Below are 72,089 nucleotides of genomic sequence, written 5' to 3' on the forward strand. Positions count from 1 at the left end.
TTCCAAGTCAAGCCCCAAGTTAAAACCAACAAATCCCAAACCAAGTCTCTACTTAAGCCCAACAAGTCCAAATTCAAGCTCCTTGGCAAGACCAACATGTCCCAAGTCATATCTCCCAGTCTGACACTTTTTGGTTTAAGTCCAAATTAAGTCACTATGCATCCTTTAATAAATGTAATGCTATTTTGATTTAACAGGAATCATCAAGGGTTTTTTAAAGTTCAAATAAACTTGGTAACATATAAATGAACAATAATCATTGGTGTACTGCTGTTATTCCACTGATGCAATTGCAACCATTTGTAACTTCTGAGTCAAAAGTTTTGCATATTGCTGCCAGTAACAGACAGTCTTCATCTGTCTGTTGGTATGACATCTAAAATACACCAGCATGGCACATTACCTTCACTTGGAAAAACCTAAGAGTATATGTTTAAAAATTGCATTTGATACAGTAAGGAAATAGGATTAAAACATTTTCCATGTTTTAAAAATTACGTGGATGTTTATTGAAGGTGCAAAAGTCATTTTTCATTTTATTGTTGCCTGTAGATAGTCTGACCTCAGACGCATAGTGTGGGTTGTTATGGTTGTATATTACCCACCACAACACTGCATGTTCAGCAAAGGGGTGTCAGACAGTAGTTGAACTAAATAATACTCACTCTCACCAACATTAACAGACTATGTTTATAATAATATGTAAATGGAATCTGCAGCATTGTGGGGCTAACACTACGTAAGTTGTTTGGATCTCAGTTCTCTACAGATTGTGTTTTAGTGTTTTAAACCAAAGCTAAATTTTCTATTTTGAGGCTTGACATTCTCATTCTGTTGACCAGTAATTTTTAGAAACGGCTCCAATGGCTGATTTACTGATACACAGAGGTCAGCACTTTGATTTACTCACTTCCTGTAATGCCTGTCTGTTATTTGTGTTCATGTTTTTTCCTCTCTTAATGGTTTTTCATTACTGGTGAGCATTTTCCGTTGTAGATAACTCATTTTCCTCTTTTAGCTGATTGATAACTATTCATTTATGTATCTTGAGCTCTTTTTAAAATAACTTTGAATTATGTGCAGACTAAGATTCTGTAAAACGAACGTTTCAGATGGATAGATAAAGGTCCCAAGGTTGATTACTGTCGTAACTGCAGGTCCATTTTTTTCTGAGAATACTCTTTTGATACCTAATTGATAAAATGATGGATAAACTGTTTTTGCTTTCAAATAAGTATTTGGAGGGAGGCAATAATGGAAGTTGATGGTAATCTGTTAGTTGTTGATGGATGGCATTCGGTCCAGTCCTTAATGACCTGTCAGATGGAGGGAAAAATGAGGTCAGAGGTCATCGGATTCAGATCAGCAAAGCTCCTGCCCGCTGCCACTGTGGTCATCTCTGTGTGTGTGTGTCTCTGATAAAGACGAACAGTGTTTGTTTTTTTGTGAGGTTCTTCATGTCGGAAGTGAAGTCGGGCCGTCCTGCCAAGAGCAACATGTGGAACTAGAAATAGAAGGTTGAGATTTGCAAGGGAGTCCTGATGGAAAGAAAACAGAAGATAGAGATGTTGAAAAAGCGTAGAAAAAGTAGAACAAGCTCCTACTGGGCTGCATAGTCTCTTGTTATTTTTTCTGAGCTCAATTAAAGTCTGTCGGGAACTTTTCTGCAATGAATCTGCTGAGCTCACTGAGCGTTCCAAATGTTTTCAAGTTAAAGAAAAAAAAACCCAGTAATTTCCCATCATCAAAGCTTTGTCACAGCATGAGACACAAGTGACTATAGTACCAAACCACAATGTTAAAATAATCTATTATTACACTTGATGACTGAGCCCTTACCCCACCATCATCATTCCCTGTCAGCCCATTTGTTATTAAAGTGCTGGAATGTGTCTGGTACTTCATCATGGCGGGCAGTGCTGAGCGGTCACTCTGCAGCAGGAGGCCGCATGACTAAACTATGTCCTTATCCCCCCTTAACACACACATGTTAGAACAAAAATACAGGTACGCACATGAGTCCATCCAGGGACCACAGGACGCATTAAATATATTGAGTCCACACACATGCTGTATGGGAAAGATGCTGTATGCACACACACATCCACAGAGCAGCATCGCAGAGCAGCAGCAAAGCTAAAACATGATCTGAGTGCAGGGAGGTGTTTGTCTGACAGGGCACCATGGGTGTCAAATCCAGTTCATTCCACTTCATTTTCACACAGATCTACCTATAATGACATGCTACATAAGCAGCATTGCAGTAAATGTAGTGCCAGTCTCGTTTACTTTTATTTTATTCTTGCTGCTCAGCTGATGATCTTGCACCGTCTTTAAGTGAACTATTAAAGATCATAAAGACTAAGGGCTCTTTTTTGTGTTTATGCTGCATGTGGTGACACCAGTCCAGTGGTGCACTGCAATCTTGGTGCCAAGAATGAGTGCATTCAGCATGGTCCATCAAGAGTCTTGCCAAGGTGCTCCTGACCGCCTCCCAGCAGGTTGCGGTGATTTTGGATGGGCTGACAGGCCAAGCCAGCTGTGTATGAAAAAGGGCCGCTGCATTCTCTAACTGAAGTGATGTTGCGCACTGTTAAGTCGTAATAGTTCATCCAGCATCAGGACTGTTAAACACAGAAATGTTCATGCTTATGGGCATCTACTGCAGCGCAAATCAATGAGAGTGTTGGTGACAGACACACTGAAAGTAGTTCACACAGTCCTATAAAAATCATGCATCAATTAAAACTTCTTTACACACTAATAACTCTGTGAGGACTGTTGAGTCCATAGCGACAGCAACAAGGCTCATGGGTATTTGTTTTGGGTGCTATGGCAAAATGGAAAACCAAACATTTGAAAGAGAAATTTTGGAATTGGAATTTCCACCACAAGAAGACCAGGACTGGATTTCACATTTTCTATTTCGCCTTAAAAACATGTCATTTAAATTTATTGGTGAGTCGTGGACATATTCTGGAGTAAGCAATGGCTTAACCTAAAGATTTGACTGAGTTGGCTGTAAATAGATATCAACCTGGATAAAGATGATTAAAGCAGTATCTGAACACAAAGTGAAACTACACCGGACAATAATACGTTAGAGGCTTAAACATGGCAGTTGTTTAAATTAACCAGAATAATGAAACAGCATAAATTTTGTTAAGAAAAAGTAGGGAGCAAAGGAATAGACTAGGTTTTATTGGTTTACAAGATTAAACCTTTCTTGTAGAGAAACCCCTCTTTTATGTGAGGACAAGCCAAGAATGTTGATTTTTTTTTTTCTCCTTTTTGTGAAACACTTTCAATTGACCAGCCGGTGAACCCAACAGACGCACATACGCAGTCCTTCCTGTCTGATATCTGTTTCAGTGTTCTTCTCAGTTTTCTTGCCAGCAGGGTCATCTGCACCGCTCTGACTCCCTGTTAGCTACTTTATTGTGCCGGTTGGCTGACTGACTGTGGCTCATTATGAGCAGGTGACAAGGACAAGATGAAGATGGAGGGCAATGTTAGATCACTGGAGCCTGAGAGTCAAGTAGTTAGTCTGCTATGGAAGGGTGGGAGGAAGCAGACTTTTTTTTGCTTTTTACATTACATTTTACATTGCTTTATTATTTTTACATTCATTTATACTGCATTATGTATTTATATTTCTATTACGTTCACAGGAGATATACATTGTTTTGAACATTTATAGTTTATAGTCATATATGCTGTTTATCCTAATATTGTAGTTGATTATTGTAGCTCGAGTTCTGAGATGATAAACTACTTTGCTCTGGTGCCACGTCAACATCCAGCCTGTTCATGCTCCCAACTCATCAAGTACCGCTGCTTTGTCTCTGGACCTTGGCGTCAGACTCTGACAAACAGAGGCACCGGGTGGCAGCTGTTTCTAAAGCAACAACTGTAGTATAAAGAGTGAGAAAATATGTGAAATTACCACGCATGGTAACTTCGGCTCTAAAAATCCAAGTTGGCGATGGCCAAAGTGCCAAATTCGAGGATTCAAAATGGGAGTCCAAAAATCAATAGGTGATGTCACAATGGCTGCATCCCGTATTAGAGTCTGTGGCAAGAACCAATGAGGATTAATAACAACAATGGCAAGCTCTATGGACAAGACTGCTATCAGTTGTTCTAAATCCACACTTCTTCTCAATATCGCCTGAAATCGTAGTTTGTTTAACTTCACACCACTCTGCTCTTAAAACTTAAACCAGAATGTTGGCATGGCTACATATCAATGTGGACTTTACAGTGATGTTAGATTGAGGCAGACATGTGATGTGATACCACTAGATGGCGCAAAAAAAGCATCCACAAATGAGGACACCAGGTCTAAGCTAAGTAGAAAGAAGTTTAAGGTCAAGTAAATCCAAAATGTGATGTCCTTATATGAGGACACAGGGTCTCAGGAGGACATGGCAGCTTCTGCAGTCTGAAGTACAACATCAAAACAGCCTCAGCAGGACTTTTCATCACCACCCAGCCATCAGATCTTGCTGTAGCCTTGACTGGGTTATTTTTACTGTTCACACTTTGTTGCATTTCACTGCTGTCTAGGTTCTTTTATCTTTACTATTTCTGATCATCTGTGTCTGACAACTTGCCATGACTTAGAGCTGGTTGGATTGGATTTCTTTATGTCTTTATTTATTTCGTTTTTTCATGCAGCTTTAGGGCATAGACATAAGTTATCAATGTCTATTGTATGACCTGGAGAAACTTGGGAAAGGTCAAGTGTTGGCTGAAGGGCGATCTCACTCTGTTTATTCCTCCTATTTATAACCTTTGTTTTACCAGTAGACTATCCTTATCAGACAAGAGACAATTCTGATTTTGTGTGTTTATATGAAGTATTTTTTCCATCCCAAATCCTGCACTCCCTTTGAACATGACCTTTTCAAATACCAAACGGCAGCAACATGTTTCCCCTCACTTTAGGATTGGAATGAACGTGCAAAAATGAACAAAACCTGATGCATATGAGTATGAGGTCTCCACGGACTACATTCTTGTTTGAATCGATTGATGGTATGATGATGACCAACAGAGGGCTGTAGTTAACAAAACATTTTACAAGAGACTGATGAATCACCAGTTCTTTTCAGGCTGTTTCAGCATCAGACAATTCAAGTGTCTGGTGAGTTAAATCATCTCAAGTGGGTCAAAAGTTTGAATCTATTTTCAGATGTATATTAACTCGTCTGCAGTTTCAGATTGTGTCGGTGGATTTGGCTGGATATTAAGGAGAGAGCTGTGATTTGTTGCTCCTGTATTCAACTCTGAAAATATATATATACATACTGATTTAGAAGTTCTTCCTTCAGCTGTCTGCTCAGAGGCAGAGATAGTATCTTTGAAGAATTGTCCGCAACAGCCAGAGCATAATTTACTTAACACAGCCTGCTAAAGCTGATAGCAAGCCAACATCTGTGTGTGTTTGACTGTCTCTGTATATTTCTACCTCTCCCTCTGTCCTCTCTTTCACATCTGCCTTGACAAACACATCTGTAAAGCTTGCTCATTTATACTTGGAAATCAACACTTCCACAAGGACACAGGAAATTTCTCTCATGTACATTAATACTGAGTTATTGTTGTCTTTTGTGGGAGGATACATTTGCTAAGATCATTTTCACAAGAATATGAGATATCTGAGACCTGTTGGAAAGAAAGACGTCAAAGCATAATTTACAGATGACAGATAACACATCCAAGAAATTATGTTGGGATCATTAGGGATAGTTCAAAATTTTTGGAATATGCTTATTTGCTTTTTTGACCAAAAGTGAGATGAGAAGGCTATTTTTGTGCGCTTTGAAGCCTAAATAATCAATGTTTTTATCAGGGTTGCCATTATGACAATAACACAGCCCTAATGTGTGTGAAATAATTTTGATTGCAACCAATGACAGCAGTCGACCCCTAAGCCCTGCCCCTTTATGAAGGTTCATCAAGGTGTGAGAGCCAGCATGGAGACTGCACTGTAACTAACTGCACTCCCTTAAGAAATATTAGCAATTTTTTTGAAAAAATGAAAAAGCGATTTCAGAGAGAAGTGGACAGAAGGCTCTACAATATCTGTTTAAAGGATATATCCAGGATGTCTAACCAACTCAGCAGCAAACACGGGTTAAAAAGATTCAAATAGTTAGAAGTTTAACCACTGCATTTCTAGCAATCGAGACAAGAGACAAGGAATTTAAAGGGAAACGTTGCTGATATTCAACCAGCTCTGCATCATCACAATGTGCGTAAATGAACGGTGATGGCTTCCCCTCAGTGCCGTCAGCCACTGGACCTCCGCTATCAGACCACTGCCAGGCGGACAGGTGGAGATCTCCGGGGGAAGCCTGACAACATTCACTTGCACACACTGTAATGACACACAGCTGGTTGAATATTTGCAACATTTCCCTGCTTCCTTTCATTGGTTCCTGTAGAGCAGGGTTGGGCTTTATTCAGTGTATTAATCATTAAAAAGCTAGTAGCATGTGTAAACATTCAGTAGTATCAGTAACTAACTAGCAATCAAGGTAACCCTGCACTTTTCAGGGTTTGATTTTGGTTTTGGAATTGGGAGTAAAGTATATCCCCTTCCAACCTCTCCAGGTAACGAGTATCATTAACACATTGCTGGCCAGTGCTATGCTATGATTGGCCAGTCTGCATTGGAAGGGCGGGACTTAGCATAGGATTGCCTTAAAGAGCCACCGCCTTATTAAATGAAGACCAGAGGGCAGAAGTAGCAGAGGAGTTGGGAAAGTGGACGGAGGCACTTACAGGAGACTGCTGGACTTCACTCAGAGGCTACCTTCGGGGGACAGCAGATTATTTTGACCAGCATTGGGAACTGTGGTTGCTTGATCAAAATGTTGACTGTGCCACAAGGGGAACGAACACTCTAGATGGCTGCTATATGCCATTTAAAAACAGCTAAAGACCCTCATTTGGGAAGATTTAGACTGAGTCTTTAGATAAAAAGCTTATTAGCTTATTAGCTTTAGTCACATGTTAGTCATTTTTATCCCTCATAGTTTTTAGTTTAGTTTTAGTTGAAAAAAAGTCTTAAGATTTTAGTCAACTTTTAGACATTTTTTTTGCTCAAATTGTTTTTTCCCTTTACACTAATCCACATTTTTCACTGTAATTTTTCTTAACACTATTATCACAGGGTTAGAGCTTAGATTGGGCCCAAAAAATCCAGCCCGACCCCACCCGAGCCCGCGCATGTTCTGTCCGAGCCCGTCCCTTTAACTGTAATTATGAGCCCAAGCACGTCCGGTTTAACCCGACTTTTTTTAAGGATACGAATGTGGACATTGAAGGCTGACTCTTGTCTTTCTTTCCATGGCAAGCGTCGAGGTCTCCGTCTTTTTGCTGTCATATACCAGCATCGTGCTGCACTTAGCACACCCGACAAAACTGACACACACGTTGTCATCGTTGATCACTCACATGTGCGTGGCAATTTCACATATAGAAACCCTGCTTTAATAGAACCTTCTAGGGAGTCATAAACACACGCACTGCAGCCTACACATTCAGTTTGAAGTCTGGAATTGGATTCCAGACTTCAAACTGAATGTGTGGATTATTGTGGATTATTAAGCAGCAGCCTACAATGTTTTTTCTTTATATATTTGAGTTTGTGCAGTTGTGTCTGTTGTAGCTAATTAGAGGTTGTCTAAATAGCCTACTAGTTTGCATTATTAAGTGAGACTGCAGCTGGTGGTACCACTCTCTCAACCTCTTTATCTCTTGGACGTCGTCCCATCTCCATTGACTAAGACTAAGTCCTAAGTGCTCCCTTTTATAAAATATTAGTATGGTGGCTGGTGTTTACTCAAACATCTTCAGAGAGACAGAGTCCAGTGGATTCCAGTTCACCACCTGTGTTTGCAGGGAGCGTCTCTATCCTTTGCGGGCTGTGAATTTGAGACCAACATTGACCAAAGAAAACATTATTCAGAGGTTGAAGGTCATAACAGCTGCTCTTAGTTCACTCCCAGCCATTAATTATCAGTGTCAGTGAGAAGTAATGTCTGAGAGCTTAAGAGGTCAATATCAACTTTGGGTTCTGACTCAATATGTTTACAGAAAGTTGCTTTCTCTTCTTCGTTTTTTACGTTAAATTCCAGTTTTCTGTCTGTCCCTTGAAATGGCCATGATGCATCTGTTGTCAACCTGTATCTGTGTGTGAGCAGTCCATGACCTCTGCTCATCCTCACTCTCTGTGCCTCTTATCTATGACTCATCAAACCGAGGGAGTGCTTCAACGGAAATGCGCTCTTTGAGCCAACTTTAATATGCAAAATGTCCAACCGTCGCCAAAAGTTGTTGCTGATTCCGTTTCGTAATACCGGTAGCTCATCTTTCTTCATAATCCTGCCTCCCTCTTGACACCCCGTTTTTGGACCGTTTCTAAAATTTTCCTTCGTTTTCTCTGAGAATAAAAACATAAAACAGCATGAGCATTTTCTCATCTGTTGGTGTTGTAACCCGCGGTATTCTTCTGTTGCAATATCTTCATGATATCCAAATGCTCATTTTGTAATGGTACGATAGGGGTTTGTGGTAGTGACTTTGGGTGTGTCTTTGAGAGAAGTGCATTCATCTCAAGGTCTGCTGTGTGGTAATGGCTAAGACCAACAGCAAAGCATGACGAAAGGAGGATCTTGAGGAAGCCAAAAAGCAAAGCATTAAACCAAGAGGAACTTCTATCCATTCCTCATACTACCCCTTTGTGTCTCTCTAAGTCATTTTTTTAATTCAATATGTTTACCAGCATACATGTTAAAATACAGCACTTATTTTAAGGAAGTTTGGTCTAAATATAATATTATAGATATAGTAATCTCTTTGTTGGAATATTGTTAGCCAGCTGTATCTAGAATAATAGCTCATCCTTCCTCCTTCATATCAGTAAATAGCTCAGACGGGAGGATCCAGGATTGGGACACACACACACACACACACAGTTTTTAAGTAGAGTATAGGGAGGAACCATCGGGGCCCCTCTGATCTAGATGCAACCTGCTGAAACAAAAGAGGGCTTCACACATAAAGATATTGTATTCAGTAGCCCAAAACACACAAAAGGGCACACACACACACACACACACACACACACACACACATAAAGGGTACATGCTTGCACACAAAAACCCAAGCTTATACCTGTGCATCAAAATTGGTCGATCACCATTTAATGCATGTTTTAGTGTTTAGAGTTCAGTGGACTTTAACTGATGACAATATGAAAAAATGTACATAAAACACTTCCAGTATGCCGCATAATTTCAATGGAAAGACTAGAACTGTATAATGCAGGCTATTTCCAGAAATTCATTAAAAGACATACAGTGTTTCAAAGCTGCACTGAAACATGTTTTTGCATGAACAGTGTTTGTGAAACTTGTATGACAGAGGGATTTTAAAGCATCTTATATTTAAGAAATATTTGTTTCTGTCTGTAGACTAGAGTGAGAGAGAGAAACGAAAAAGACAGACAAGAAGAGTCCTTAATTTAAAGACGCTCCGCCCCAACATGAGTCCGCTGCGTATGGAAAAACAAAATATTTCCCGGGTCACTGGGATCTCTGTGTTTCTACAGAAAGCACTGGGGCTAAGGTAGTGGAGTTTTCATTTGAAGATAATTTGTTGTTCATTCAGCAGGAATGTGTTCCATTGGCCGTGGGGGCCATCAATCTTTAAACCAGATTGGTCGACTGGTCAGATGCCTTAGTGCTCCTCTGGGACAGAATGCAGCCATGTTAATACGAAGAGTGGAAAGGTTTTGTGATTTCTTTCTTTATGTATGTGTCTGTGTTTATGGGTTCCTGAGGAAGAAACAAGAAAAGATAGAAAAAAGAAGAGGGGAAGGGGAGCGGCAGACTGACTTCTACATGTCCCTGTGGCTGTCCGTCTTGGCGCTGCTGGCTTATTTCTCAGCCTGAGTCCTATCAGAGATCACAAGGCTTATCATGATGGATCACTGTACATTTATCAGCAAAACACAGGACAGAAGACACAAACACGTCTTTGTGTTCAACAGTCATCCCCACTGAAGCTGAGAGGAGATTGTGAAGATGTTATTTGCAACACCAAATGTACCAGGTGTGCTTTAAACGGGACTGACCAGCCTTTGTCCTTGGATTGTAAAGGATACACAAAATACATACAGTGGCATCTTCAGTTTTGGATTTGGTTGATCACTCATTTTTTCAACAAGTTACTGAATAATTCTCATCATATCCAGGCTAACAGTTAATGGTAATATTAAACGTGGCTCCATTCCCAGGGCATAAGGAAGCAAGTTACACCTGTGGTTTGTGCCTGCCATGAAAGAAGAAAGAAAGTAAGACCTGTGGCAAACAAAAGTTTTGGATAGCCGACTTACTTGCTGTATTTTGCAAGATAATCTTCAAAAATGAGTGCCTCTTTTACCATTTTTGAAGCATAAATGCAATAGCCAGAAGTAAAAATGCCAACGAATGGCGTGATGACACTGTGTTGTCTCATTTAGCCACTTGTTAGCAACTGCCTTTTTTAAAGACACATAAAAGCTAAGACTAAGCTGCTAGCTAAGAAGTTATGTTTTTCTAATCCGATACTCTCATTGTGAGAACAAATTGACATGGCTGCTGAAACAAACAGTAAACAAATATCTATTTTTAAAAGACTATGCTTTTGAAAACAGTTTCAGAGTCAGAGTCAGAGTTGGTTTTTTTTGACTCTGATGAAGGCGTCGAAACATTAGTCACTAATAAATTCATCACAAGTGATCTGAGTGCTCCAGTGCTTTTCTTGTGGATTCCTCCATGGGGTTATTTTGACATTTTATCACCTTATAGTTGTTGTAGCAAACTTGTTAGCAAAGGGTTGCTTAGTTACACACTCAGCATTTAGCCTTTTAGCTCTGTTTTTGTCTCCACCTACAGCTGTGATGTGCCAATAATTCTTGTATACTGTGAGTGATAGTCAGCTGACAAACATAAAGAAAGACAAGCTTTGTTATTCAGACTGAAGGAATTTTATCAATTTAGTCATGCTAGTCAGCACAAAAGCTAAGTCCCAGAACTGCATTTACCCATTACATGTGCACATTATACATCTATTTGTATATTTTGTAGAGTAAATTGTGCAGAGAGAATAGTGTGTCAGTCATACAGGCTCACACTTCATTAAAACAACATTCATTTTATTCCCTACATGTCAGCCACTGTCTGGCTCTGAAGGAAACAACATAAGTCATATACGCAAGTAAAACAGCAAGCAGGCTCTGTGTGTGTGTGTGTGTGTGTGTGTGTGAGTGTGAGTGTGTATTTTATGCATATGTGCACACATACTCTTATTTCCAGGACCCTTGTTGATGGCTGAACAAAGTAGTCTGACACACTGATTCTTCTCCTCATGACAAGCACTTTTAACACCGCGCTCCTCCTGCCTCCCTCATCCTCTCCTCCTTACCCCCGCTCTCTCTCTGTTCCTTGCGGAGTTGAAGAGTTGAATCATGGGTCAGCAGTTCTTTGCGCAGAGAGAGACAGACTAGATTTCCAGATGGTGAAGTCACCATCTATCTCTGCTAGATACACCCAAACTCACTCGCAGCATGCGTGCGCACACACACACACACACACACACACACACACACACACAGAGTAACATTTACATAGAGTAAATGCCTGTAATTGCACAAACAAGAAACAACACACTGCTGCCATCTAACTGTACCTGAGCTGCTTTCTCTGACGTACGGAGCCAGTGTATAAAACAAATTGAGACATGTCAGTGCTGTAATTGGTTCCAGGGGAAGAGCATGATGGGAAGAAAAGCGCTGAGTGGACACTTCCGTTAAAAGGGGGAAAACCCACTTTAACTGTGATACTTTAAAGCAGTCTGTGTATGTGTGTGTGTTTGTGTATACCAGTGGCAGTTTGCCAGCATCTTTGGCCTGCTGAACATCCATTTGTCTTGAATAGGAAGCACACAGGCGCAGGAAAATACTAATGTGTCCCGAAATCAAGACATCATGTTCAAGACGGAGGACTCGTTTTAGCGAGTTTCAGTTAATAATGCAGAGGACTAAATGTTTGACAATGACACATCTGTCCCAGTGGCTTTGTAGTTTGTGCCTCCGTCTCAGTCCATTTCTTTTTCAGTGTGTTTGTTTTCCAAATGTGATAAAAATCATTTTGGGTTCTGCAGATGGTTGTTTAAAACAACTTCCCTGCAAAGTGAACGTTACTGAGAATGGTGTCTGGTACTATCTGTGCTGGACTGTATCCGTGTTTGTTGGTTGCCATGGCCACAAGACAGCTGGCAGAACCAGGAGCATCATTCAGAGAGAGATAAGCTTAAATAGGCCTACAGTTTCTGATCAGAAGCAGTGGCAGTGCTCAAGGACAACACACACACACGCACAAAGTATGTATGAGAGGAAGATACTGAAACAGGAACTGAGAGAAGGCAAAGGTCAGAAAACACACAAAACAATAATGTGGTTCTTTTCAGTTTGGCTACAAACTTTCCCAGTCCATACAGACTTCTCTAAAGCAACAACATGCTCTCTTCTCATCAGACAGAGCACTTCTTAAACCTAAGGGTTAGCCAGCTGTTTATTAATGGGTTTGGACAGTGCTAGCTTGTTGACAAGCTAATGCTACCCTGTGAAACGGACTTTAGGGGCATTTCCCTCCATCTGTTTTAGTGTGCATTTTAATTTGCGCATGAATAAACCTGAGTGGAGACGGCAAGAAATTCAAATCACATGTTTTAGGAGGAGGTGGAAAAGTATGCGTATTGATAAAATGTAAATGCAACTAAGTGCAATTGAAAACAGACTGAACAAAAAATACTAACGTATTATCATGACTCACTGTCACTGCATACTGCAACCTCTCTGCGTCTTCTCCGAATGGCTTTTAACAGCCTGTTACTGAAACTTTTCTAAAGAGAACAGAACTGTAATATTAGTTATTAAAAACTCTCTGTTTCCATTGTCCAGTGTGCTCTCTGTTATCATACATCCGTTATTTTCCTTCATTTCAGGTCTGACTGGTGCTTTTTTGATATTGTCACCTGCAGTTGCACCTGACTGGAAAATAGATGCCACCTACTGAACCAACTCCCAGTATTTGCATAACAATTGTGGATGGAAAAGCACATAAATTCACAATTCCCTCTGCTGATTCTCTGAAAATTGAGTTAAAATTTGCATGACATTTAACCCATTTCCAGCCCAGTATCCAAAGTAAGAATATTAAAAGTTGGACGATTTCTCAGTGCATCACTTATGTCCACTATCAGCTTTCAGTGGCAGTGCAGGGAGATGTGAGCCCTGTATCTACTGGTGACACAGAAAGTATGGGTGTGGAAGTCAAAGTTCACGTTCCATCATAGTCCATCAGTTCATTATCTTCACTGTAACCATGATTATTCCCTAACCTTGACCAGGCCATGGTTGACATGAGTAGATAATGTTGAAATAAATTATCTCTTTAAATGTTTGCGGTCAATGTCCTTTCTAGCATGAAAGTCAAAAACTTTGGTCTGACATGCATTAAATTTGCAGTTCATCTATTGGCCACTAGGTGATGATGTCAGCAAAACTCAGTCAAATTTTAACTGAATGTCCAGAAGTTCGGCACAAAATGCAAATTAAAGCATCTTTCCATCCACAATATAAATATTAGGAGGTGGATACATCGAGATAAACAGTTGATGTAGTCCGTCAAAGCCTGGTCTCACTCCGGAGTCCTCTGGCACTTGGATAGTGACTTGTGGCGTCAGGAACCAGCAGAAAAAGGCATCCTTTAATGTCGGCATGATACGCAGCCGTTTGCCTTTACAGTTTAATGGCACCCTGCAGCGTTAGGGGGAAACGCGGAGGGACAAGGACGAATGTTAATGCAGCAAAAGTCTGAGTGGAGCAGGCAGGAGGGGTGGTGGATGGATCCAGCAAACACAGGCTTTAACCTGAGAGAGCGGTGTTCACGTCCCGTAAGATTCTAAAGCCAAACCCTGTTCCATGTGTGTTTGCTGTTGAAGGAAAAAAAAAACGTCAATTTGCAGTGTTGTACCAACGTAGTGCATTTATTTTGAAAGAGACTGTATGTAAACGTTAAATTTCCTGTGAAAACGGAAGTGTATTTTGAAAGAAGACAATGCATGTAACAGGCAGAACTTGACAAGGTGTCCCAGAACATCAGCAAATAAATTGAAATGATAAATATGGTGCTATGTCTTCACTCGGGTGCCAGTAAACCTTAACAGAGGAAAAAAGACAGTGACATGATGTAATTAAAGTAGCACTAGTCAAACCTCAAACGGATAAGAATAATGGGGAAAACATGATGTATGTATGTTTGTTTCATGTATTAATTAAAGGAGGGTTACAGTCTCCTCATCACTTGTTTTTGACTGCTCCCATTTTTTCCCAGTGGACCTGGAGGTTTGGTGGACGTTACATTCACATGCTTCATCATGATTTATTTACTAAGTTTCAATGTGTTAGTTGCATGTTGTTTTTAGCACTGCAATAACACTTCCATCTTGGCTAAACATAAAAGCTTTTTAGCAATATTTCAACTTTTAGGCGCAAATTCAAAATGTGCCTAAAATGGCTGGATGTAAATGCACTTTAGACTGTACTGATGTCTCTCTTTGCACCAGTTTTAAAGTTAGTACATTTTACCACAAGCGTCTTGGGCCTCAAAACTAATTTCACTTCTGATGTTTGTCTTGTTTATTTAAAAAAAAATGGTTGTTTAATGAGGAGATTAAAAAACTCAAAGTAAAGTATGCTTGTGGATGTGATGGCCTTGATTGACAGGTATCTCAGCTTATCACAGACAGCCGTGGCGGCTGCCAGTTGCTCCATCTCAGCTCCACTCAGCCAACTCCTCCATTGCCCCCATTTGGATATTTTGACTGGAACTAAAAATGTCCCTGGACGTTAGAAATATTACCTCACTGTTTGTCTATCTGAGGAGCTGACTCTTCTCATGTTAACTACAGACTGCTGTGTCACAGTAACCTTCATTTAGAAACAAATGGCCTGTCAATTATATACAAAACATTTCAAAATGTACACACAGCACAGCAGTCCATCAGACAGGCTGGGTCTTGTTTGTCTGGACATTATTTATCAGGGACATTACATGTTAATTTATATCAGCGTGGTGTGAATGAAACAGGCTAAGCCAAAGAGCTCATTGTCATCTGACGTCTCTGAGCAGACTGATGTTGAAGCATCATTCATAACTCTTGTTTAATGAAGAATGTGGTGCATCATTTAACCTGTGTGATGTGGAAAAACATCTGGTGGCATTCACAGCTTGAAACAGCCAATGATAGTTTACTAAACTAAATTTAAAATTAATTTTTAGTTACTTTCAGACAGAAGAAAAAGCTCACACAGACATTCTGAATTTTGTTTATATGAAGAGAAAACCATATGGACAGTGTCGGAAGTGTTTCAGTGTGAAGATGCTTCATCATGGTTTTCCTCCTCTCTCATATTCTCCTCCTCTGTGTCTTTAGGCCATCTTAAGTTATGTCTGCAGGGTCGTGAACAAGGTCTCCAGCTTGTTTCTTGTGGGTCAGCCCTCACTGTAACATGATGGAGGTGGTACTGCAAGAAATGCTGAAGGAGGACAGCAGGAGTGCCTCAGACAAAACAAAGAAGAGCTAAAGAGTTGCTCTCTTTAATGACTGAAGTGACAGGTTAAATCAGCTTAAGAAACAAAATTATATTATTATATATGTATTTAGTAATTAAATAATGATCAGTTATTCTTATTATTTATAGAATTACCAAATTAGTTTGTCAGGCACATCATTTGATCATTAGTGGTGCAAGTTACTTATTTTAATTATAGATCTATTTATTTTTAAAACAAAACAAACCAAAAAAAAGCATTTTCATTTTTGGTATCAGTGGCTGTTATTTTTAAGGTGAACTGGTTAAATTTTTGCATTTAATTCAGCGCTTCAACACTGGTGGTAAAATATGATATTTGCATTAAATGAGCCGTTATCCTCCTTTCAACCAGGCAGCCGCAACACACACACACACAAAGAGAGAGAGAGAGAGAGAGAAAACAGACTTTTCAACGGGATTTTTTTGGACATTTATCATCGTAAGTAATAATGAATAATGACCAGAGAGCGCACGGAATTAAAGGGAAAATTGGTTTGGAGCTGTAATAGCCTAGTAATAATAATGATAATAGTAATAATAATTATAATAATAGATAATTTCGTTTATAATAATTTATAATGTTAATATATATAAATAAATGTGCTGTCAATAAAAAGAATAGGCTGTATATTTATTTAATTAACAAACAATGCCGCTTCACCGCTTCCTTTAAAATATGCCCGAGGTTTTTACAGGCCCTAATAAATCACTTTTTGTAAACGAATAATGCTCACTGGTATTTTTTAAAGGCAAATCACCAATACCAAATTTTAATCAGAAAAAATAAAAATGTAAATAAATGAAGAAAAAAGGAAGAAAAAAAAATAAGCGCAGGCCTCAAAGCCTAAATCCGCAAGATTTATCGTCACGCGGGCCGCTCACCTGCGACCGACAATTTATCTGACAATATTTTGAATCTGAGACCGTTAGCCTACCTTTTTTTCTACCCATCAAATAATACAGTTAAAATAAAATGACAATTAAACAGTCCAATGCGGCGGACAAGTTTGAGCCTGAGCACACTGCAGTTATTTTCCAGAGGGAGGCTGATGGATTTAATTTCATTGTCCTTCCCTTCACCAGTATTCCTGCGCGGGGCCTCGTGCTCACATTTGTGACTCCGTGCAGGTGAATTTCAGGGTTTACTCTTACAGGGTGGTTTCGAGACTGTCGGATTTTTTCGATTGCAAATGTCTTAAATTTGCTGATGTGATCGTTCTTCATTTAAAATGATGAGTCTGTGTTTGTGTGTGTGTGTGTGTGTGTGTGTGTGTGTGTGTGTGTGTGTGTGTGCGTGTGTGTGTGTGACCCCAAAAATCCAGCGAGGTGAAAAATATCACACACAGCAGTAAGGGGAGACTTATAGCTCTCTAACCTTTGGAAACAACAGAGCAGGTCATGTTTTTTTTTCAACAAGCTGGGAGAAATTTAATGATTTTTTTTCCATATTGCCCAAAATATCAAAATTATTTAGGGTTTTTATTTTTGTTTCAGTCACTGAGCTGAGGTCAACTGGGATTTATTTTCCTACAATTTTGTGTGTGTGTGTGTGTGTGTGTGTGTGTGCACTGTTCTGCATACAGTAAATGAATGAAGTCAGAGGGCTCCTGTCCCTCATCACCTTCTGACTCCACCTCCTACCCTCCTCAGACACACACACACACACACACACACACACACACACACACACACACATACACACAGGCTGGGAGTGTGGAGGGAAAAGAGGGCTACTCCTCCTCACTCCTCCACTCCTCTTTCTCCATTCACTGAGAAAGCTCTGAGCAGAAGCCTCTCTCCTCCTTGAATGGACTCCATCTCTCTGAGCCAAACACTCTTTTGCTGCTGCTGTGGGGGGACACAGTGAAGATCACAGCTGATCGCCGTGTTTCATTTGTTTTTGTTTTTTCTCCTTATGCTGCTGCTGCTGCCAAGAAAAGTTGACTGCTGCAACTTTGCTCTGTCGCCATGAGCTTTTGTCGGACTTAAGGAGTTTCCAGATCAGCCGTGTGGTGTCGTAAACAGCTGATGGGCAAGAGCCGAAGCAGAGAAGACTTGAAAGAGAAGAAGCTGTGAGAGAAGGACTCCATAGAGTATCAGATATTTAGAGGGTGGTGGTTGATTTGGGTTTGGGTCAGTCTGACACACAGACAGGGAGGCAGACAGGTTGACAGATCAAATTTAAAAATAGCCTACCTTTGTCCTAGTGTATTCCCCTGGACCACAATGGGTTCAGATGTACGTGACCTGAACTCCCTGCTGCCCCCGCTCCCGGCGGGCCCCAGCCCTGGATGCCCGGCCCTGCCCGTCAGCACAGCCCCTCAGTGGGCTCCCGTCCTGGACTTCCACACTGCCGCCTCCCCATACTCCTCCCTGACAGCCCCCCACACCTCCCTGGGGCCCCACTCCTTCATCAAGCAGGAGCCCAGTTGGGGGGCCACCGGCGACCCCCACCACCATGACACAGACCCTCACTGCGGCCTCAGCGCCTTCACCGTCCACTTCTCTGGGCAGTTTACGGGGACCGGGGCCTGTAGGTACGGGGCATTCGGGGCACCCCCACCTCCGCCAGCACCTCCGAGTCAACCGCCGTCTGTGACCGCCCCACACCACCACCAGCCCACCAGCAGGATGTTCAGCAACCCAACGTACTTGACCAACTGCATGGACACACAGCAGGCAGCCCGTAACCAGACAGGTAGGGCTGTGTGTGTGTGTGTGCGTTAGTCTGTCAATCACAAAGTGTAATCACTTATTTTGGAATCACTTTTCTTTCCAGAAGTTTTAAAGGAAGCTGATGAAATATGCCAGAAGTTTTGTCTCATCTGCACAGTTTCCTCCTGTTGCTCTTCTCCACACACACATCCCTTTCTAAAAGCTTCACTCTCTGAGCCACATGTGTTGACAACAACTTTTCCACAACAGGCAAATAAAATTAAATGGGAAAGCAGGATGAGTCATAATTAAATGTAACTCTATCAGTAAGTGCTGAGATGCAGCAGATTCACGTTACCCGTCTTTTCATTTGCAGAAGTTGACTCACATCAGTAGTATCATACCTGCTATGAAACATTATCTGACATCGTTAAACTGGTAGACGTTCATCCTAATTTCTCACTACATGACTGAGTCTGTGATAAACAAGGACATAACTGTTAAAACCTCATAAAGGTTGTTGAGAAATCCCATTAAGAAGCACAGGGACCGTTGTCCGGCTGTAGGGAAGTGATCCAGTTTATACACTCACAGAAAACACATGGTCCTTGTTTGTGTCCTAGACAGCAGTTTAAATCCAAGCATCACTCACAAAGAAGTCACTTTAGTGTTCAGGTATTAATGTTTCAGCCAAAGATGGGTGCTGCGTGTGAAAATGGCTCGCCATAGAGCCAGATCACAACTGACCCACTTTGTTTTAGAGTCACTGTGATGCTATTCGGGTTCATAACTCCACTTTTTCCTTGAGGTTCTTTTCAGGAATTAAAATTTGGTACGTGACACATTCGTGATTATTCACTCTTTGTCATTCATACAGTATATTTACCTTTGAAATTCATGCTTTGGCATTAAATATTCAAACAAGAGTTTTGGCAACATGGATTTGAGATATTTAATGCTCAGTATCCCAAAAGTGCACACCCACATAGATCTTTATATGAAACTCTTTTTTAATGATGGAGGGGAAAAGGTGATTCTGAACACACAGCAAGTCAAATATTTTCAAGAAACATTGTTGAAGTTGCTGAACGCCTAACAATCAGCCCCTACTAAGGCTTCGACCCTAAAAATAACATTAGTGTCACTGAGCAACAGTATCTAAAAATGTGTCTGCTCATGGAATCCAAAGTTTTCCTAATAATTCCTCTCTTCTTTAATTATATTTACCGTGACTGATAAAAAAAAAAAAAAAATACTTTGAATATATAAATAAATTGCTGAGGTGATGTATGACACATAGGGAAATGATCTGTATTTTTTCATTCCAGTTGTAATAAAAAGGAAAAAAATATACGGCCGCCGAGGCTTCGCCAAGATAATCCTAATTTGTCATTTTGGCTATTAGACTCAGGTATTTCTCACACTTTACAGTTTTCCACATTTGTATACCACAGTAGTATTTTAAGTCTAAAAATCCTTAATCCATATTTTGAAAAATATCTGCTGAAAAAAATTTGTTTCCGTGAAAAAAACAACACTCATAATATTGTTTTTATTTCTTATCTCCTACTGAGCAGACGAAATTGTTTCAGACAAGTAGACACAAACTTTGTGTTGGACTGAAAATGACACTCTTTTATGAAATTAAATTGGATTAAATATTTTGCATTTATTTCTGTTCTTTTTTGTTGATTTAAATAATTGAGTTCAATTGAATTTAACTCTTTGCTCTGTTTAATTCATTATAAACGTCTGCAGCAGCACATAATACACTTAAGTCTTTGGATTTAACTTTTGTATTTGAAAACTATTTTTAGGCTACAGAGTCAAAGGAAACATGGTACGAAAATGTGCCATAGGTCAATAATAGGCTTCAGGTAACATATTCTAACATATAATGCATACTTAATGTTAAGATCTTAACCTGCTGGGTTTTTTCCTGCGGATCTCACCTAATCCCTGGTCTTTACCGTGCAGGATAATGAATCTGTTGGTGGTTTCCCAACAGATTAATTAGTAATAACATGCTTATCAAGCAGATAATTTAGGAATAACATTATAATCAAAGAGCTGAGCCGACCTCTAACCTGTTTTATCTGCTCCCCGCTGTGGCTGGACGAGCACAGACAAACAAACTAACTGCAGGACCTGGGTCACACAGCAGAGCTGATAGCACAGCAGGGTCACAGAGACTATCACTGAAAACGCCCTCCAGGAGGGACTCCATTTTTATATCAGAGCTGATTATATATTCTGCGTAATATTCTTTAAACCTTTATTAGTTCACATTTCACCTTGGGCTTGTTGAAGAGAGGCCTGTGGGTGCAATTACAACTTGTTTTAGTCATTTACTGGAGCAAAGAAAGTTTCTGACATTCAGTTTTACAACAGATTTCCTTTGTTTCATGAGTTAAATAGTTTTTACAGGTCTGCAGCTTTTATCAGTTAACTGTTACAGTATCAGGGTATTAAAACCTCCAACATCAGGGCCGCTCTCGTTAAAAGATAAAGCTTGAAATGGACCTGAAACATCGTCATCTAGTCTTTGACGCTGTGAATGACAGCTGGAGTCTACAGAGACGATATTCTTATAGGAACATAACTACCATGTCAGGATGAAAATAAAATAATAAGAGGGAATGCACGTCTTAAAGTCATGGATTTACACGAATGTAAATATTTAAATCTTCGGGTATTTAAAAAACATTGAAATTCAGTCAGTTTTTGACCAAAAAAAAGACAAAAAGCTTTGGGGTATTTCCAGTTGAATACAAATTGACTGCATTGCTTGTCACCTCGGTGTTGGACTTCAAGGCAACTAAAGTATCGCCCTACACACACACACACACACACACACACAGTGGAGTCAGACAGGGGTGAGTGGAAGATAAATGGAGATGTTTAATGAGTTTTCTTCCTTCTTTCCTCTCACCCAATGATCCACTGACGAAAGTGAGTGAAAGTGCTGCATTTTAATTAATGAAGCATGTATGTGAGAGTGAAAGATAGTGTGTGTGTGTGTGTGTGTGTGTGTGTGTGTGTGTGTGTCCGTGCATGTGGGTGATTTATGGGAGTGTGTGGTGCCCTTTAGGTCAGTCTAAGTCATGAGTCAGGTCTGGTCCAGGATGTCAGGCACAGATCTAGTCTCCTCTGAGCAAGAGTGTGTGTGTGTGTGTAGAGGGCCACATATCTGTGAGCCCTGGTATCACATTGTTTATTAATAAAACCAAATTAAAGATTTTTTTCACTTAAGAAGAGACTGATGTCAGTCGCATCATCTCACTTGAGTGTCCATAGTTTTGCTTTAACAATTTCAAAGCAAAAATCCCCTAAATGTATAAGTGTGTATAAATTAACTACAGTATCCAGAAGTTGCATTACACCAGCGGCAACAACTACATATATTTATTATTTTTTTGCAAAATTAGGGAACCACCGTCTGATTTAACATAAAATGAGAAGGGGTAAAATATAATATTTTTAAAGGCTGTCAGGTAAATTATATCCTTTTATAGTTTGATTATTTTGTGTTGATGAGTCATTCAAGTTGGCTCCAAAACATTTGTGGAAACAATTCTTCACATTCTGCCTGTTAAAGCATTTTGTTTGTCCATAGTCTTAAATCATTAATAAGGATTTACTCCATAATCTGTAGCTGTCAGAGAAGAGGAGTGAAGGAATTTCTTAGGTCTAAATTGTTGCACATTCCTCAGTCTGTGAAGCAGCACCAAACTTTATCATGACTCTTTCATCTGATTAAAATCTCACATTTTCTGCTCTGCTCAGCAGCACTTGTACTGTAAAATATATTCATATATTTTTTCTCAGGTTTTTGTGGTAACTTGACCTGTTTTAAAAAACTGGATCGTTTATTAAAAAATGAGCAGAAAAAATGGTTCAAAGCAAATAATTACAGTGTTAAAAAAAAGGTGTAGCACACCATTTACAAGATTATAGGTACAAAGTGTCATGTCAATGTCAATGTAGCCGATGATCTAATTAGACAAGGAAGACATTAAGAACCAGTGATCTCCATCAGAGACCACGCGTGATGGATTTTATTTATAAGTCACCGTCCTACACTTTTGAATATTTTGTGACTGTGTGTGTTGTTCATTTCTGTGTTGCAGGCTACAGCACGGTTGCATTCGACGGAGCCAGTAATTACGGTCACACTCCCACACACCACAGCTCCCAGTTCTCCAACCATTCCTTCAAACATGAAGACGCTTTAACTCAGCAAAGCACCATGGGTAAGTGTGTTTATGTGTTTGAGTGCCGAACTTACTGTTCTTTGTTTTGTTTGTTTTCAGGAACAAATTTTTTGCTCCTCTACAGTAAATTTAAAATGTACAAGCCATCCTGCAACCTGGGGAACAGATAGAAAGGTTATAATGACTTCACTTTCTGCCTCTGAGTTCGGATAATTACTCTACCTAAACAAATCTTTGCATATATAGAAACACAATATCAAGCAACAATTTGGTTTCTGTTGGTTTCTGAGAAAGTAAACTTTATTTTGATTTAAAGGTCACAGTTGATAGGAATGGGTACTGTTAATATTAAAAATCAAGATCTAATCTACAATGTAATATATTCAAATATGTGATTTAAATTTAGTTTACTTACACTGTGTCATGTAACCTAAATTCCACATGAATTCGGCTGGCTGCTCTGCTAAGCCAGTTAGCTTTTTGTTCTCTATCATGATTGCATTAACCACTGCCTCATCAGTGATGTGAAATAATACACTGAAATTTAAAGGTTTATTGCAATGATCATTTTTCAATTATGGATCAGTGCTAGGGAAAATATAGCAATGATTAGCATTTAGCTCGTGATTTTCTCACCAGCTTGCCTGCTCTTAAAGTAGCTCTCTTTCTTTAGCTATCAAGTTAGTTGTTTCTGCAGTTCAGGGCAGCAGCTGTTTCTTTGTAGTTACTGCAGATTTCACAGAATGTACACATTTCTATGGCATAATCATTTTTGAAACTGTGAAAAAGATGTCAGAATATCACATTCAGATCAGTTTTAACTTATGTGCTGCATTTTGCCTTAAAGAGCAGTTCTGTTGCGTTTTAAGTGTCTCCTCACTCCAACTGTCACATAACTTGTAACAAGTCTTACAAACGGTCCTGACTGCAGCAGCTTTTAAATTCTCCCTGCACTGAACAGGAAAAGACTTTGTAGCCTGGTCTCGCTCCCATGGAGTCAAAAAAACGTCAGGCGGCAGTGGCCCTCGGCATCTGATACAGATGCAGGATGCACCCTTTAGCATCTGTAGGAGAGCAAGATACACACGCTTTCAACCATCTCCAGTGTAAACCTATCTGCATCATTGTCAGAGCAATGGATGTAGTATAAAAAGTGCAAAAGTCCACTTAGAATGGGTGGGTGTGGAGGCGGATGGGTCCAAAAAGCACAGGACTTAGACCTGGAGACTGGTGTTTGCGTCCCATATGAAACTAAAAGGCAACATTGAGTTAATTTGTCACGTCAGTCAGCCACCCATTAGTCAGTCATTAGTCATGTGATAGGTTAGTTAGTCAGTCCTTAATGATATGAGTAAGTCAGCCTATGTGACGAATGTCAACTCTTTCCTAAGCCAGGCATCCACTAGACGAGAATCAGGCTGCTTTCAACCAGATTCCTCCTGCCGAAAATCATCAGCAAAGCCCCAATGTTTTTGTCAGTTGTGGAAAACCTTTTGCCAGATTTTCCTGTGGTGTGTGGTATATTAACAGTGCTTTTTAAAATCCCTCATCTGCTAGGAAGTGCACCCTGGCCGCACTGATTTCAAGTCACAAGTATTAAACATGTTCAGTATTTAGGATCGATTCTGGCAACAATTAAATCGTAGGCAACTGGACTTTGATTTTGTCTAGAAGACGTTTCGCCTCTTATCCAAGCGGCTTCATCTTCTAGACAAAATCAAAGTCCAGTTGCCTACGATTTAATTGTTGCCAGAATGGAATTGACCTGGATAAATGAGAATATCCACAGACCTATTTAGGATCTAATATTCTGATGTGGGGGGGGGGGGGGGGGGGGGGGTACACAAGGATCGCTGGCAGCCTTGCAGGTCTGAGAGAGTTTTAATGCAACATCACATGGGATCAAGTCAGAATTTACTCACCTCTAGCTCACACAGTAACTTGTCCAGTCCATGTTTCCAGTGACTCCTTGACTGTATTCATATTTGTACATTTTTTTATTCGTTAATTTTCTGTAAAAAGTGGTGCAAATCTAGAACTCAGTTCTTCCTGCCTGTCATCCATTATGTTAAGTAACATTTGATCAGTTTTGAGAGTCTGGTTGTCTGTAAATACAACCTGGTGTGCTGTTTTGGGCAAATCGTTGCTCTCCGTGCACTATAGGAACAGAACTGTTAAATTTAGTTTTCATGATGTGATGTGTTGGGTCTTTCATATTTGGAACATAAGTCAATGTTTGAAAAATCTATTACTGTGTGCCAGGCTTAAACCTAACCACCAACCCCCTGTATTGAGATACAACACATTCAACTGCCCCCGACGTCACTATAATGACCTTTGCCGAAGTGTTAGAATATGACAAGCCGGGATGAGACGTTGGACTTTGAAACATTCCAGAATAATTTGAGTGTTTACTCTTATATTTCAGTTGTCGCTTTTCTTTAAACAACGACAGTGCACCAGACTCTTTTTCTATAGGAGCGTAAGTCGACCTCTGTGTATTTAAAGCCACTGTGTGAGTGCACACACAGCTGCGTCTGCATGGCAGCTCCATGGCCCTCACCTAGGGAGTGTCTTGTCCCTTATTCTGACATCTCCGCAGTGACCTCGCCTGTCAGAGGTATAAATCAGCCACATCCTGACTCACAAACTCCCTCGTCTTCCCCTCTCATCCCCTCTTTCATCCGCCCACCTTTCCCTTTAATCCCTCCTCGGCACATGTTATTGGTAAACATTTAGATGTGTTTGTTTTATGAAGTTGTAAATGGTTGTAAATTTCTGACGATTTTTACGGCAAAGATAACTGGAAGAATCAGAGCTGAGAGGGATTTTGGAATGTAGAGAGGTGTCGAGGGAGCCATTCACTACACTGCTGGTGAAGCTCAGAGAGAGAAACACGGAGCGAAGGCTCTTTATTTGTAGGAAAAGCTGACGAAAAATGGAGAGAAATAGGAGAGGGCAACAGAGGGCAGAGTTTAAAAAGAGACCAGATAAGGAGTAAGTTGCACAACAAGTCCTCTGAGTTAGTCATGGATGAGTGTACCTTCATCTTCAGCCTTATGGGTGCATACTGAGGTCCAAATGCATTCGCACATATTATAAACTATGTCTGTGTGTGTCCATGCACTGCAGCCGAGCAGCAGTATCCTGTACCTCCTCCTGTCTATGGATGCCACACACCTTCAGACACCTGTACGGGCAGCCAGGCGCTGCTGCTGAGGAACCCTTACAACAGGTAACACACACACATTTACACACACTCTAGGTACTGTACATGCATCGCACACATGCTCTCTATAAAATCTATTTTTATATGAAACAAACAGCAACAATTGAAGCTGGAAATGTTTCAGAAACCATTGTTGATTGTTCAGTCAGCAGTAACTCAGTGAAAGGTAGCAGGATGTGGACATGAACAGGATGTTCACCTTCAGGACAGGTCTGTCTGCCCTGGATGTTTCCTCACTGTTTCTTTTTTTTATTCTTCTTCCTCTGGGCGCTTTTCAACTGTTTTACTTGTTTTTATGCTAACTCCATAAGAGTTAGTATAAATGAGTATGTATCTTCATGCATAGATTGGTAGATGATTTACAGATACCTGTAAAAACCACGGTGCCACTGACGGAGGTAAACTAACCGTATCGGGAATTTCTGAAGGAACGTAGTTTGATTTATTGTTTGGAAAATATTTTAAAAAATCTCATAATCAAGGTGTTCTGCTTGTCATAGACAGAATTATGTGGGCCAGTTATTTTACTCCTTTCATTCAACACTGGTGTTTCCTCTGACATGATATTTACTAATATTTTTTCCAGCACAGCCGATGGGCCAGGAAAATTTTGCCTTTTGTTTTATAGTTTTGATCTTATAAACTCCGCCAGTCATCAACCTGGAGAGGATCAGGCCTTTGGTTGTGTGTCTGTGAGTGAGTGAGTGAGTGTGTTTCCATCTGTCCACAGCTAATCTCGCAAACTACCAGGCCAATCAACCTGATATTTTATGTGCACGTTTATGACTGTATGCTCCAGGGGCAAGTTTTCCAGACTTAAGCTCAGGTAAAAACAGCAAGCCTACTTTAGTCTGTTACAGGTCACATTTTGGCCTTCGTCATGTCTCAAAATTTGACATCCATAGGAAAGTCTGGTCTCATTTTGTACCTGAGGATCTGCAGATTAATTTCATATCCAATGTGTTATGATCCACTGAAGTTAGACACGTTATGGGATGAATTAGTCCCTGATTTTGTCATCTTCATTGCCATCTTGACTGCAAGGAAGCCTGGAGGGACAGTTTTATTCCTCCACACGGCTTCATAACACACCAGAAGTATTTCAGGAGCAGATCGTTTTCCGTGCCCGATTTTGTAGCTCTTAAGATTGTGTTGATTTGGTAATTTTCCTTGATATTTGTGCCTCTCCCATACCGTAAGTAAGTAAGAAGGCTATGCAGACAAATGCTATGTTTTTATGCTATGTCTGTTTTAAATGTATGTATTGTTGCTAATTCCTAATTAAGTTCTGTAGCCTACAGACAGAGTTAAAACCGTTGAAAGTCCAGTTATGAATAAAATGGATCAAAGATTTCAGGTCCTATTTTTGTTATATAAATATTTCATCCCCATAATTATACTGTATTTATATCCCACAAACAATGCCTGTTAGCCTGTATGCTATGCCATGCCCCATCAAAAACAGACAAGGCTTGTATTTTTATCAGCCCGCGGGACACCTCTAGGACGTGGTGCGAAGTGTTAACTGGAATTACAAGAATTGTCTAGAATGGCTGCCATCAGCCTGGGCAGTTAATACCACTGTAAGACAGTCCTTGATCATCTGTTGTGATAGTTTACGGGGATACCTACAGTGCATTATCAGATCATTTATCATGTTAATTAATTCAGATTGTTGCAGCTCTCAAAATTAAATCTCAAATATTTTCTAGTCAAAATAGAACAATTTCTTTTAGGCTATATATATTGTTTTTTTGTTTTTTTTTACTGATGTTTTAGATACTTGTATAAGAGCCGCAGTTATGTGACATAAAGCCATTCTTCAAAAAACTATCTGTAATCTACTGCAGTAGATGAATGACTGGATCACTACATTTCAGAAATGTTTTCACTCATCAAACTGCTGTCGACTGAGAGAAATCAAAGCCACAACCAACGCTTTTTAAAATTTACCACGCATTGATTCTGCTAATGGCTTGCTCTCTTCTTGTCCTTAATGTGAAGTGTGAAGAGGCTTTTAAATGTATTTGTCTTGCTTGGTCAGTGTTATTTGCAACATTATATTGTAGGTTTTTTTCACCGCGGGCATTTTGACTTGTTATAGTAGCAAAAGCGCAGGTGTTACTCACAGACTGTAAATAAAGATGGGCGACGCATCTCCACTCGCTCCCACTGTACAAAAATGAAGCTAAAATATCTTGAATATGGCTGCTGCCATCTTGCGCTGGTGATGTCATTTGGAGCCAGAATGTGTGCAGCTGCGATCTCCGCTGTGTCAGGTTCCCACCCATACATCTGTCCGACCAATCATGAGCAGCGCCATTGATCGTGAGCACAGAGTTTTGCTCACACAGCTGTCAATCATGATGTCAAACCTACTATACTGCAGCCAGCCACCAGGGGGCGATTGAGATGTTTTGGCTTCACTTTTGGGGAGCTCTCATGTCATCCATCTTTATATATAGTCTATGATGGTACTATTGATATTTAGGGCCAGGACACATGTCGCACATTACACCACCTGTAAAGAGCGAGGTCAGGGGTCACAGGGTGCTACGTTGTGCCAGCTTTCAAGGGCGTGGAGGCAGTTTGCGCCTGACGTTGCTCAGCGATCATGACCAGTAGTATATCATAGCCTGCTTACCAGAAATCCCAAGTTCAGAGCTGAATTCCTTCCATGTGTTCCAAGTGTGTATCAGGTCCTCCATATTTATCATCATCTGCTGGCTGTGATTGGTTGTTTCTTGTCACATGACATGCGATGCATGCTGCTGCATTCCAAAAGTCTTACATTGTTTATCTCAGAGCACAGCTGTTGTCCTCTGAAAAATAAGAACTTGGGAATCCTTGCAAGCCACCGCGACGTTGCTCTTGCTTTTGAGTGCCACTTCCACGCATGTATATGGACAGCAATGGATTTGAAAGCGTAACAAACATAGCATGTGTACAGACCCTTACAGTGGCTACGTTCTATTCAAGTGACCCAGTGAGCCATGAGAGTGTTACAGTGAGCCAGCATGCACACCAACACCAGGACCCTGAAACTGAAGCAGTTGAATGGAACCCAGCCATCACTTATCTTACGATTCACACCTGTGCTTTTCAAACTGTGACAAAATGTCTTCCATGAAAAGCCTGTAAGATATTAAGGAAATGCAGAGAAAAATGCAAGTTTTTCAACCACCAAAAGTTTATTCTGATTCAGTGTCAACTTCTGTTCCTTCAGTCAGGTATTAACATAGAAACACACTTACCTCATATACCAAATATTAAATAAATAAATAATAAATAAATAAAGCCTTTACACACACAGATGCCTGAATTGTGAGTACCTAAAAAACTCCACATAATCTTGCCTAACTAAAACCGTTCATCTCAGCCAGTTCACCTCCGGCCACACCCTGCCTTAACCTTTTATTCCTCCCTACTGCTCCCACACACACCACGACCAAAAGCACATTTTTAAGAAAACATTTAACATCTTGACTATTTTGCCAAGAAGTACTCACATTCTTATTGAAAATACTTTAAATCATATTAGTAAGAAAACAAGGCGGGATACTAACCTTACTGCCAAATATTCAGCTGTGATAACATTTAATGCTCAACGAGCTTGTTAATGTGCACATATTTGCCATAATGATGACTATTTCACTCACAAGGAGGAAACTGCAGTAAAAAGGTTTTTATAAGCTTCTTCAAAATGTAATTAAGATAACATATAGAGAGGCACACCTCCTCACTGTATGCTCTCTAAACTGTTAGCTTGTTGTAATGTTTAAATCTAAAATTCCACACATAAAACTGACACACTGTATTCCAACGATGGCAGAACAGGAGGAATCCTCTGTAAATACCACAACAGGGAGTGCTACGGTTTCTGTGTGTGTGTGTGTGTGTGTGTGTGTCAGAGAGAGAGAGAGAGAAAGAGAGACAGACAGAGAGATGTGGGTTGGACATAGACAATCCTAAAAGTCTGAGAGTCTTCTTTGTCATAAACATAACTGTAACTGCTCAGCACACACACACACACACACACACACACACACACACTCACATGGCTGGGAAGTCTCATATGAGTTGAGTCGGTTGTCTAATCTTGCAGCCTGGTACCAACAGGACTGTATTTACTCTGCAGGCCGTCAGCTTGGCTCACTGGAACAACATGAAATGAAAACATGAGGTCTTATTAATACACACACACACACACACACACAGAGCACCTACAACACTACAGAAACTGACAAATTCATCACATGAGAGAAGGTTTTTAAAAGATGCAGTTTCAAAGTCCTTGAACTTTATGAAGGTGTAAAAATAGACGATAGACAATTCATCTATTTGAAACAATAGTTTGGGTTTTACTTGTAGAGGTTTTGAGATTTCTGTCTCCGGCACATTACAGTGGAGGCAAATGGAATACTGTCTCCTCTGTCCCAAAATGAAACAGTTGTCACTGGAAAAACTTTGTAACACAGAAAGACTCTCATATGAACACTAATGAAAAGACTAATCCAAAATAATGGGGACATTGTTTCTGATAGTAATATGTTGCTTTTGACGCTTTTAATGTCATTCTTTGCTACGCTAGGGGCATGGCTGTAGGGATGGTTAAGGTAGGAAAGCCACTGGAAGAAGGACCTTGAGCAGATATTCATGGTTCCCAGATGATGAATCCTAATGATGCTGACTTTTCACTAAGAGCTGCCATGAGGTTGATAGTTATGCTTTCAGTAAAATGTCTTGACAACCTTGATCACCGTGAACTTTGGTTGAAACCTTGTGAACCACTGCAACATAACTAGTTTTTAACTTTTTAAACCTTGACTTAGGCCCTGATCACACAGAAAGTGTTTTAGCAGCTGGAGGCACCTTTGTAATTGTTTTTAATAGAAATGAAGCTTTTTGTTCACAGTTTTTGCGTTGCGATGCGCCTTGCGTTTCTGTGCTCTGGGCACCTGGTGTTTTTGCCACAGTGCTCTGAGCTCCTTGAGTTGAAAAACCTTTAACGCAAAGCGGAAGAACACCCCACGTGATCTCTTTTTTTGTCATCTTTTTTCCCATTGTCCAGTAGGATGATTTGAGAGGTGACAAGTCTTCCGTGATGGTCACAACAGCAAGTTTGCAGTTGGTAAACAATGGAGGAAAAACGGGTGGTAGTGGTTGCCTGATACCCAGAGCTATATGGCCAGACGATAGACAGCAGATTGTCAAACTGTCCCAGAGTCATCCTAAAATATGCCTGGAAATGGCCTGAACATTTTAGGAGCTAGCTACTAATTACTGTGAAATAAATACATAAACGGTAGATTGATTACATTGGAAGGTTAGAATAAGGAGGTGAGTCAGTGGTTGCCTGGCAACAATAAAAAGCAAGCAGAGGCTACTTCAACTTCTTTTATACTGGTTGAGACATTTATATTGTCCAGTCCATGAATTACAACATCAGGTATTATATATATAATATTCAGGTCAGCACCATCTTCATTTTCATTTGTCCAATATTCTATGACCAAATACGTACCTACTAAACTAGAGACACCCCTGTCGGCCTCAGCTGTAATTTGTAAAACTTTGTACTTCTCAATAAGCAAAACTTTGCATGCTAAACTAAGCTGGTGAACATTGTAAACATTAAACCTGATTAACATCAGCATGTTAGCATTGTCACTGTGAGTATGTTAGCATGCTGACGTTCGCAAATTTCCATTGACCTCCAATGAACTGGGGCAGGGACAGCCATTTGAAAGGCTGATATTCCTAAAGTTGAGTTTAATTTTTTTTGTGTTTTGGTCTATGTACCTTTAGAAGTGGTATTCCCCTATTGCACTTCTCATATACTGCATGCTCGGGACATGATATCTTTTGTCCATAGAAATAGAATGAGAGTAGTACAGACATTGAACTGTTTGCCGTGGTCATTTGGCTGGTTCAAGAGAAAATGGCAGTTGCTGTTAGTTGTTTTGGTAAAAGCACATCAGTGGGGCCTCAACGTACATCACACTCACTAGTTTGATTGCAATGTTGTCTGTTTTTTTTTGTCACAGAGTAAAAGGCAGTCAGAGGAGATGGTCAGAGTTAACAAGTTGGTAATATTACAGTATCATTTAATTAATAGAATTTCATGACTAGCCAATAGAAATATGAAGCAGATAAATTGAATTGAAATCTTGAATTCCTCTCTAGCAGTAAGGCGACAGGGATAGTACACTAGCCCACTACAGTGGTCACAGTTCTTTGCAATGGCTGCTGTTCTGACCATCCTGCTATGCTGATTTGAATGGCAATGCCCATTTACTCTCATTCTATTTCTATGGTTTTTTTCATTAGATTTTCTGTTGATCATGTTTTCATAGTTGCGCTCTTTGTGGTCTATTATAGAAACTATCAGTCCTTATGGTAAATGACCTGTTTCTTCCTCTGTATTTTTTTTTAAAGTTATTTCTGTGGCAGGCTTCCTGTTAACCAGAGGGGTTTCCCAGGAGAGGCCTGCTGTAACACACATTGGCAGAAATGTAGGACAGAGAGCTCTGGATGTTGGCTGAATCAGTGATGGGTTCCATCAGTCAGCAATAGAGACAAAAAGCATACACGTATTTATTTGAAAATGTCGAATGTTTACTTTAAATCTTGTGCTCAGCCTCCATTCCACAATAATTGAGCAGAAATACCATGTGTGCTCTGCTGGCTGCATGCCCCTGCTGTACAGTAGAATAATAGCTGCGTAATGAGCAGGGTACCAGGCACCACATCTACCCCGAGCAGACTGCTGCGAGCCTGCAGGTGGTGTGATAGAGGGGCTGTGGCTGTGAGCTATAAATCCACTCAGTATGTGTGTGTGTGTGTGTGTGTGTGTTTAATCATATGGCAGGTCTGAATAATGATTGTGGAGTCTGCTGTGTTTAATGAAAGGTGCTGTTATGAGAGAATTTAGCTTTCCTGGTGTCTGTCTGAGACACATTTTTTAACTTCAGCTCCACCTGGGTGTGTGTGTGTGTGTGTGTGTGTGTGTGTGTGTGTGTGTGTGTGTGTGTGTGTGTGCATGATGGTATTTCTCATTAGAGTACTTCTATTGAAGACAACAAAAGGCAACACAGCCACGCAAATGGATACAAACACTCAACCCTGCTAAATGACGCTCCACTGCACAGCTCATGAGCTTTTCTTCTACGTCTGTCTTCCCTCCACAGCGGAGAAAATGTTTATCAAATGACCTCTCAGTTGGAGTGTGTGGCGTGGAACCCTGTCAGTACACTGGCATCCACCATAAAGAGGTAGGAACATTGTTCTCTTTAAATAGCAGCAGTCGTGACGTTTCTGTTGAATAAGACAATGGGAAACATCAAGAGTAGGTTTGATACAAGTGAGTTTGAACAGGCTGATCTTTTTGGACCAGCAACTATTAGTTTGGTACATGAGATCATTCAGTGTTGATCCAAACCATGTTTCTGTAGAGTGTAGATAACCTGGTTTTGTTCAGCAGATAAATGAAAGAAATAAACAATGAAAGTGTAACTTCACTTTTTTAAAACCTGTCCACAGTGATTAGCAGCTTCATTAGTGATGAAAAATGAGAGTTTGTTTTATTAGTTATGAATCTGAATAGATTATGAATGAGGCCAGTGTTCATTGCATCTGACAATATAAGAGTTCAAAAGGTAAAAGTGTGTTCAGGCAAAAGAATAAGCAATTTTTAGGGTTGGAAGTAATTGCGAATAAAGTAAATGCAAGCTCATGCAAGTGGATCAAATTGACACAGCTGTGGTGAGCAGTGTGATACAGAAGTGCATTGCATTCACTGGATAAAAAAAAAATAGACACCATAGTGTAATTACGAGATAAGATAAAGAAAAAGAAAAAGTTCTTGTCGCCTGTAAATCCTCGCTAATCAGTGGGCAGTGATGGAGCTATCGCAGTTAATCTGCTATTACTACCTTCTCCCTAGTGATGTGCTGGATTTCGCTCTCTTTCTGCAGGAGCAGTTGAACCAGCATGGGATACTTCATGGAAATGCATCCAAGCTGGTTTGGTAGTGACTCAGAGAGCTGTGCGGCACATGCTAAAAATCCTAGGAGTACAGCTAGGGCAACGGAACAGTCTAGTTGTAAAGAAACCGAGTTGTTGATTTACCCATAGACATGAATTTACCTCTTCATAAAATAAGATAAGATATAAGATAAGATACAATAAAAACTTTATTAATCCCACACTTGGGAAATTCACATGTCATAGCAGCTCAAAGCACAGACAGAAAAGGGAGGGTGACAATGTAGCTAGAAAATTAAAGATTAAAAAATATAAAATGTGTATATAGTATATGTAGATATATAAATATAGGCTATGTATATATATATATATATATATATATATAAAAGCCTTAGTAAAAGTAAGGCAATAAATTGAATTACTGTACACACACACACGACTACAATATATACACAGTATAATATAGATATGGGATATAGACAAGATGGCACCGCCCGAGTGGCAGCTGGTTACAGTAGCTCCGACCCCCCTTCGTGGATGTGCAGTGTGGTTGTGAGTGAAGCAGTGGCCAGTGTGGCACCTTTCCTGATCTCGTAATTACGAGATAAGGTGTCTAATTTTTTTTTTATCCGATTCAATGTGCTTCTGTAGTGTGATGCCTCAACCTGAGTGAATAAAACAGTGATTATAGTGTAATGAATTCATCTTAACTACTAGGCAACCAGGATACTACAGCCACTTTGTTTTAAGATAATCTGTCATGAACCAAGGTGTCATTTAGAGGGACATGTTTTTGACATGTAATTGTCAGTGGTGTTACACAAAAGATCAAATGATCTTCTGGGGACCATGAAACCCTACACCAAATTCAGCAAATCTGGTTTGCAATTCACCAAATCACCAAAATAAATGTTGGCATTGAGCATTTCTACAAACCATGGATGTGTTACATTTGTATGTTATTAAGCAGCGGATTTAGTTCCTTTACGTTTCAATGATCCTGTGGTTAACGTGCAGTTAGGCTTAGGCACAAAAACACTTTAGGGTTGGGAAAATGTTTTGGTTTAAAATACCTGCTTTAGGTCACGATCTTGGCAAGAAACGCAGCGATGTCTAGATAAAAAACAACCGCTTTTCATGACACCATCTCTGTAGGAAATGCAGCAATATCTCAGTAAAAAACGACCACTTTTTCGTGGCACTATGCCTGGTGGAAACACAGGGATGGGTTGCTAAAAAAAACACCCGTGTTTGGTGCCTAAAAAGCCATTGGAAATACAGCAATGACTTGCTAAAAAACAACCACTATTGTTGTTTGTTGGTGTCAAACTGTTGTCTGCAGCTTTGCTGGCATCTCAGTAGCTGACATGCCAACCATCCCCTCCACCTCCCGATGACTAAGTCAACTCATATACTACGTCACCTTAGAAACCTTGATGAATCGTACATGAAACGTACAAATGTAACATATCCATGGTTTCACTGTAGCGTCAGCATCTCCTGTTCACACAGAGTTAAAAACATTCAGCAGTATGCACTGTACTTTATGTCATGATGACCTGCATAGCTGCACGCTGGTCAGCGTCTGTGTCGGCTCACAAATACCTTTCTACCCTGAGCCAACAGGCATTCATCATAGTTAACAGATGAATGAGTTTGTGTGTGCGTATGTGACTGAAAGAGACGTATATGTGCACAAAGGGGTGGTAGCAAGAAGGAATGTCTGTGAAGAAGTGAGTGTGTGCTTGTGTACAAGTGGTGTGTGAGGTTCATTAAATCAGGTATCAGAGCCTGATTGGTCTTGAGGACTATTTTTAAATGAGTGACAGGAGAGACCATTGTGTTTTCTTTGGCTGACAGGTCTCAGAAGAGGGTTATATCATTGTGTTTTAGTGGCCTTGCTCAGAAATGACTGTGTCTCTCTCTGTGACTCTTTGTGCTCAGTGTCAGCGAGGGGGAGCAGGAGAAGGGAGGGGAGGTGTGAGGGAGTAGTAAGGATGAGGAGGAAGAGAAAGAGAAGGGAGTCAGTAGAGGACAGGGAGATAAAGAAGGACGGGGCGAGGGGCAGGCAATGAGGAAGAGGAAGAGGAAGTGTAGGGGAGTTGAGCTCAGAGAGGAAGAGCAGATAGGCCCGTTCCCAATGTTCACGCGAAATACTGAAACACTGAACCACACGTCACCTGCTGAAGAGGAGTATCTGTGCACAGTAAAGCCTGAGACTACATGTTTCATATGTTTTCAACAAATACTTTTGTTCTTGTAACTCTGTATTTGTCCCACACAGTGAGTTATGGGTAAGATAGATATCATATTATATTCTTATTCATTAGATTCATAGATTCTCTTCCTGCGTTACTTTCCTGATAGCTTTATTGTAGCAGTGTGGACTTTGCTGCTGGGCCACACTCACATTAATTTTTGAAACTTTTTCTTAGTTAATACAGCAGGTTAGATGAGGGTTAACTCCTCAGCACCGCCACCTCCCACCTTCACTAATCAAATTAATGAAGTTGGAGTTAAAGGTGTTTCAGTCGAGAGTCAGAGATCCATGACTAAGGTGCCCCAACGTGTACATTACCTGCAACTACCAACTGAAATGCCAAAAAATGTAAATAATGACCATAAATAAAGGAGCATTTACTTTGATTAACACCGTGTCGACCGCTGACGTAGTCTCGATGCCTCTCCTCCTGTCCTTGGAAATGGCGAGGCAGACAAAGAGCACCTTATGTCCACTGGGCCATATACTGAACGTTCCCACTGCAGCAGCAGCACAGGATGCAAACTCCCATCCTCCTCGTTTGGTTAGACAGACTGAAATATGACACATTTCATAGACAAGAGCTTTCTCTTTCTCTGTATGTTATCATTAGAAGATACGAGAGGCAACACCAGCAGCTGTGTCACACAGAGCAGGTTTTGTTCTGCTCTTGAAGTATTAAAGCTGTTTGTGTCATTACTGTAAGCGTTTCTGTAAATGATGAAATGTCAAGTCTAATTGATCAATTATCTGAATAACAGGCAACTATTGTTTTTGTCGAAACAAATTTGATAATTATTTAATAAGCTATTCTAAAGTTCAGATGAATTAGATTAATCAATTATTAATTTTCAAATCTAAATGACAAATATTCCCTGGTTTCAGCTTCTCAAAGATGAGTTTTTACTGCTTTTCTCTGTTTTATATAATTGTAAATTTAATATCTTTCAATCATGGATGTATGTATAGGACTATACAGTGTAGGAGATGGGGCTCTGTTCATTTCTATAAAAGTTACTCAGTGGCGCATGAAGCCAAAAATAGTTTGACTTCCCAGGTACAAAATGACCCGCATCTTCCTCATGGTGTACCCCCAGGAAGCAGGCACACTAAAGACTTCCCAATGCCAAGCCACTAACTTTCGGTTTAGCCCTAACTGAATAGGGATAAATGGGTTAATGGGCTAAACTGTTTGGATTTAGTTCAAAGCCTGGTGCTGTTCCTGGGGGCTTGCATTGAAAATATCAGCGTGGACTCTGGGAAATTGTGATGGATATTTTTAAGTAGATTCATTGCTTAAAAAAAAAAACAAAAGTCATAGGTAGCAGTAATGATAAAGCTTCAAATTCAGAAAATGAAATAGATGCGGCCAAATCAAAACTCTTTCAGGCTTTGCTAGCATGCTATCATGCACACAGTGACAAACTAACAGCAGGTATAGTGTTTATTATGTCCACCAAGTTAGATTAATGACCTTAAAGGGAAATTTCGGTTTATTTCAACTTGTCTCCTATCGTCCTAAATTTGTTTCAAGTGACTAGTGACATAAAAATAATAGTTAGCATGTTAGCCGTTAGCCTAGATACAGCCGGGGCGCATAGTAGCGTCAGACCTGTTAAAACGTAAGTGAATGGGCATACTTCAAGTGCAAAGTTAGTCCACTAAACAAGCTTTTTTTCCACAAAGACCGCCTCATATCGTTAGGATGAATGTCAGAGAACATAGAGAAGACGACACATAAGCGTGTTGTCTTACCTTACCGGTGTGGTGCCATGTTTGTTTACCATTTAGCTCTGCTTTCCAAAGCACGGCCGAAATATTGCGAGAACAAGCAGTGATCTCATACCGTGCCTGAAATCTCGCGAGAACAAGCAGCAACAGCTGGAAGGCAGAACCGGACAGTAGCCTGAAAGGTTCATTCATTTATTTTATGAAAGATTTATAGAATAATGGCTGACTTTTTGCCAGACTTCGACTTTGTGGAGGAGGAATTTGATTTTGCAGAGTTTGATGGCCGCCCTTATTTATTTGAGCCAGAATACACTGACGAAGAGCTTCGTGAAATTGAAGAACGGAGGAGGAGAGAGAGAGAGGCGCAACAGGTAGAGGACGAATGGCTGCTGCAAGGCTGCGTAGCTCTGGAGATTGGTGGTGTACCTGTGGATGCTGTGCCCCAATGCACACAGAAGAGGAATGCCTCTGTTGCAAGGAATGGGACCGGTTGCAGCCTTATTTTCAAGGTCTGGATGTGACCGAGGACGAGACACCTCCATCTGGAGTAGTATCCAGCTTGGCTTTATCTAGAGCTCGCAAGATTTCAGGCCTGGTATGAGATCGCTGCTTGTTCTCGCAATATTTCGGCCGCGCTTTGGAAAGCAGAGCTAGAGGGATAAACAAACATGGCAGCACACTGGTAAGGTAAGACAACACGTTTACATGTCGTTTTCTCTATGTTCTCTGACATTTATCCTAATGATATGAGGCGGTCTTTGTGGAAAAAAAGCTTGTTTAGTGGACTAACTTTGCACTTGAAGGTTGCCCGTTCACTTACGTTTTAACAGGTCTGACACTACTATGCGCCCTGGCTGTATCTAGGCTAACGGCTAAAATGCTAACTATTATTTTTATGTCACTAGTCACTTGAAACAAATTTAGGACGATAGGAGACAGGTTGAAATAAACCGAAATTTCCCTTTAATAACCTCTAAGTTAGATCAATTAGCAAATGTTAGCATGCTAACATTTGCTAATTGGCATTGGACACAAAACAAAGTTAAGGCTGATATGACTTTTATTATTTTTGTAGTTATTTTGTCATTATTGAAAGTATTAGACAAATTCAAAGTTTGACCTGACGATCAGTGTTTGATGAAAAATTGACGGGTCATCAAAGTTGTTACGATGCATCTTCAGGGGAACCTGAATGTGTGTACCAATTTTTATAGCAACTAATCAATGCAATAGTTGTTGAGACATTTTGATCTGGACCAAAGCGGTGGACTGGCTGACTGACATGCTATCCCTAAAACCATGCTGCTCGCAAGGCTAAAAATATAATCTGAATAAATACTGCATAGAACCGCACAAAGTAGCCTACTGTAGAGTTCTGCATTCATCCTAGGCTACATGCTTCATTCACATAGAACGGTTCCTATGATATCCTACAAACGACGTCCTAACGAATGATGTTACATCCTTGATGCACTATTACGTAATTGACGTAAAGTTACAGAGGTTAGGTCAAGGCAAGTAAAGTTGCTGTGGGTAGGTTTAGGAAACATGACGAGGACGTACCTTAAAATAACTCAAAATTCACTCGGTTCCAAACACACGTCTCCAGGGAAAAGTCCTGGCACAAGGTACACGTTTTGTGACCCATCAACCACCCCTACCTGCCCCCTTACACAACCGCCTGGAACTTGCTCACGTGATCTCAGCCTTTCGAAAATCCGTGGGATGTGTATGAATTTGGGCATGTTACTTTACATATGAAAACCTATGAACAGTTTGTGAGAACAGCCTGCATGGTTTCATGCGGTCAGTTTCTCTGATATCAGTTCTGTTTAAATATAAACACCTCTTCCTTTACATGGGCCAGCTGATTTTGTATCTGGGCTCATTGTGCCAAAGGTCAAAGTTGAACATCTAAGACCAGATGTTTTACACAACCCCCCCAACTACACATGATTGGTCTGTGTTTTGCATTACAGGCTGTATATGATGAGGTGAACATGTTTGAATAATGATACTTTAATGGCGCTACCTGCAGTCAAACAGAATTTTATGCTCTATATATCTGCCACTGTGTTACACTGTATGGATTTATAGCATTGAATCATGTTCTTGCATCTTGTTACATGATGTCTCGCTGCTTTATGTTCATCCTACTGTATGTGGCAGCTGTCTATGCACAAACCGTCTTTTTACCTGTGACTTTTTGTGATTGGAAAATAATTTAGTGGCACAGGATTTGCAATTCTGATATGTTGGAGCTGAAAATGTTTCAGCTGTCTACACTTGGATAGCTAGAGTTGCTGCGCAGCTGTATCTGAGACAGCTGGTCAACTGTGTAAAAGTGTTTAACTGAAGTCAATTTTCTGACTTTTACATAAATTGACTGTTGATTTAATTTTATTTTTCATCACTCCTCTCACTTTCTGTGTTGCCAGCCATACAGCAGGCTACGACAGCGACCCCAGCACCCCCATGTTGTACAGCTGCAGCACACAGTACCGCATACACACACATGGAGTCTTCAGGGGAATACAGGTAAGTCTCATACTGCATCTCTCCACATGTTACTACTTTATTTATTATCAAGAGGACATAGTGAGGTCCAACAGCTCCTCTGTCTTTATTGTACATGTTTTTTATACACACATTACTTTTACACACTCTGTAACGGTTACCCTGCATAAAAAAGACACACTGAAAACCCTACAGACACAAAAACACGTCAGTGACACAAAAGAAAGAGCATAATTTTAACATTTTTAAACGAGTGGACTGAAGGAGATGAGCAGTGGAGAGCCTGATGCAATGACCAGGCTATGTGAAGAGGAAATACTGATATGTAGCAGAGGAGAGATTTACAAACACACACACACACACGAATGCCTTCACGTGCGCGCACACACAAACATGTTGTGTCCACACATACACAGAGATTTTTAAAGGCTGCTCTAAAGGCCAAGAGGAATCTTTTTCCACAAATCCATTAGCAGTGGTGAAACAGACACACGTGCCTGTGCACACACACACACACACACACACACACACACACACACACAGTTACACTGTGTAAAGATACAGTTTCCATACGAGGATCAGCATGTTAATAAATCATTAGATTTTAATTATTGTCTGTCAGCAGCTCTAAAGGACGGGGAGCAGAGATTCTCCAGACCTGCTCTTAGTCCACAGCAGGACTTTTTAAAATATTTCTTTCTTTCTTTCTTTCCTTTTGGGGCCTGTTTCATCATTCACCATGCTCCTTTTCTTCCTTTGCTCTTTTTTTTTCTTCTGTTCATAGAAATGGATTGTACAACACACACATAAGAGGTCTGGCTCAGTGCAAAAGAATAAACCAACTCTCACTCTCATGCCTTTTAAAGTATAATTTAGGAGCTGCTAAAACACAAGATAACAGATCGGGTAGCAAAGTGATGCTTTGCTCGGTAATTTTTATTACAGGGATTACACTAATTCTCAGTCACTGCCAAAGGAAATACAGATGACAGCCATGGAATTTCATTCTTCATTAATACGGGTTTATGACGAGCAACAAATATTACACAGCTTGTTAAAAACTAAGTACTATGATCAAGAATCACGTAGCAAATTACTGAATCATGGTTAATTCTATCACTCTATCAATCAGGCAGCTTTGCTGATCTGTGACTAGCAACACCAGACTGTAATCCTGATTACTGTAGTAAGAAATGCTGCGTTAGTTGTCAGTTATTTTAGTATGGAGCCCCAACGTGTTCGATAATAAACAAATAACTAAGTAACTGTGAAACAAATAATCCCATGAATAAATTATGAAGAAGAACCAACAATTCGTGAAATAATTCAACATAATATTAAACTCAACACATTATTTTGACATGCTTTACATTCCATCATTGTTATTTTCATGAGAATTTTCACTTTCATTTAGGAAAAAAAATATTGCAAAATGCCCCCTCTCAATTTCTTTTTAATTGTTTATTTTTATTTAACAATGGAGATGTTACCAATTTCTCTTCGTGACAGTGGCTATCACCACCCCAACACCTTTCAGCCAATCACATGCCCCCAGCCTCTCTGACAGCTGTGCTAGGCAGAAATCTCCCTTCTGTCTTAAGCCCCTCCCATCAGACAACCAAGGGCACCTGCACAAGCTTCAAACATTAACCCATTGTTTCCCATAAATTGATTTATTTAATCTTATTTCATTAGAGTTGCAATGCATTCACTCAGCCCGTTCTTGCCCTGCTCTCTGTCTCTCTGTTTATCAAACCACAAATGAGACCCCACGGTCCCTCCGCCTCACTTCCCTCCGCTGTAGGCTACTTCGCCAGGAGGAGACAGACCTTCAATCAGTGACTGTAGGGGTCTGTATATGAAAACCTCCAGTGCCTGAAGTCACAGCTGGCTGGTGGCCAGCAGCAGTGCCAGGTATAACCTGTGTCACAGCAGCAACAGAAAGACTGTTGATTTGGCAAGGAGTTGGAGCTGTCTGGTCCCCTGGCAGTGGTTGGATACAGGGTGCTGCAGCCGCTGACTGGGGGTTGTCCTCTGGAGCTGCTTCTTGCTCTCCTCCAGCGAGGTGGTCTGCAATGGTGAGGAGTCAGGCAGAGGACACACTATGATTCAAGGGTCTAATTAATGTTAACTACTACTACTGTAAGGCTAAACTATTTCTCTCCATTTCTGAAACGCTTTGCCAATATTGACACAGTTGTTTTGTTTCATTTATTGTCAGACTGTCTTATAGACAGACTTTTTAGGTTGCTTTGCAGTGTAAGCAGCTGTTGCCAATGTTGGAATAATATTTTTGTCTGCAGGATTATTTGCCATTGAACCAGGAAGGTGCGCACATGCATGCACAGACTAGCCAATAGGAACAGCCTCTCTCTGAAATGACTTGTGATTGGCCTGAAGTTGGAAGTCTCCCATCATGGGCTAGATTTTCTAAATCCTGAAAATAGAGCCAAGAGGAGTTTTCTGTCAGTCCACTTGAATTACAATATGCTTAAAGTTTATTATGGGATTTTTGCCCAATGATGCCAAAATGAAACTGCCTACCCCAGCTTTAGGCAAGTTCAACATCCATCCATGAGGACCACTTATCCTCTTGAGGGTCATGGAGGGGCTGGAGCCTATCCCAGCTGACATTGGGCAAGAGGCAGGGTACACCCTGGACATGTCGCCAATCTATTGCTATTATGTTGAGACAGACAACCATTCACGCTCACATTCACACCTGCGGGTAATTTAGAGTCACCAATTAACCTGCATGTCTTTGGACTGTGGGAGGAAGCCGGAGTACCCGGAGAAAACCCACGCTGACACGGGGAGAACATGCAAACTCCGCACAGAAGGGCTCTCTCCTGGGATTAAACCCTCTTGCTGTGAGGCGACAGTGCTAACCACTACACCACCGTGCTGCCCACAAGCTCAACAACTGCTACCAAATTTAGGCAGTTAGCACCCGTTAGCTAGAGCAGCTAGAAGCTGCTGTTGTGAATAAAAACAATACATAGACGCAGTCAACCTCTGCTCTTATTTTGCCAAAATTTTCTATCTATATAGTACATGCAGGTTTATATTTTCACACCTGCTTTTACTATATAGATAGAAAATTTTGGTTTTGTCTCTACAACCATGTGTTACTTGTTGTAATTCTTCTCCTGCAGGGTGAGCAGTGAGCAGCAGGGCTGTCATGGGGCGCTGTGGAAGTGGGTCTGTTTAAAAGGCGTGACTAACAGCTCCCTTTGGGCTGCAGTCAGTCTGGGGTCACTTTACTGCTAATTCCCATCTAATGAATATATGAGCATTTTATTATAATGATCCCCATGAGCCAGACACATCACATGCACTTATTTACACACAGGACAGATTTAATTGCCTGTTTTCTAAATTACATTTTACCGGTTCAATTATTAATGTCCAGGGAGAGTTTTTTTTTATTTTTTTATTTTGCCTCGAGTGGTTTGGATTTAAATTATATGTGTGTGTGTGTGTGTGTGTGTGTCTGTGTGTGTTTGTGTGAGTGCAGGATGTGCGGCGGGTGCCCAGCATTGCTCCAGCCATAGTGCGGTCAGAGAGCAGTGAGAAGCGTCCGTTCATGTGCGCCTACCCAGGATGCAACAAACGTTACTTCAAGCTGTCTCATCTGCAGATGCACAGTCGCAAACACACAGGTGAAACCAACAGAAAATGTGCTGTGATATTTCACTAAGCCTGTTACATAACTGCTGACAGCTGTATTGTTTGTGCCAGTGGTTCCAAACACACCTCCCAAAGGCACCCTTACTGTCAACGTGATCTTCACACTAAGGTTTTCTGTTTGCCTTCTTAAAAAGCTTGAAAGTGATATTTCCACTGGCCCCAGTTTTCTTATCTGCTATTGCCAGAAAATACTTACTGGATCGTGAGCATGATTTATTGGTCAACTGTCAAAATTAAGAGCAACTGTTAGCAGCAGCAGTTTCACAGCTCTGTGAAGAGCTAAGTATTTCCTCCCAGGCTCTACCTAACAGGAGTTAGCTAACACTTGGTCGGACCACAACTTGAAGACATTCAGGTAACACAGAATTCTGAGAAAACCAGCAAATGAAAAGATTTAATAAAATAATTCAGAATTGTTGCAATTTAAAGCTACAGTTTCTCTCAACTTTTATAGAACAACTTTTTGTCATACTTGTTGAAACTGTCTGTAATCTGACAGTAGTACATCAGACGGATAATCGTTGAAAAAATTGAGTTACTTTGGCTCCTCCCAGTGCTTCTAAAGGCATTTGCAAGAATACACTTCACCTGAACTTAGTCAGCCCAGTGAATTAAGTTACTTCTTTCTCAGACTACAGCTGCTGCGAAAGGCAGCAAAACATCCTCTCATTTTATAGTTATAGTTTACTAAGACTTACCATGGTATGAATAAAGGTTACCTAAGCTTCAAAACCAGCCACAACTCAGCCCTGAACAAGAGTAACTGTTCACTACTGACCAATCAACAGACTGCAGTGTTCACAGCTCCACCTTTTAGTACCAGACCTGTGTGCTAGGTACTCCAACAGAATAAGTGACCAAAAATGGAGACAGTTAGGAACAGTTCTTTTGGTATCATCCACAACTTTTCATAGTGGAAACGGAAAAAAGGTGTACTGAACTGTACCGTATCGTACTGCTTGGTGAAAACGGGGCTTAACACGATGTCTATCACTGCTTGTGCACTCACTGCACAGCCCTCTTCTGTTTACTTGTCTTAACCGTGCACACTGCAATGCAGCGAATGCACTAGCAGTGATTTACACTGTGTTAGAGACCCCACCTGGCTCTGATTGGTTGTTTCCATTCTTGCAAAGCCATTAGGAGCACTAGGAGAAGCCAGAGAAACCAGATTATATGTCTCATGTACTACTGTCAGGATATAGAGTTTCAGCAAATATGAGAAAGTTATTTTATAAAAGTTACCTACTGTAGCTTTAAGTTTCTGTCAATTAGCTTATCAATTAATCGCCTAATTGTTTCAGCTCTACATATATTGCTATTGTACATGAACAGCCACAAGGAGAACAGCAGACGTGTTATTGTCAACAAAATTTAACAAGGAGACATTTAAACCAAATTTTTGCTTTGGGTGTGTGTGTAATCTTTGACGTCCAAGGGGATAAAAAAAAGTGATCAAATAATTTAAAATTTAACTGTATTTCACTGTCTTCTCTCTCATCTTTGTACAGGGGAGAAACCCTACCAGTGTGAGTTCGCAGACTGTGGCCGCAGGTTTTCTCGCTCTGACCAGCTGAAAAGACACCAGAGGAGACACACAGGTTTGATCTGTTTTACTCAATCTGTCTCTGTCTTTATGTTGTTTTTCCTTTCAGTTGGTTGTATTTGCTCTCTCCACTTGCTCTCCTCTGCTGTTTGCATGACAGCCATTTTGTGGACAATGCAGTCTTTGGATATGCACAGTTTGCATTTTGTGTACACTGAACGCTAAAGTTGCTAAAGGCTGGTCAAACTTTGGAATGGCTTCCCTGCAAACCTCTGCTCTACTGTATTTTTCTATCTCCCTCTGTGTGTGTGTGTGTGTGTGTGCGTGTGCGTGATGTTGAACATGTGTTTTCTGTATGTGTGTGTCTGTGCGTGTGAACTTGGGCTTGTTTGTATGCTGTGTGTGTGTGTGTGTGTGTGTGTGTGTGCATGCATATTGTACATGTCTTTAGGAGTTAAACCCTTCGAATGCGAGACGTGTCAGAGAAAGTTCTCTCGGTCTGACCACCTTAAGACACACACCCGGACTCATACAGGTAAAACAAGTGCGTAAACTTTTATTTTTCCATTTCTTCTTCATCCATTCAATGTTCATATAAAGTAACGTAATGTAATGTAACAACATATTTAGGAATGTCAGCATGTATTTATCCTTACTTGACTTGTGCAGTTATTTACAGTACTACATAAAGTCCATTTAATCTTCCCATTCAGACTGTGATCAGCATAATATTCTAATATTTCTCTCGTTTTCTTCTTTCTTTTCACTTGATTTCATTGTTATTCCATCCGGCTTGCATCCTTTCTAAATCCTTCCTCTCCTCCACCTCTTGTCATTACCATCCTCTCCACATCTTCTTCAATCCACCCTCTGTCTCTCCCAACCTGTCCATCCATCCCACCTCTCTCTCAGGCGAGAAGCCATTCAACTGCCGGTGGCCCAACTGTCAGAAGAAGTTCGCCCGGAGCGATGAGTTGGTGCGACACCACAACATGCACCAAAGGAACCTCACCAAGCTCCAGCTGGCCATCTGAGTCTTCTCTCAGCCTGTATCATGGTTTAACATGTAAACATCTGGCTTACATCTGCTTATATATTCTGTCTCCGGTTAATCCAGACCTGGTGACCCTCTTTGCAGCCAAGAAACTAGCCTATGTGGGAACCAGGAGAGTCCTAATGGGTTCCTTAAAATGTTAATAGTAGTTGTACATCTGTTTGACTTTAAGAAGTAGACACCACAGTCTACCCTCCGAGCCAGAAGAGTCTTGACGCATTCAGAATTGTGTTTTTATTCCTTAAGTTGTCAGGTTTAAAGGATAAGACTGGTGATATTCTAAATTTATTCTATTGCCAACAAAGCTCATTAAAAGACCAAAACCAAGAATATGTTACGGCGTTTTCAAACCAACATTAAAACTGCACGAAAACCACAGCCTCCTCAATCAGCTGAATGGGACTACTCTGTTGACACGTCAGAGGTTTGTCTGGCAAAAAAATTTGAACTCAGTGCAACTTCAGTTGGTGAGATGCTGTTTTGGCCAATCATGTACTTGCAAGCACGCTGCATTTCCACTATTTACCGGCAGGTAATGTAAAATAAGTTGTAAAATCCTTCTTTGTATCAGTATAAGCTGCTGTGCAGTGTTTTAGTGTCTGATAAACACCAACAATCACATCACCTGTTGCTCACTAGCAAGTCATCACTGCTCTTCCAGCTACGTTTATTAGCCCCAGACACCAGTGTTTAAGATCAAAACATGATCTTCTCTTAACCATAAACAAGTGGGGTTTTTTTGTGCCTAAACAGAACCAAAACTTAACTACAACATTTTTCCAGATTATGTGAATTGATTTCTCAAATTGAAAAATTGAAATAAATTATATTAAAAGGATATAAAACATTAAAGCCCAAGAGCTTATTTCCATTGTGATCCTTAGGAACGTAAACGGCCATTTAATAAGGTCATTGTGACATTCTGACCATACAAGTTGGTGCAGCAGGAGCCTTCTAACTTACAAGGCTGATAACCACTGCTAACACCTAGTTACTGGAGTAGCGACAGATCAGTGACTGACTTTCTGAATGGTATTTATGAAGCCTGTATCTGCAAAAGCAAAAATAAAACCAAAAAAATTAATTAAAATAAAATAACATTCAAAATGCATGGCATATTCAGCTGCGTATATGCTGCAGTATGACTTAAATTAAATTATAATGCTCATGTTCATTGGAAGGAAAGATCATGTCACCCAGTGCAACAGCGTTTCACAGGTCTATGGCATTGATCCCATCACAATACTTGCTAGTAAGATCAATTCATTGTTGGTTTTGGTCTTATAATTAAAATACAGAATATCACCAGACTTATCCTTAAAAGAAACCTCTCCTTATTTTCAATGATCATTTCATGCAGTCAGTCAGTAAAATGGAAAGTAGCATTTAATTTGAGTTTCTGTTTACCAGTACATTTTCCACAGGCAAGAAATGCTGTGTAATTTAGATGTAAATATGAAAATGTTCACACTACAGTACATTTACTTTACAGAAGGTTCCCACTGCTCAGCGTGAATGCTGGTGTCTTTAACGAGCGTCGAGACACCCTGGTCAAAAAATGTTTCCATAACAATAATGTAGTGTTTCAATCATCCCCAGTAACTGACTATTTTCTTGCCACCCTGTGTACAGTGAGGTCGAAGGTTGCGGTCAGCTACATATATGCCCTGACAACTTAAAGCCTTTTCAGCTGTAAATATCTTTTATGTTGAACTTCTTTGGGAGGTTTATTTATTATCTCTTTGTGGTCAAACATTGCTTTCACTGGAATGCTTTAGAAGGAGTGAGGTGTCATTTTGCTGTGCTCATGCACATGCTGTCCTCTTTGCCGTCTCTTATAGTTTTCACAGTAAAATAATGCTGGGTTTGATTTAAAGGATCAAGTGAAGTGATTAATTTGCATCTAACACCCTCTGAAGTGTTTGCAATGTAAGCTTTAGGTGTTTTGTCTGGTTAGCATAATATATACATTGCAAACACATATGCCTTTATGGTTGTATTTTAAAAGCTGAACTTTTTGTTTTTGAGTAATGTGAGGGTTGGATTTTTTTGTAAGTGCTCAGCGCTCTTAGAGCTAAATTGTCTGAGTCTTTTGTCTTTGCGGTGTGTAAATATTGCTGGACTCTGGCAGTGTTTTAGACACTGCGAGCTCTAAAATATGTCTTTTGGGTCACACTGGCTCTGTGGCCGGGACATTATGGTCAAGATGTAAATAATACTTCTTCACCATGGGAACTGAACTCTTTCCATGGGGGAAAATATGTAACTTAACTGATATATTTTAGACTTGTCTTTGGATGGATCCAGGAAGTGTTTATACTTTAATTTTTCTTTCTTTCATGTGTATTAATATTTGTGTCATAAAACAGCAAATGTCATTGAAACATTTTGTACTGAGATAATTGAAAATGATGGTTTCTCTCTGTTTAAATGTATTGTGACTGTTTTGATACAGTACCAGTTTGCCTCTGTGGTCTTTATTTATTCTTTTAAAAGTTTCTTAATATTAAGTCGGCATTTATTTATTATTCTGTAATATATCATGGCCGTCGTAAAAACCCACAAGCAGGTCACATAGTTTAATCTGTCCAAAGTACTAAAATGTCAACTCCTCCTCACACACAGAGAGACAGTAAGGAAACACTGTTGACGTCATTATATGTAATTCCATCATTTTGAGGATTAAATTATATTTTTGGAATTTTATGCCCCTGACCTGAAGTCACAGTATCTTAAAAAAGAAATACAGAAAGGAAAGCAAAGAGAGAGAAAAAGAAATATGTGCAAATACTAAATCTATACATCAGCTGACCTTGACCGAGGTATCACCCTGTAACACACAGCAGAAGGTTTTTCCCTCCAGTACAGTAGGGGAGAGCGGAGTCCATTGGGACACTTTTGTATCGACATGAAAAAAAAAACATCCATTGCTCACAGACTACTGAAACAGTAGTTTTTAGAGCCAAACATGAAAGGAACAATTTTGAGTGCACTTTCCCAAAATTCCTCCTCCCTGTGATGATTGGGACGGTGGGTAGGGTAGGGTTCTAAATTTGAAGACCATGTAGTTAGGATCGCACTTGTTCATACATTTCTTTAGGGAAAAAGAAAACATTTTAAAATGATTATATTTCATAAATTACTGAGATAGGGAACTTCCATCTTCTGGATCTTCATTATAGTGGCACCTATCAGCTCAGTGTGGTTATCATAAGGTACATGTAGTCTGTAGGCTTATGTACAAAAGGTAGGCTAAATAGTTCAACTCTGCACATTCAAAATATGTAAGGGTTTTATATTTCGGCCTATATTAAGTTTATGAAGTTTACATGACCAATTCATTTAGCTCAGCAAATCTGCTAATAGCTTTGAATCACAGTGTGTCTTATCAAACTCGGAAAAACGTTTGTCTTGTTTTGTCCTACTAAGGTAGAAACTATACTTAAAACTGTCCTTACCGTCCCAAGCAGTGACGGACTCGGGATGTTTGAAGGACAGGGGCAAAAAGGAAAAAAGGGCACCTACTGCATGATATGGGGACAAGAGGGCAGCCAAAAGGGCACATCCACTCGTTTTCATCATTCAAGAGGGCAGCTGGTAGGGCACATCCTCTCATTTTTGCCACTGAAGAGCAGGGGTGGGAATCTCTAGGCACCTCACGATTCGATTCAATTCCAATTCTGAGGGCAACGATTTCAATTATAAAACGATTCTCGATTCTAAAACAAGCCAATAAGAAAATTTACACTAGATACTGAAAAACATTTTTGTAGTAAAGCTGGGAATACTCCAGTGCATACAAACTGTATTACTTACTGTGGTTGAGATGACTACATGCCACCAGTCTCCTCCGGTCCATCCTCCTCATCCACACATCTAAAGGGAACTCTCCTGTCCCTCGTCGACCTCCTCGACATTTCTCCTCCAGTATTTACAAAACTATAACTGACTATAACTATCTATGAACATAAAAAAACGAACTATTGTAAAAAAGACGAACAATGGCAAAACTACGAACTATGGTGAAAACACGACGAAAACACGTCAAAAAACACTCAAAAACATGGCATAAAAAACTCAAAAGCTCTCAAAAAACCACAAATACTATTATTTACAACACTAAATATTATTTACAAAGAAAACACCGCCCAAACTCCACTAAAACTCACCAAAACTCTGCTAAAACACCGCTAAATCACTCCAACCTGTACTCTCCTTGTCAGCTGTCACTCTCCTCCTGCTGTGCCCACTTCCCTCCCCTCCTCCACAGGTAATGACATCACTACTGTAATGTATGTATATCACTGGAAAGCTCCGCTTCTCAACTTTCAGAATCCGTTGGAATTACGTCGATAGCGTGAATGGTTGAGGAGTTACAGTAATTTGAAAAATAAATATAAAATTAAAATCGATTATGAGTTTTCTAAATCGATGCTCGCATCGTTCAAGACAGAATCTCGATGCATCTAAAAATCGATTTTTTTCCCCCACTCCTACTCAAGAGGGCACTTTAGCGCAGCGTTTTCAACTGAGGCGGCACTGGGGGTGGTCCCAAGCATGGATGATATATACAGATGGACGACACGTCTCTACCTACCCCCACTGAAAAGAAGCAAAGCTAAAATTTCCTGGATACGGCCACTGCCATCTTACTCTGGTGACGTCATTCTGAGCCAGAGTCTGTGCAGTTGCGTTCTTTGCGGTATCAAGTTTCTCGCCCATGCACCCATCCAACCAGTTGCAAGCAACGCCACTGAATGCAAGCCCATTTGGCTCACACAGTTGTCAGTCATGTTGTAAAATCCTCATTTTATAGCATTGAATAGCTTATTAAAACCAAACTTTTCCCATTTCCCAACCACTAACATTGAGAGGGCGGGCTTTATGACCTATACTGCAGCCAGCCACCAGGGGGCGATCAAGATGTCACAGCTTCACTTTTGGGAAGCTGTCATGTCATCCATCTTTATATACAGTCTATGGTCCCAAGGAGAGCAGACACACTTTGGACTCCCGAGCTATCCACCGACAAAAATTCAGACAGCTCACACTTGCATTAACTCATAGGTCAGAAAATCACCTTTCTGTCAATATTTTTATGTTTGGTAGAAGAAAAATTAGAGCCAAAAATTTACTTCAAACACTGTTGATTTCAAAACAGAACAAAATGCGAGGAATAATCAGAAGGTCTCCTTTTAGAGGTTCTAAAGTGAAGAGGGTGTGGCTGAGTATGAGCATGGTGAATGGCATCAGCATAGTTGTTTTCTAACTTGTGAAAAAGGCACTGTCCCCACCGACCCCGCTCTCCCCTATATCCTGCCCACTGTGCTTACAACCAGGCTTTTTCATTTAAAATTCAAACATTTTTAGAGAGCAGGTTTGTGAGTGACAAGACAAAGGGGGATAATTAAAAAAAAAAAAAAACCTCGACTGTGTACTCCAGTGGATACAAACAGTTGCACAATCAGCTCTCTCTCTCACACTCACACACACACACACACACACACACACACAGAGTATAGTACAGTACCATCCACTTTCCTCTCTTTATCTCTCACCAGATTCCTCATTGCATTCCTTGGCTCTCCTCTCAGTGAAAAAAGAGTCAGTAAATGCAGATAAAAATGAATGTTTTCTTTCAGACTCTCAACTTTCTTTTACACTTTTCACTCTCTTTCACATTCTCATGCTGTTTCTTCTTTTTTCTTCTCATCCTTCCTTGTCCAACATTAGCTACTTCTTCTTTTTTTCCCCAAATGCACTGTTTTATTTATGTCACTCTTATGACCTTTAGTTTCTCAATAACTGATGACAATACTTTTTGGGGAGGAAATTTCATCAGTAAGATGACAGTCAACAACTCTCACATATATGAAAACAATAACTCACAACACAAAATGTTCTGGACCAACAGCCACTGCAGTATTTATGAAGAGAGAGCGAGAGAAAGCAGCAGAGCAGAAAACAGAGACAAAGACAGATGGAGGCAGAGATGGATAAAGACAGATACAGCAATGTTTCTTTTGTGAACTTTTATCATAAGTTTAGCCAAAGTGTTAGTGTAAATCAGACAACGTGTCCGATTCCCTCTGTGGAAATCCCCTGAAATTCCCCAGGGCTCTTGTGCTATATCTCAGCTGCTGGACAAGGCCTATATCTCTCATCTCTCTCTGCTGCGTGTGTGTGTGTGTGTGTTTCGGTGTTTCATCTCTGTCCCAGCCTCATGCCGCCGAGGGCCTTTGAAGTACGAGAGCTGGTCAGTGTAACTGTAGTTTTGTCCACTTTCAGTAGTCACATTAGAGGCTGTATCTAAATGTTCTACTTAGAGCAGATATAGAAAACATAGATTAGGCCTCTTGAAAAAAATTTGGAGGGAAAAAAAATCACATACAAGTAAATCCTGAGGGCGCCAAGTGCAGTATATCAACCCTTTTTGGTGCTCAGCCAATCAGAACATTTCTGTAGTTATTTTAACCTGCAAGCAACTAGTTCAGCCTGGTCTCAGTCACAGCTGTGTAGCTGCTATGGAAGATGCTACTTATGTAGCCTGTTTGCTAAAAAGAACGCCCCAAAGAAATGTTTAAACAGCTATGATAGATATTTTTGTGAAAGAGGTTGCTCTAATAATGAATCTGAATAGAGCTGAGTCCCAAATCTGCAGCTCCCCTCAGCTTTATGGAGCATTTCAGCGACTTTCAGGTCATTGTTTAGCAACTTATTTTTTTGGTTCACTCTCATTGCTCTCATTGTGGCCTTTTTCAGACATGGTAAACTCTAATGGTAATGATAATGATAATTTTGCTCCGTGTCTGCTGGACATGTCAGCAGGCAGCTTTTGCTAACTTTGTACCATAGACTGAAAATCTCCCCCTAGTGGCCACAAATAGGTCTATGCAGCTTTAATATACCTCTGGTTTTGATGGTGTCTGTGCTACCATGAAACGTCAGTCAAAAGCCAAGCCCCAATTAAAAGCTGATTTCCTTTCATTAGCTGGGTCAACACATTCTCACTCTGACCTCGTCATACATGGACATTTGGTCATGGACTACCATGGTACCCTGGGTGCATTTGTTGTTGACGTTATCGGGCACTGTGCACAGGAAATGTACAGTTTGCGTATACCCTCTTACAAAATAAACCTACTATGTCAGAACAACATCACGTATTGACATTTTTCCTTCAACGATACACACGTGGTTTGGTTTATGCTACCCACCCTACTTGGACTTTTTACCCCCTGAACCTAGAGTTTTTTTTCTAGCTGCGTTTCTCCCTGACACTGCCAGAGGAGCTCCTGGACCTCACTGTTTTCCTAATTTGTGGACATTTTCAGGTGCTGTTCTTCTTCTTTTAATTAGCTGCTAACTGCTACCAGCTGCTTTTTAACTCTCCGGTGATAGGTCGCACACAGAACACGTTGTCAAAACATCACATCTGCACCACTAACGATCCTGTCCTACTGGCTGTCCCATTTATACTGACTTCCTGTTGGCACTGTTACTACCTCTGCTGCTGTTTTACAAGAGACAAAACTCCAATTCTGTGACTGTACCTTTTTTACAGAGCAGCGAGGTAGAATAATGGTGTGAAATTTTGACAAATTTAAGCAGGTCTCAAGTAGATGCCAGCTCTGGTTGCCATTCACTCTGCAAAGCAGTTTATTTTTAAAGAAATTTTTTTTGATGTATAAAATGTAATATAAAATGAGCCCACTGGGTTGTCGGCTACCCGCGTAAGCTAATTCTAAGCTGCTATGATTGTGCATACAAATATGAACATTAAAACTTTTTTTCAATCTAGACATGCTACACATCATTAGCTTGGTCAAATTCTCTCAGATTCATTTGTTCAGTTCATTTAATAGAGACCATGAGCACCAAAGTATACCTCATTTACATTGACAGGCATGTAAAGAAGACAGACGAAAAGAAAATGGTGACTTCCTACCTTTAAAGTGATCATAAAATCTAAATATGTCCATTCTTTAAGGGTTTCCCAATCATAATAATCAAAACAATTTTTCATGAAAATGAATCCAAGTTGTGAATATTGTCAGGTGAAGTCCGTTGCTAACTGTCCCCACTGACCCCACCTTTCTCTATTTAGTTTTCACCCCTTCCTCACTCCTTTCTTCTTCCTGCCATAAACCTTTTCAGCTCTCATCCTACCAGTGGTTTGAGTCTTTTGTTCTTGCAGAAAACAGCAATATATATGCAACAACATGATTTAAAATCACTTCACACCTGTGGTTCACCCACACAGGTGTTTTTACTCTGTCTGATTAGACCTCTCCTCAGGACTGTGTGGACATGTATGGATGGTTCATGGTTAACATCATCTTCACTCTCCTGTTGCACCTGTTAAAGTGGGGCAGCTAACACCTTCATCATTTTAATTGGCACATTGAGTTTGGTGACCTTGTGTTATTCCCAGTTTATTATATCTCAGCCCACCTTCAACCTGAGCAAAGGTTCAATCAGCCAGAATTACTGAAAACATCATTTCAGAAAGTGCTTAAAAACTCAAATAAATAGTGAAAAACTTTGTTAGTCTGTCTTGCTGAGAAATTTTGACTTTTCATAACAGGAAACACACAGGTGGAAATAATAACATTAACCATGGCTCAGTGTCCTGATAGGGTATTTCAGTGAGCCACAATAAAAGGACGTCCTCTTATATTATTATTATTTATTTATTTTATTATTTTATTAGTGGAATGCAACCATCATGTTATTAAATACATCTGTGCTTTACCTACTTTGACATGTCAAAATGTCTGCTGTGAAAAGTTCAAGCACATTGTCACTTTCATTTATTACACCTGTGCTTGTCCTGTTGTAACATGTCAAAATCTTTGCTGTAGAAAAGGCTAGAAAAGGCTTATTGGACCTTATTATGTTTAAGTTTACAGTAATGTATCATATGAATGAAAAATGAATGTGTTCATTGTCGTCATGCATACAGCTAGCCCAGACCGCATGCAATTAAAGGACACCACAAATTCATATAGGCTAGCTCTAGCATATTGTGTACACTTTTAAATAAAACTGCAAAAAGGGTTCCAAGTTCGAACCTGCCGCCATGTTCTCACTGTGGCACCGTGGTCTTCTCTGACTTCCTCACAGCCCAGAGATATTCAGGTTAGGTTAACTAGTGTCTCTAAATTGCTCCTAGGAATGAATGTGAGCATGAATTGTTGTCTGTCTCTGCAGCCCTTTTACACTGAAACTGCACTAAGTCCCATCTTTATGTCGCCTTTGCATTTTTACACAGAATCAAACCACGGTGGCATCATGATGCTTCACTGTGTGATTTTAGACAACATGCTGACATTGCCGAAGCAAAAGAGGCATGATGGGCGTGACGTGTAACACAACAGTGTCAGCCTGTAGTGTACCATATAATAGGCACGTTTGCAGTACTTTATAAACAACAACAATGGCATTAACATGGCAATAACAGTCATTTACCATCCCTGTTATATGGCCGCTGATCTCGTCCTCTGCTTGGAGGGTAAGGAGCTCCTGGACCTCATTGTTTTCCTAATTTGTGGACATTTTCAGGTGCTGTTCTTCTTCTTTTAGTTAGCTGCTAACTGCTATCAGCTGCTTTTTAACTCTCCGGTGATGGGTCGCACACAGAACACGTTGTGAAAATGTCACATCTGCACCACTAACGATCCTGTCCTACTGGCTGTCCCATTTATACTGACTTCCTGTTGGCACTGTATCTCTGCTGCTGTTTTACAAGAGAGACAACTCTGTCCCCCCAATTCTGTGACTGTACCTCTTGTGCAGAGCAGCGAGGTAGAATAATGGTGTGAAATTTCGGCCTCAAAGAGCCATTGTAAAAGAGACTTATGTGTGACAGTCTGGTGATCTGTCCAGGTCGTATCCAGCCTCTTGCCCAGTGTCAGCTGGGATAGGCTCCACAACTCGTAATAGTATAAGCGGTTACAGATGGATGGATGGAAAGTATTGATTTGCCTTCTAGTGGTTTAACCCAGCCATTCTGTTGGTAGTGGCAGTGCACTAATTTTGATGTCTCCCTCACTTACAACTGGTTGCCACCTGCTGTGGAAAAAAAATCTAATAAAAATGCAGATTTAGTGTCTGAGTAGAAATGAGAATGAGACAAAATGTTAACAATCTGAGCATTTTCCTAAGTTGAAAGACAAAAAAAAGATAAACAGATAAACAGCAACACCATGAAAGAAACCAGCAGCAGAACAGGAGAGAGAAGAGAAACTGGGGGAAAGAGTAAAAGACAGGAAAAAAAACACAGATACGTGAAGAAGGGGAGATGATACTGTGGATGTTTAGGTCCTGGTACGGCTCAGCACAACTCATTCCCCCGAAGCTGAATACACACACACACGCACACGCGCGCACACACGCGCGCGCGCGCACACACACACACACACACACACACACTCACACAGAGCTGAAAGTGCTTGGTGTAGTTTGTTTCTGAAGGGGCTGCATTCCTTCACTTACTGTCAAAGACTCAAGTTTCTTCAAGAGGATAAAAATCCTGACATGAGTACAGCAAAGCCACAGCAGGATAGATTGATATTAAAGTGCAGAGGAAGAGCTGAGTAAACAGAATTAATAGCAGGAAAATACAATCATTTATCATTTAGTTGGTACTTGACCTATGATTTTCTGAATTTTAACAACCTTGTTTTAACATCTGTGACGTACTAATTGCATCATCAAGGGCCAGTTTGCAGCCTCCACAGCAGCGGCTCTTTTCTTGCGTGATCGCTGAATGTGTGAGCCTCTACCAGCAGCTACTCTGTGTTTTTCATTTTGTTCCTCTGGGTAGGATTTGGAGGGAAATCTGTTTTATTGAGCGATGGCACAAAACAGGAAGAAGGTGATGTTCCTCCAGCCCTGGCTAAGTGAAAGCTTTGACAGTTTCTGGCAGTGGTGGATGAAAGGAGTGAAGGGCTGATGGAAGAGTCAATTCCATCATGGTTATCCTCTTCAGTAGAGCCAAGAGAACGACAAGGGAGCTTGAAGAAGTGCTGTGTTTGGGAGTATTGTTGAATGTGGCCTAGGTTTTGAGAGAAACTAGAAAAAGTGTTTAATACATTTTTTTTTAAAAAAATAACAGGTCCATAATCACCTTTTTAACATTAGGGGAGGAACCATTTCCAGCTTCTGCTACCCAACCCTACAGGCGGGTCTGCAGGGAATCCTCCCCAAGAGATTTTTTGACAGTTAAACAGACCATTTAAAGCAACCTTAAACAAAAATCTTAGATGAAGGGTTCTGAAAGTTTTGATCACTGAGTGGGGGAGCCAGCATATGATTGAGGGCCGTACAGGAAAAGTGCACACACTATGACTTTTTTATGATGCACTTACATTTACAAAAATTTTAACAACTGACAGTGATATAGGTGACGTAATTCTTACATAACATTTTAGATGTCCACTCTGTAATACATTTGAAATTAATGTAATGGAGTGCTGGGATACTGTTACGCCCCACCCTTAGGCGGCCCTATGTGGCTAACAAAACTCCAAAAACTGACCCAATAATTAACAGCACTGTACACCTTTAAAACACTCAAATCCATGGGATTTATTAGAATTAAAACAGGCAATCAAGACAACAAAATCCCTCTGTGAGAGGCAGCAGGACCAGCAGTCCCCACACCAGAGCCTTTCCCCTCTGCTGCTGGCACAGGAGCTCTTAAACACCTCCTCCATGCCAGGTGTGCTGCACCTCGTTAAGTAATGCAGCACACCTGGGCAGATCTACAGGGGTGGGAGAAGGGACAGCAACACAGAACATATACACAGCCGTAACAGGTACGACAACACCACTTGCACAAACCACATGCAGAACTGCAGTACACTGTGATACTAGAACTGGTAGTAATAATGATGGCAATTTGTTAAGTTTATTTATGATTATAACCACAGTATAATAATGATTATATGTGCTAATGATTATTTTGAATAGTGGTGCATGGTTGCCTTGCGTAGCATAGATAATTTCTGTTTTGCTAATAAACTATAATAATAATATTACTGCCTAGTTTGAAAATGATAAAGTCGTGTCCCAGTTTCAGCTCTAAAATGCTTTGACCAAAACAATTACTTACCCTGTAACACAGAAACATATCACACATGGCCTGTTTTTGCATTTTTGATTATACATTGAAACCCTAGAACTCCAAGCCCTAAAAATAGGTTGGTCCATTATTAACTGTTTAATGTTTAACGCAAAACAAAGTTTATGTTTGCATTAAGCATCTTTATCTTGTGTTTTTAACTGATATATAATGCATATTATTAGAAATCTGCACCACAAATTTGTACCTGAGTAAATGAGTAAGACTGCCATACTGATGCATATGAACGATGCAGAGGGAAACATATAATTTTGAGTAATGGTAGTAGGCAAGTGGGCTGTTTAAATTACAGCCTCATTAGGCAAATTAAAGTGTTTAGACTCATTTTGCCTGATAAAAAAAAATAAATAATGAAAGTCATATAATCTGCAATGCAATCTTTGTAGAACTAGATCAGATCTGTGATGTCATCACTCATCACTGATGTGTATTCAAACAAGAACAATGGGAAAATAATTATTAAAACCCCCTGTGTGGTTTTGATCAAATTATTCTGAGACAAAACAACTACAGAATTCTGTCCAGTCCGACCCATAAATACAGTACACAGGTGGTATAGTTGTATTTAAACTCCCAATGACCTCATTTTTTTGTACATGCTCTGACAGAAGAAAGCAAACAGAGAGAAAGAGGAAGAGAGATTGACTCCGCTGCTGGAGTGATGCACCGCAGGGGTCAAAGAGGTCCGGTCGGATTCAGACACTTTCAAGACATTTTAAAGACATTTTAAGATCATATGATCAACGTGCTGCTCTTAGTTGCATTTGCTGGTTCCTCTTAAGTGTGATTTTTTTTGGTTGGTGTGAGAGAGAAGAAGAGGGAGAGGATGGTAACAGACACACAAAGACGCAGAGGTGAATAATGAGCAGAGATGCTATCAGCCAGTATTCTGTCACTATGATGTCGTCTAGTACCTTTCTTGTCGCCCTCCGAAGTCTTTTCCCTCCTGTTTCTCTCTGTCACTGGCTACTATGGAAAACATGTGTCTACTTCATATCTATAGAACACATTTCCCGTGACACTTATTGTCTCCTGTGGCAAAGTGACTGTGAATTTTTCTTCAACTCTCAATAACAGGTCTGTCCAGACACACTGGAGCCCCGACAGTTAAACTGGAGAAAGACTAAGTGTCTACCTCCACCTTGTGGTTGATCTCTGACATGATCTCTGCATGTTCAGTGCAGTACCTCAAATTGAAGCTTAACTAGAGATAAAATGGACAGTTTAGGTAGGTTATATAAGTAACTTATTGTTCCCTACGGAACGAGTGAGTAAGATACTGTGAGTATCTTCACAAGCTATTCTCAGACAGTTTGCCAGCACACATAAGTTCAATATATTACATTTAAAGGTCAGTTTAAGAAAGTGATATAATGTTTCCATATTGTAACAGTCATCTGTTATGTCCTTACATGCATGATGGATATTTCAACCAGCTAGTTATTAACTGTGTCTCTTCAAATGATTATATTTAGAGGTTCCTCATAATACAGGATGATCCACAAAGTCAAGATGATTCAGACGTGAGTCAAGCTTTGCCAATACTTCGCTATAAAACTTTTTTGTAATAATGTAACACATCTGGCACAGTGTGCTGGCAAAAAGCAGAGACATCATACATGCTGATATTACTAATATACTGGGTGAGGGGGGTTTCTGTGCTGTCCTGTTCTGGGACACACAGGTCATTTCTTTTACCACCTGTAAGAACTCATTTTGTTTATTCTATCTTAGTGTAATTCCTGCTGCAGGTTGGTCGTCACTGCTTCTAGCTGCCATGTTAAAAAGGCAGCACCACTGCAGCATAACTTATTGTTGGTTGTGTGTCAGTGAGGGATGCAGCTGCCAAATTCAGCTTCACACCACTGAAGTGTTACACACAGACACTGCCTGAAAATATGACCTTTTCTCAAAAGTTTTTTCTTCATATTATTTATTTACAGTATTCAGTAGTTGGGGCGGCTGGTGGTTTTGTGGGTAGTGTAGACGCCCCATGTACAAGGCTGTGTCCTTGCTGCAGCAGCCGCAGATGTAATGCAGTTTTGCTGCGTGTCATCCCCACGCCCCAAAGCATCATATCTTGGGGGGGATATCAGACATATCTGTCCAAGCAATTAAAGGCAAAATGCCCACATAAATCATCAGATGACAGAGCATCTTCACCCACACATAAATCAAATTTAAAACAAAAAAACATTAGTAATTGGTGGACTCTGGTTGAGTCGGTGCAGCAGGTGAGGCCAGCGACATGGAGGCTGTTTCTGGGGAAACCAGCGTGAAGGCAGGGCTGACCTCACACAGCTGTGGCAGGTGATGCACAGGCACATGTACAGTCGCTGCAGTCTGTGTGTTTGGCTGCTGCACCTGGACTGTCTGTGTGTGAGGAGCCTCAGAGATTAAGAGTAAGACGTCATGTTACTGATCTTACTTTAGAGAGAAACATTAAGATAAGCAGAATAATACGAACATTAATCCTGTCTGTGCTGTGTTGTTAATTTAAACTCATAAAAAGAGACCAATAATAATAATATTCATGTAGGCATTTTGGTGGACGCATTAAAGACATCTGAAATCAAACTACAGCTGCTAGATATTAAATATAAGATGACTGTGATCCGTTCATGAGTCTGGCGTATTCATAGCCTGTGGGGAGAAAACTTACTTTGAACTGGAGGTGTTCAGTGGAGGAACAGCAGGAACGGGAAGAGCAAAATGTCCCTCTAGTGTATGTGACAACACAAACAGAAGCTCAATAACTGTGTACACTTGTGTTTGTTTGTTCTATTTATGTGTGTGGTACTTACAGCACTCCAACGAAGCGCAGGCTCTGGCCGTCAGGGAGTCTAGGCACTGGCACACTGTTGTACTGGAGAGTCAAACACACACACAGTGCAGGTGATGAGACAAGCTGCAATAATGTCATCTGACCACCAGGTGTCAGGATTTACACTGCATTTAAATTATAAAAACTGTGAAGAATTCTGTGAAGTAAAATCACATCTAAAGAACCTACAAAGCATAGCTGTTGTTGAGGGTCACAGGGGTCAGGAGTGTATATTCATGGTTAGGTCAGGTGACCACATTTCAAAACGCATAAGCCTACTCAATGTATTTATGGCATTGAGAGAGGAATGTGAGAGGAAGTGGGAAACATACACAAAATCATATCGAGCACCACAGGAACATGTTATTGTGAGAGTAGAGAGATCCTGTTTGCTTGTGCGTATCATCCTTGAGTGTTCAAATCCTCATAAAATCACTTGCATGATAATGAGGAGACTGTATTAGCGATTAACATAATCAAGGATGGGAAAGTCACCATCACCATGTGGGTCATCTACATAAAACTTGTCTGGTTTCTTGCTTATAGAAAGAAACATTCAAATTTGCCTTTTTTCTTTCCTTGTTTTGGCATGAAGCATCAACTATTGACAAGTACCCGTATCAATACTGATCTGATCCTAATGAGTCCTGTCCCTGACCTCTACTTAGTATTTTACCTGTCCCTGGCTATATGCACCGGCCTGACCATGCAGGTGGACTGGCTGCATGATCCCCCCCTGAGGCAAAGGTCCAGTGTACATTGTGGGAGCAGCCGTCCAAGAACTCTGCTGCTCAACCGTATGAGGAATTGCTCCCAGGGGCGTACAGTCACTGTGTCCTCCACGATGTCTCTCTGCCAGCTGAGGCTGGGTGATGTTTTCGAGCCCAGCATAGACAGGAGGAGGAAGTGAAGGTGGAGGAGACGGAGGGTTGGGAGCATTGGCCCTGGCAAAGATGTTGTTTGCCGTCTCCATCAGAGTGGGCATTAGCTCTCCTCTCTCCATCTCCTCAATGACTTGCTCCAACTCTCCAATAACATCCACTTTGGTAGTGGAGATGTTTTGTGGAGGAGGAGCAGCAGCAGGGTGACCAACTGCTGCTGTGGTTGGGACGCCATTTACAGGCTGCAGATTTGGCAGGTGCTGTGGGGAAAGAGGAAGAGTTGATAAACACAGTCAATATACCATTTCATAAACAAACACTCATCTTTAAATGCACGTAACAGCACAATCTTTACTGTGAACGGAAACAGAACACATAACAACACAATACATCAGACTGTCCAATGAAAATCATACAGAGCACCACAGGAAGATATTACTGTGAGTGTAGAGAGATTATGTTTGCTTATGTCTATCATCCTTGAGTATTCAAATCTTTACTAAATCTGCTCCCAGGGTGATGAAATCCCCATATTCTTCACCCTGTGTTTCAGCTGACTGAAGCTGGGTGTTGATTCCCAGCTCAGCAAAGACAGGGGGAGGGGATGAAGGTGGAGAAGGTGGAGGGTTGGGTTCGTTGACCCTGGCGAGTGTTTGGTCCACGGTCGCCATCAGAGTGGAATGTTGCTCTCCCTTCTCCATCTCCTCAATGATACGCTGCAGCTCTCTTATGACATCCATTTTTGGACAGCTTGTCACTGGACCCCAGAATAACGACTGTCGGATTCTGGTTGATGGTCACATGACTGTTTTATGTTTTAGTTCACTACATTAATGTGACAGTTTCTTTACAAATATGGATTTTACACACAAAATATATGATCTGTTAGGAAAGATTTAACTACTAACCAACATATAAAGTTGTTATGACTTCACCTGGAGTAACTACATCATTAAACTGCTCATTACATACAAATGCATCAATAATACGCCAATATTTTAATGTAGCCTAAACAATACAATGACCCCTCTGTATTTCAGTTCAGTAAGACCTGAAGGCAGCTGTAGCATTAGTATTTACAAACAATTTAAGTGGAACATCTGAATACAAGTGGTGTGCATTTATTCAAATGTTATTTTAAGCTACTGGAGAATTTCCATGTTTGCGCTACACTGGCTTATATTTTAATTTCAGCACATTTCAGAGGTAACGTAAATGTTGTTTCCCCCCAGACCCCCCTGAAGGGTCACGGAGGCTGGCCATAGAAAATGGCACCCTAATATTGATTACGGCCCTGAGCTGACGGATAACGTTACGTTTCTGTCGTGAGTAAAAACAACATTTTTAGCTAACGTTAGCTGTGTGTGTTAGCTAAAAGTTAAAAAATATCCCAGCTAGCCTTAACTTTGCGCACCCAATCTGTTACTGCAAGTTGACGCTAGTTAGCTAAAACATACATGTGTAGTCTACCAACTCACCTGTTGGCCGCTGCGTCACTGACGCTCGCTGAGGTCGCTGGCTTGAATTTAAAATCGTTTGCGGTTGAATTTTCGAGGTAACGTGAAGTCTTTGTGAAAACGTCTCAGTGGTTCACTCTGTGAAAGGCGGACTGGTACTGGTGAAATTATCAGATACTTGGGTATTTTGTTCACTCTAACTGCAACAACGGCAGCTGTTAGCTCCAAGCGGGGAATGGTGACGGGCTTAAGAGGAGCCAATCTGGCTTTGCCAAATAAGAAAGCAACATGAACTCTTTCATCCATGTTCTGCATGCGGAGGTAAGTAGCTGTACCAGCCGTTCTCGCTAGCGTCGGCAAAGTGCTGCAATTGGGCACTAACAATAAAGACTTGAATTTGATTTTGTAAAATGTGTATGAACCCTGCAATGAGACAGCCTTCACACACTCATGCACCTTACGTAAGTGCGCCTTTAAGTCAGTGAGTCTGTAAGGGACGACATAAAAAGTTGTTTGGAAAAACATCATTTGAACTCTGTTTTTAGCCTCATTGTAGCCTGTAGATCTAACTGCTTCTGTGTACGCTGAGCTCACGTGTGTGCGCTTGCGCGCGAGACCAGCAAAAGCACGTGAACACCGGTGAACACACATGAAGGTGGTGCTCATGTCTCACGGTCTCGCGCAAGCGCACACACGTGAGCGCGGTCTACAGAGAGGCAGTTAGACCTACAACCTACAATGAGGCTAAAACAGAGTTCAAATGACGTTTTTCCAAACAACTTTTTATACTTTGAAATTTATTTATTTGGATAAACCCCTTGAGATGCCTCATCTCGTTTTCGAGAGGGTCCAGACATAGAACAAACATGGACTCAACAATACACAAAAACAGAAACCAATAGACAGAAACAAAAAAAAAAAAAAAAACACATACACAAAAAACGAACAAAAAAAAAAACAGAATACAAACCACAGTTAACATCATGACAACATTAGGACAATACAACCATAAGAAGGCCACAATGGCCAACAAACAACAGTAAATAATGTATATGATTAAATTACCAAATCAGAGAGGTCACACAGTTTCAATGAAAACAAGAACAGGCCACCTTAAAGTGAGAAGACAAATGACTCTTGAAAATAACAAACGATGAAGTAGATCTGATATTAGGTAAGGTCAGGTAAATTATTCCAATCTGTTGGTGCTTAAACATAAATGATCTTCTGCTGAATGATTTATTGACTCTAGGAACAGAAAAATAGAGATGGGTAGAATGTCTGATATGATAATTTGATGTATGCGGTATAAGAAACTGCTGTAAATAAGGTGGATAATTAAAATATATACATTTATATATAAGATGTAACCAGTGTATATGTCTTCTCACATTCAATGATGGCCAATCAAGTCTATTATACATTGTGCAATGATGGATGAAGTAAGGGCAACCTAGGACAAATCTGCAGAGTCTATGATAGGTTGTGTTAAGTGAAGCAAGATCAGATTTGTGAGCATTTTGATATATGACATCACAATAATCCATGATTGGAAGTATCAGTTGAGTGGCAAGTTTCTTGCGGACATTGAATGTAAAACAGTTACGGGAGCGATATAACATATTAATACCAAAGTTGACTCTCCGTAGAACATGATTTATATGAAGTTTAAAAGTAAGTTCAGAATCTAGCCATACACCGAGATATTTAAAACTGTCAACTTTATGCAATTATGTCGGGGCTTCAGGACACTTGGATCACTACTGATGAGCAGTATGGAGATATTCTTTTGTTGCAATTATGTGTTTTTTGGACGTTTTAATCTGGGGTGCCCAGCCTCCATTAGGTGAAGTTTTGTTGCTAGCCCCATCTCCACAAGGGATGTGAGGACTCCAAAACTTCACCTGAGCCTCCCTCGGCATATGGGTGAGTAGATAATGGCTGAATTTTCATTTTTGGGTGCACTATCCTTGTAATGTTGTCCTCATTTGCTGATATGCATCCCTCTGTTTCCTCAACTTGATAAGCTAGTGTCGACAGCGCCTTTTCAATTCTACTAAGTGAGGACTAGATGGTAGTTGTTAAAGTGTCTATTTGTCTTGATATCTTTTTCTTACTTTCCTGAATGCCCAACATTACTACGTTGAGAGTAGTTTTCTTCTTTTGTGGAGCCAGTTGCCATTTTTGTTGTGTGCACAGGTCTGGTTGTTCATTTAGGCAGCGATGGAGTATCTTTCATACACCCTAAGTTATGCCATGCACCAATATAAAAAGAAATCACTTTAAAGGTTTATAACAAGGTGGTTTTGAAAAAAGCAACTGTTGAGATTTACCTACGGGCCTCACGTTAGCATGACCTCCCTCGTCAGCTGCAAACCAGGGGGGTATTCCAGAAAGCGGGTTATGTGAAAACTCAGAGTAAGTTAACCCTGAGATGAGGGAAACTCTGAGTTATCCGCTCCAGAGAGAGAGGTAACTGAAACTCTGAGTCAGTCACCATGGTAACAGACTCTGTGATCATAACCTGCTCGCTGGCAGGTTTACTATAATAAACCCTGCGTTTCTACCTGTCTCCTCCCACATGAAGAAAGCTGTTAGACACGAATTGCCCATCCATTCCCAATCAGATTGATATAGAAGCCGAACTGATTCGAAATGCTTTACGTCGCGAGAGAATCTTCCGACCCAGATTAGATGTCCTGTCATTTCCAGAGGAATATCTGTTCGAACGCGACCGCTTTTCATCAAACAGTATAATTTATCTCGATAACATTCTCCGGCCATACATCACTAACCTCACACACCGCGGATGTGCGCTCACATCACCGCAAATTTTATGCATAGCGCTACGTTTTTTTGCAAATGGTAGTTTTCTGTACAACATTGGGGATGCAGAGCACTTTGGAAAGGCAACAGTGTGTAGAGCTGTGAGGAAAGTAACCCTCACACTTAAACACCTGTTACCAATGATGGTGGTGTTCCCCGGACACAAACCTGTTAGAAACATCAAAGAGGAATTTCACAGGATTGCAGGTGACTGATGTAGAAATCATATATTCTATTATTTTAAATTATGATATACATTCTGCTGCAACCTCAGAGTGGGGTCGGTAACATAATTAGCTGTCATTTTGCAGGGCTTCCAAATGTGATAGGATGCATAGATGGGACACAAATTCCTATTACTGCGCCTGCAGAAAAGGAAGGGGACTATGTGAATAGAAAATCCTTTCACAGCATCAATGTCCAGGTATATGATCTACCATCTTAAAAAATATGTACATGAAAATGTATACATTACAATACAACTAACTCGTGTCATTCTCTGCACTGTGAAGATCATATGTGATGCAGCCTACATTATTACAAATGTAAAAGCCAAATGGCCTGGCTCTGTACATGATTCCCGGATCTACCGGGAGTGTAATCTGAGCAACAGATTTGCACGTGGTAAGGAAGCTAAAACTTTGTACAAATGTTCTTTGTCTCCCTTTTTAATGCACTCAAATGTGTCCTCTATAATTACAGGGGAGATTGATGGCTATCTACTGTAGGATCGAGGCTATCCATGCCAGCCCTCTCTGTTGACCCCTTACCCTGACCCTGAGCCGGGGCCCCAACAACGTTTTAATGTGGCCCACTGCAGGACTAGAGCCCGGGTTGAGATGACCATTGGCATACTCAAATCCTGGTTCCAGTGCCTGCGTAAGCTCAGGGTCACCCCAGAGAGGGCATGTGACATCATTGTGGCATGTGTTGTTCTCCATAATATTGCAACTATTAGAGGAGAGCAACACCCTGCCATACAAATTAATGACTCTGAGGATGACCATCCCATCCACCCTGCAGATGTCCAGGATGGAAGGGCTGTAAGGGTCCTAATTAGCAGAAATTACTTTTGATTAAAACCGTCAAATAAAGACAAATTCACATGTGATGTGGTTCTTTATTCCCTAAAAGTACAAAAGCAACAGTTAGGATTTGTAATATAGTTCCAACCATTAACATATTTCATATATTCATCTATTTCACCATGACAATGCACCCTCCTCAACTGGCGTTCCAGTAATAGGATTTCAAGGTCTGTTTTTCTAATCTGGCAATCCAGGTAGACTATTTCCTTTTCAGTTTTTGCTATAGTCCTCATGAGGTGCACTCTATACAACTCCTTTACTGGTAACTGGGAAACACATGGACGACATTTAATTCCTACAGTTCTATACAGATTTAACATGGTATTGACCGAAAATCTCACCGTGTCAAGCTGTGCTGTGGAAGTTGATGGACCCTCCTCCTGGTGATGCCCAGCCATGTTCTGTTGAAGGACAAGAATGTGCTAGTTGTTTGTCCATTATCTATGCTCATCACTTCTGTGTACATGTCAAACTCCAAATTCCACTCAAGAATTTAAAGGAATGTGAATGGGTAGACCACTGCCAGTAGCTATACATAATATTAAGACACACTTCAGTAGGCCTCTCTTGGTTCTCTCCCTGTGGCAGCAGACAGCGTTTCATCATCATCATCATCATCATCCTCCTGTGATGTAGGTTGAGCAACAAGATCACAAAGATTACTTCAAAATCCTGACAACTGATGAATGGCAGAAGAAAAGAGAAGCATGTCGCTACGGAGTGGTAACACGGAAATCATGCAGGAGCTCAGAGTACTGAGCGACAAGCTAGAGCAAGTACAAAGCTCCATTAAAAAGGAACTGAATAGTAAGGTGGATGGCCTTAAATCATCCCTGGAGAAACTTGTAAACACACATAAAGAAGAGCTGAAAGCTGAAATTGAAAGCAGAACTAAGCAGATCCAAGACAATATTGACCTGGAAATCGGACACCTGACTGCAAGAATGGATTCATTTGAAGCGGTGATTAATGGTTCAAAAACGAAGGCTGTGACCAGATTCGACCCTGACGTGTCTATTATCATTGCGGGGCTCGAGGCCGAAGTGGATGAGGACCTGTCAGAGAAGGTGTGGCAATGCCGGCCGTTGCCAGAGTTTGTGGCGGTCAAGAGGATGCAAGCTCGGGGAAGTGGCCCTGGGGTGATTAAAGTGGAGCTACGTACACCGCAAGATAAAGTGGCAATTCTTCGCCAGAAACGAAACCTAAAGTGTGACGACAGGTATAAAAGAGTCTACAGTACAGGCCAAAAGTTTGGACACACCTTCTCATTCAATGCGTTTTCTTTATTTTCATGACTATTTACATTGTAGATTCTCACTGAAGGCATCAAAACTATGAATGAACACATGTGGAGTTATGTACTTAACAAAAAAAGGTGAAATAACTGAAAACATGTTTTATATTCTAGTTTCTTCAAAATAGCCACCCTTTGCTCTGATTACTGCTTTGCACACTCTTGGCATTCTCTCCATGAGCTTCAAGAGGTAGTCACCTGAAATGGTTTTCCAACAGTCTTGAAGGAGTTCCCAGAGGTGTTTAGCACTTGTTGGCCCCTTTGCCTTCACTCTGCGGTCCAGTTCACCCCAAACCATCTCGATTGGGTTCAGGTCCGGTGACTGTGGAGGCCAGGTCACCTGCCGCAGCACTCCATCACTCTCCTTCTTGGTCAAATAGTCCTTACACAGCCTGGAGGTGTGTTTGGGGTCATTGTCCTGTTGAAAAATAAATGATCGTCCAACTAAACGCAAACCGGATGGGATGGCATGTCGCTGCAGGATGCTGTGGTAGCCATGCTGGTTCAGTGTGCCTTCAATTTTGAATAAATCCCCAACAGTGTCACCAGCAAAACACCCCCACACCATCACACCTCCTCCTCCATGCTTCACAGTGGGAACCAGGCATGTGGAATCCATCTGTTCACCTTTTCTGCGTCTCACAAAGACACGGCGGTTGGAACCAAAGATCTCAAATTTGGACTCATCAGACCAAAGCACAGATTTCCACTGGTCTAATGTCCATTCCTTGTGTTTCTTGGCCCAAACAAATCTCTTCTGCTTGTTGCCTCTCCTTAGCAGTGGTTTCCTAGCAGCTATTTGACCATGAAGGCCTGATTCGCGCAGTCTCCTCTTAACAGTTGTTCTAGAGATGGGTCTGCTGCTAGAACTCTGTGTGGCATTCATCTGGTCTCTGATCTGAGCTGCTGTTAACTTGCCATTTCTGAGGCTGGTGACTCGGATGAACTTATCCTCAGAAGCAGAGGTGACTCTTGGTCTTCCTTTCCTGGGTCGGTCCTCATGTGTGCCAGTTTCGTTGTAGCGCTTGATGGTTTTTGCGACTCCACTTGGGGACACATTTAAAGTTTTTGCAATTTTCCGGACTGACTGACCTTCATTTCTTAAAGTAATGATGGCCACTCGTTTTTCTTTAGTTAGCTGATTGGTTCTTGCCATAATATGAATTTTAACAGTTGTCCAATAGGGCTGTCGGCTGTGTATTAACCTGACTTCTGCACAACACAACTGATGGTCCCAACCCCATTGATAAAGCAAGAAATTCCACTAATTAACCCTGATAAGGCACACCTGTGAAGTGGAAACCATTTCAGGTGACTACCTCTTGAAGCTCATGGAGAGAATGCCAAGAGTGTGCAAAGCAGTAATCAGAGCAAAGGGTGGCTATTTTGAAGAAACTAGAATATAAAACATGTTTTCAGTTATTTCACCTTTTTTTGTTAAGTACATAACTCCACGTGTTCATTCATAGTTTTGATGCCTTCAGTGAGAATCTACAATGTAAATAGTCACGAAAATAAAGAAAACGCATTGAATGAGAAGGTGTGTCCAAACTTTTGGCCTGTACTGTATATACGAGCTGCCAAATCACACACGGACCGGCTGATTGAGCTGAATTTCAGGACCCTTTTGCGGGAGATCACGTCTGGCAAGAGTTTTTACATCAGCGGTAACGGAAGAGTCATGAGGAAAGACGATGATCCTGCAGGGAGCGGGCCGCGCGGGGCTGCCTCTCCCCTGCATGGACGGAGTGACCATCCCGGGAATAGATGAGAAACTTCTGCCCAGTTTGTAAGTGATGAGCTCTTTACTTTGACCCACTGGAATGTGAACGGCTGGACAGATGCAAACTGCGGCTTACGATCTCTATTGCTGCAGTCCCCTGACCCTGACTTTATTTCTTTAAATGAAACGCACCTGAAAAATGATGACAGTATTGCTTTGGAGGGCTATACTTGGTTTGGACAAAATAGGAACATGCATATTAAAGCCCCCAAAGCCTCGGGTGGGGTTGGTATTTTTGTTCAGGACCAGATATTTCAGTACTTCAAAGTGACCGTTGCTGATAAAGCAAAAATACCATCTACTGCCTTAAGATTTGAACACTGAGTTTCACAATATGTTTTTGTCATTTTTTCATGCTACCTATCACCTGAGGGCTCTGCACGAGGGAGGGACTCACTGACCTTTTTCAGCCACCTGCTTGGTATGGTGTATTCCCTTGAAGGGGATGCATTGTATATATGTGGGGATTTCAACAGCCAAATATCAGATAGGGAGGACTGCCTAAGCTCCGATGAAGTGCCGCCAAGAAGAGCCATGGATTCAGTGTTAAATAAGCATGGTGACTCTCTCATTAACTTCACTAAAGATTCTAAATGTTGTATTGTGAATGGTAGAGTTACTCCTCTTTTTGATAATTTCACTTCAGTCTCGCCTAAAGGAAGGGCAGTAGTTGATTACATTATGGTTTATCAAGACTGTTTAGATTTATGTACCAAGTTTAGAGTTATTACCCCGAATGATTTGCTGGAGAGTAATAGGCCGGATTGTTTTAAGCTTATGGGAGATCGATGTAAAGTGCCTGACCACTCCCTATTACTGTTGAAATTTAAAGCTAGCAACAGTGCCGGGGGGACATCCACTGTCCAATCCCCAGCAGCTGTAAACAATTGCAGGCGGCCTAGAGTCTTTCCTGAAAATTTTCTTTCCTCAGAGTTATGCTGCACCGCTTTATTAGAAATGATTAGAAATATAGAGGCTTGTCGTGGTAATCAGGAGGATTTGGATCTCTCCTATGAATCACTGTGCAGTGTGTTATATGCAGAGTTGGATAGACTCACCCCTCCTAAATCCTTTGATCTAGGTAAAAAATCAGGACATAAAGGTAAACATTTTTGGAACTGTGAACTAAATGCACTATGGGCTGATGTTAGAAAGGCTGAAAAGAAATTCTTAAAATGCCAGGACAGGTTG

At 40.7% G+C, this 72,089-nt stretch overlaps 1 protein-coding gene across 4 annotated transcripts; it reads left to right on the forward strand.

The window, feature by feature from the left end:
* Nucleotides 1-17,456: 17,456 nt before the first annotated feature.
* Nucleotides 17,457-49,054, forward strand: wt1a (WT1 transcription factor a). Of its 4 annotated transcripts, none has more exons than XM_033635988.2 (9): nucleotides 17,457-18,413; nucleotides 22,501-22,623; nucleotides 25,717-25,819; nucleotides 33,004-33,087; nucleotides 40,229-40,328; nucleotides 43,825-43,969; nucleotides 45,509-45,598; nucleotides 45,995-46,078; nucleotides 46,456-49,054. In XM_033635988.2, the coding sequence occupies exons 1-9, from the start codon at nucleotides 17,942-17,944 to the stop codon at nucleotides 46,575-46,577; spliced, it is 1,323 nt and encodes a 440-aa protein (XP_033491879.1). In that variant the 5' UTR covers nucleotides 17,457-17,941; the 3' UTR covers nucleotides 46,578-49,054. The 4 variants fall into 4 exon arrangements, with proteins under 4 accessions (XP_033491879.1, XP_033491878.1, XP_033491882.1 ...); XM_033635987.2 differs by having other exon boundaries at nucleotides 17,459-18,413; nucleotides 45,995-46,087; XM_033635991.2 differs by lacking the exon at nucleotides 33,004-33,087 and having other exon boundaries at nucleotides 17,460-18,413.
* The last annotated feature ends 23,035 nt before the right edge of the window (nucleotides 49,055-72,089 follow it).

This window comes from Epinephelus lanceolatus, chromosome 5 (assembly GCF_041903045.1).
Source record: "Epinephelus lanceolatus isolate andai-2023 chromosome 5, ASM4190304v1, whole genome shotgun sequence".
Taxonomy (NCBI): Eukaryota; Metazoa; Chordata; class Actinopteri; order Perciformes; family Serranidae; genus Epinephelus; species Epinephelus lanceolatus.

Bases quoted from the DNA above. Each gene is read 5' to 3' on its own strand.
- wt1a (XM_033635987.2), top strand. From the start codon at position 17,942: ATGGGTTCAGATGTACGTGACCTGAACTCCCTGCTGCCCCCGCTCCCG. The intron at 18,414-22,500 runs GTAGGGCTGTGT...TCTGTGTTGCAG, and splicing joins GGCAGCCCGTAACCAGACAG to GCTACAGCACGGTTGCATTC. The intron at 40,329-43,824 runs GTAAGTCTCATA...GTGTGAGTGCAG, and splicing joins GAGTCTTCAGGGGAATACAG to GATGTGCGGCGGGTGCCCAG.